Genomic DNA, 72,089 nt, shown 5'->3' with positions numbered 1-72,089 from the left:
GGTGAGGGCGTTCGGCGTTTCGTTGGTGGATGCGGGTGACTCTCGGGCGAAGGCATCGGTTCATTTGGTCAACGCGGGTGGAACTTGGGTGAGGTCGTTCGCCCGCCATGTGAAGGTGTATGCAGTGGAGACTTGGGTGAGGTCGCCACCGATTGAAACAATACGAAGGTATCTCGGGTGACTCGGGTGGGTCGCCCGCCCGTCGTGCAAGGTGAATGATGTTCGGTTGAGGAGTGTGGTTGGCGGTCTGTGTGAGGGTGCGCCCACGCAGCTCGGGCCAGGAACTTGTTTTGACACACGAAGGTGTTACCTTGATGTAAAATTGGCTAAGTATGAAACTTGGTGTTTCCAAGTATACTTGTAAAGCTTTTTAAAAATTATATAATATATTGTCTTCGGGCAGACTCATTGTTCAGGGAGTTGCCCCTCCCTTTATACTGTGCAATTATGTTCTCTTGTATAATTGCTAATGATAATGAATGTGTATGGTGTTCAGTAGTATAAAGGAAACATAATAATTACTTAGTTGAGAAACACAAACTAAGTAGGACAAGTGGTTAAGTGTAGTCCATGAACATAAGTATTGGTGAAAAGAAAATGTTCAGTGGTGCCACACCTCGCCAAGAGTGGTTGAAAGACTACCTCCAGCCTAGGCGAATGACACCATGGATCCAATAAAAATACTTGGTCAAAGTTCAACAAATAGCCCAGGCATGGAACTAGCATTGATATACACTATACATAGAGTCAAATAACGAAATCATAGGACGAATAATCTTGACATGGCTGTAGTGGCCATAACCCAATAAATTAGAGTCAAAGCATCATGCTGCCCAATCAAATCACATGAAAAAGCATGACCCAGAGCGATATATATATATATATATCTATAGATATATATATATATATATATATATATATATATATATATATATATATATATATATATATACATATATATATATATATATATATATACATATATATATATCTATATATATATATATATATATATATATATATATATATATATATATGAAGAACGACTTACATAAAACAAAAGTGTAGAAATAGTTTATTAGAGAGAAATTTGGCAGAAAGAAGTTCAGATGAATTCAAGAAAAAATAGTGTAGAAATAGTTTATTAGAGAAAGAAATTTGGCAGAAAGAAGTACAGATCAATACAAGAAAACACTTTGGTGCAAGTTGAAGGAAATAGCGAACTTGTTACGCTGTAAGGCGTTTCCCTTAATCAACTTTCCTTTTGGGTTACGTGTACATTTCTGAGCCTTTGATTTAAGTGTTAGATGATGAAAATAATCTTTACCCAGCCAATTGATTAGATCGGTATACGATGCGACCCAGCAGATTGACGCTTGCCCTCACTCGACGCTACGCTACTTCTAGGTGCTTCTCCATGTGGAGACCTTGCACTTGCCCTCGCTCGGCGATACTATATTCCAGGACCCTGGATTTGTGGAAATCGACTTCACGAAACCCTTTTGGAAATAAATACCTGGTCACAATGTGTGTGTCTGATTTAAACTGGTAATTTTTTGTTTCAATAGCTATGGAATGTTGGAGGAAGGCTTATCATTGCAACTGATGGTGTTTGGGATGCATTAAGCTCTGAGAAGGCTGCAAATTGCTACCGAGGCTTGCCAACAGAACTTGCTACAAAACAAATTGTTAAGGTACAAATACTGTTGACAAGGATAAGCGATCAATGTCACCATCTTTAAGTTTATTTTCTGTCATAGCCTAACTGATTTAGTTGTAGGGAATATTGTAGAATTCATCTTGTTGCAAGTCTGTCATGCAAATAATTGAGTATTTGACATTGAAGGCTACGCTCGGAATATACGGTGCAGACGGAATCAAGATTGTTCGCTTGTATTGTCTGTCAAACTGACATCACACCTAGTGAGGGCATTTTTGTGTATGCTGGCCTTCAGATAAGGATTTTGCAGAAAGTATCTTGTTGTAAGAAATGCAGAGGAACTCTAGGGCAGGCCTACAATATGTAGGTGAGATTGACAACTCTATCAAGAAGAAGTTCAGTGTGTACTAAGGCCACAGAGCAGCAGAAATCTATCAGACCAAGTTAATTATGGACCCATCGATGTTTTTGACTTTTAACAGGGGGGCAGTGGGGATATAAGCCCAAACCGCTCAACATAAATTGAGGGATTAGCCATTATCCTTCATTCTTCTATCACTCTTTAATGGCTGATTAAGTCTGCATCTTTTGATAAATTGGCCTATTTGATGGAAAGAAAGGAGATTTTAGGGTTTTGAAGACTTATTACAGTCTCACTAATTTATCAAATACCTATTCACATTTCACAGGTTGATAAATCATTTTGATGCCTGGGCACTGATTCCCTAGCCAGGAATTGTCTCCATGAAACAACATCAAATTTGGCGTCTTTGCCGAGGAGCGAAAGTCTGAAAAGTTTCCATGGGATTCTTAAATTTTCAGATCTAATTTTTGAAGGTGAAAAAGAATCAGGTATAGGCTGTTTGTATTTTCACCTGGCGACTTCACTAATTTTCAAGATTTCTCTCGTCAGTAAATTCTTCTGATAAAAAAAGGAGTATTCTTTCAAGAGAAAACAGGTATAGATAACATCCATTTTCCAAGAAATTTTGATTCTGTTACTTGGATCTTTGGTGGTTCTTCCTATCCAGTTGATGAGAGTTTTCTTCTATCTTGTACAAATAAAGAGTAGCATACTCAGAAAGTTATTTCCATTCTCAGAAAAGGAAATTTTCATTTCTTCTCATATCCTTTGGTCAGAAAATTCCTCTTCATATTTTAAAAATAATGATGATCTTTCTATAAGTCATCTTGAACAAAATAATGTTATTTCTGCCCCAGCAATTAGTAATTCATCCTATAATCATTCTGCAAGTTTTCATCCATGGGTTTTAAAAAGATATGGGCCTCTTAAACTACCATATGTTCTTCATGATTTGCCCTTGAAGTATCTCAAGTATCGTCCCAAGTTTAATGGAGAGGATAATATTTCAGTAGAACAGCATAGGAAAATGGACTGTAAAAAATAAGATGCATAGCCTGCACCACATCATGCTTCTACCTGAGATGCCTCACCTGCGTGTAAATTTTCAAACACTACCTCGTAATAGGAATGGCAGTGATACTATTACAAAATCAACCAATGGTGATCATTATCATGATGCAAAAAGGAAGAAAGACAGAGGAACTCTGGGGCAGGCCTACAATATGCAGGTGAGATTGACAACTCTATCAAGAAGAAGTTCAGTGTGTACTGTGGCCATAGAGCAGCAGAGATCTATCAGACCAAGTTAATTATGGACCCCTCGGTGTTTTTGACTTTTAACAGGGGGGCAGTGGGGATATAAGCCCAAACCACTCAACATAAATCGACGGTGGACATAAATTGAGGGATTAGCCATTATCCTTCATTCTTCTATCACTCTTTAGTGGCTGATTAAGTCTACATATTTTGATAAATTAGCCTATTTGATGGAAAGAAAGGAGCCTTTAGGGTTTTGAAGACTCATTATAGTCTCACTAATTTATCAAATACCTATTCACATTTCACAGGTTGATAAAACATTTTGATGCCTGGGCACTGATTCCCTAGCCAGGAATTGTCTCCATGAAACAACATCAAATTTGGCGTCGATGCCGATGAGCGAAAGTTTGATCATTTTCCATGGGATTCTTAAATTTTCAGATCTAATTTTTTAAGGTGAACAAGAATCAGGTATAGTCTGTTTGTATTTTCACTTGGCGACTTCACTGGTTTTCAAGATTTCTATCGTCGGTAAATTCTGCTGATTAAAAAAGGAGTATACTTTCAAGAGAAAATAAGTATAGATAACATCCATTTTCCAAGAAATTTTGATTCTGCTACTTGTCTCATTAGACTTACACTAGCAATTTCTTTCGTAAAAGTACTAATAATTTAAAAATTCCTGTGCTTAAATTTTATCTACAAGGCCTCCATTAGGCTTGACATAAAAGCTCTTATATTTTATCTATCTCATGTTTAATGGTCATCCTGCTTTCAAAGCCATTTTCTGAACTGAATTGTTCTCTTACCAGAATTTTCAACAAATTTTTCAACGACTGTAATTTGGAACATTTTCTTTATACTTGTAGATTGGACCATTGAGATGTTGGCCAGGAGGTCTCTGTCTGTCTAGTTCTATTCAGGATATGGATGTGGGCAAGTTCATTGTACCTATACCTCATGTAAAACAAGTGAAGGTGCACAAACATCTTCTTCCCTTCTAATCCTTTAGCAATTTTATCCATTTACTAGAGGAAAAAATACATGGTCACAATGTGTGTGTTTGATTTAGACTGGTAATTTTTTGTTTCAATAGCTATTGAATGCTGGAGGAAGGCTTATCATCGCAACTGATGGTGTTTGGGATGCATTGAGCTCCGAGAAGGCTGCAAATTGCTACCGAGGCTTGCCAGCAAAACTTGCTACAAAACAAATTGTTAAGCTACAAATACTGTTGACAAGGATAAGCGATCAATGTCACCATCTTTAAGTTTATTTTCTATCATAGCCTAACTGATTTAGCTGTAGGAGGCTTTGAGGATAAGAGTACTTAGGGACGACACTACATGCATTGTAGTGGATTTGATCCCACCTGAGAAATCTGCACCACCAGCTCCAGTTAAGAAGGAAGGAAAATTTAAGAATTTTTTCAAAAGGAAATCCATGGATTCATCGTCTAAGTCAATTGAAAAGCAGCAAAATATAGACATTGTCCAGGAAATCTTTGAGGAGGGGTCAACAATGCTTGCTGAAAGGCAGATAGCCATTTCCAGCTTAGCATCCTTGCAGTAGATTATGTTTTGTAAACACAGACTTATCATTGGATTCAGAACAAAGCATGATAAACTGTATCTAAGTTGCTGCTCCTTGAATGTGGACAATCTATGTTTACAAATTTTTATTAAAATTGGATAATTGTGTTGCAAATTTGAATTGTGGCTATGCATGGGTAATGCTTGCTTATATTTTGGCATTTTTGAATTTTCAATTTTTCAATCTAGTTTTTTTTTTAAATAATATTTTTTGTGTTAACAGATTTAGTTTATACTCGGTTCAGCCTTAGTAAAAGCATTAATCTATTTCCTATGTGTTTTTTGGGTTCTAGGCATTTAATATAGAATTGTGTTTCCTTCCTTTTCCGATTTGGTATGTTATTTATACTGAGGTAAGAGAAGTCCAAAGGAGGCCTTTTTCTGTTATGGCCTTGTATATCTTTGTCTCGGCTACGAAGGATTAAATCCTTGCTTTTCCATGTGATGTACTGAAATAAAAACTAGTTGTAGGGAATATTGTAGAATGCATCTTGTTGCAAGTCTGTCATGCTAATAATTGAGTATTTGACATTGCAGGCTGGGCACGGAATATACGATACAGACAGTATCAGGATTGTTCACTTGTGCTATCTGTCAAACTGACATCACACCTAGTGAGGGCATTTCTATGCATGCTGGCCTTCAGATAAGGATTTTGCAAACAGTAAGCGCAGAGGAACTCTGGTGCAGGACTACAATATGCAGGTGAGATTGACAGCTCTATCAAGAAGAAGTTCAGTGTGTACTAAGGCCACAGAGCAGCAGAGATCTATCAGACCAAGTTAATTATGGACCCCTCGATGTTTTTGACTTTTAACAGGGGGGCAATGGGGATATAAGCCCAAAACGCTCAACATAAATCGACGGTGGACATAAATGGAGGGATTAGCCATTATTCTTCATCCTTCTATCACTCTTTAATGGATGATTAAGTCTGCATCTTTTGATAAATTGGCCTATTTGATGGAAAGAAAGGAGCTTTTAGGGTTTTGAAGACTTATTACACTCTCACTAATTTATCAAATACCTATTCACATTTCACAGGTTGATAAAACATTTTGATGCCTGGGCACTGATTCCCTAGCTAGGAATTGTCTCCATGAAACAACATCAAATTTGGCGTCTTTGCCGAGGAGCGAAAGTTTGAAAATTTTCCATGGGATTCTTAAATTTTCAGATCTAATTTTTGAAGGTGAACAAGAATCAGGTATAGGCTGTTTGTATTTTCACCTGGCGACTTCACTGATTTTCAAGATTTCTCTCGTCAATAAATTCTTCTGATAAAAAAAGGAGTATTCTTTCAAGAGAAAACAAGTATAGATAACATCCATTTTCCAAGAAATTTTGATTCTGTTACTTGGCTCATTGGTGGTTCTTCCTATCCAGTTGATGAGAGTTTTCTTCTATCTTGTACAAATAAAGAGTAGCATACTCAGAATGTTATTCCCATTCTCAGAAAAGGAAATTTTCATTTCTTCTCATATCCTTTGGTCAGAAAATTCCTCTTCATATTTTAAAAATAATGATGATCTTTCTAAGTCATCTTGAACAAAATAATGTTATTTCTGCCCCAGCAATTAGTAATTCATCCTATAATCATTCTACAAGTTTTCATCCATGGGTTTTAAAAAGATGTGGGCCTCTTAAACTACCATATGTTCTTCATGATTTGCCCTTGGAGTATCTCAAGTATTGTCCCAAGTTTAATGGAGAGGATAATATTTCAGCAGAACAGCATAGGAAAATGGACTGTAAAAAATAAGATGCATAGCGTGCACCACATCATGCTTCTACCAGAGATGCCTCACCTGCGTGTAAATTTTCAAACACTACCTCGTAATAGGAATGGCAGTGATACTATTACAAAATCAACCGATGGTGATCATTATCATGATGCAAAAAAGAAGAAAGACGGAGGAACTTTGGGAAAGGCCTACAATATGCAGGTGAGATTGACAACTCTATCAAGAAGAAGTTCAGTGTGTACTATGGCCACAGAGCAGCAGAGATCTATCAGACCAAGTTAATCATAGACCCCTCAAAGTTTTTAACTTTTAACAGGGGGGCATTGGGGATATAAGCCCAAACCACTCAACATAAATCGACGGTGGACATAAATTGAGGGATTAGCCATTATCCTTCATTCTTCTATCACTCTTTAGTGGCTGATTAAGTCTGCATCTTTTGATAAATTAGCCTATTTGATGGAAAGAAAGGAGCTTTTAGGGTTTTGAAGACTTATTACAGTCTCACTAATTTATCAAATACCTATTCACATTTCACAGGTTGATAAAACATTTTGATGCATGGGCACTAATTCCCTAGCTAGGAATTATCTCCATGAAACAACATCAAATTTGGCGTCTTTGCCGAGGAGCGAAATTTTGAAAATTTTCCATGGGATTCTTAAATTTTCAGATCTAATTTTTTAAGGTGAACAAGAATCAAGTATAGGCTGTTTGTATTTTCACCTAGCGACTTCACTGCTTTTCAAGATTTCTCTCGTCAGTAAATTTTGTTGATAAAAAAAGGAGTATACTTTCAAGAGAAAACAGGTATAGATAACATCCTTTTTCAAAGAAATTTTGATGTTGTTACTTGGCTCATTAGACTTACACTTGCAGTTTATTTCGTAAAAGTACTAATAATTTAAAAATTACTGTGCTTAAATTTTATCTACAAGGCCTCCATTAGGCTTGACATAAAAGCTCTTATATTTTATCTATCTCATGTTTAATGGTCATGCTTGCTTTCAAAGCCATTTTCTAAACTGAATTGTTCTCTTACCAGAATTTTCAACAAATTTTTCAACGACTGTAATTTGGAACATTTTCTTTATACTTGTAGATTGGACCATTGAGATGTTGGCCGGGAGGTCTCTGTCTGTCTAGGTCTATTGGGGATATGGATGTGGGTGAGTTCATTGTACCTATACCTCATGTAAAACAAGTGAAGGTGCACCAACATCTTCTTCCCTTCTAATCCTTTACCGATTTTATGCATTTATTGGAGGAAAAAAATACCTGGTCACAATGTGTATGTTTGATTTAGACTGGTAATTTTTTGTTTCAATAGCTACTGAATTCTAGAGGAAGGCTTATCATTGCAACTGACGGTTTTTGGGATGCATTGAGCTCTGAGAAGGCTGCAAATTGCTACCGAGGCTTGCCAGCAGAACTTGCTGCAAAACATATTGTTATGGTGCAAATACTGTTGACAAGGATAAGCAATCAATGTCACCATATTTAAGTTTATTTTCTATCATAGCCTAACCGATTTAGCTGTAGGAGGCTTTGAGGATAAGAGGACTTAGGGACAACACTACATGCATTGTAGTGGATTTGATCCCACCTGAGAAATCCGCACCACCAGCTCCAGTTAAGAAGGAAGGCAACTTTAAGAATTTTTTTAGAAGGAAATCCACTGATTCATCGTCTAAGTAAGTTGAAAAGCAGCAAAATATAGACATTGTCCAAGAAATCTTTGAGGAGGGGTCAAAAATGCTCGCTGAAAGGTAGATAGCCATTTCCAACTTAGCATCCTTGCAGTAGATTATGTTTTGTAAACACAGACTTATCATTGGATTCAGAACAAAGCATGATAAAATGTATCTGAGTTGCTGCTCCTTGAATGTGGACAATCTATGTTTAATTTTTTTTATTAAAATTGGATAATTGTGTTGCAAATTTGAAGTGTGGCTATGCATGGGTAATGCCTGCTTATATTTTGGCATTTTTGAATTTTCAATTTTTCAATCTGGTTTTTTTAAAATAATCTTTTTCCTATTAACAGATTTAGTTTATACTCGGTTCAACCTTAGTAAAAGCATTAATCTATTTCTTATGTGTTTTTTGGGTTCTAGGCATTTAAAATAGAATGGTGTTTCCTTCCTTTTAGGATTTGGTATGTTATTTATACTGAGGTAAGAGAAGTCCAAAGGAGGCCTTTTTTCTGTTATGGCCTTGTATATCTTTGTCTCCGCTACGAAGGATAAAATCCTTGCTTTTCCATGTGATGTACTGAAATAAAAACTAGCTATAGGGAATATTGTAGAATGCATCTTGTTGCAAGTCTGTCATGCTAATAATTGAGTATTTGACATTGCAAGCTGGGCTCGGAGTATACAGTACAGACAGTATCAAGATTGCTCAGACAGTATCAGGATTGTTCGCTTGTGCTGTCTATCAAACTGACATCACACCTAGTGAGGCCATTTTTGTGCATTCCGACCTTCATATAAGGATTTTGTAGCATGGGGTCAAAACTTTGTTGATGACAAGCATCCCCTTTTGTGCATCATAGATCCTACTCTTCGACCAGAGGTTGAAGGAAGGGAAGAAATATCTGTGTCTGTGGGGATTGCATTGAATTGTGCCTCTGCTTCCCCTCAAAAGAGACCATCAATGAAGGAGGTATTGCATTTTCTAGAAAAAAATGCCATCATCCACAACCAATTAACCAATTCTTTCTTCCTATGTAGCATCCTCGCTTTGACATAAGTTAGACAAAGATGAGGACTTACACCCACATTCCATATTCAACAGCACTACTTAGACATTGAAATAACTCATATAGACATCTCTATGATGGGACTTAGCAACAGAAAAACTCTGTTGTCAACTCGGCTGCTTATGAAATGGCCATAGTCTTCTTAAAAATTTCAATATTTCTACAGTTGAGGATTGTAGCAAAGCTCATGGATCAAACTTAACTCCATTCTTATGAGGCATCCACGTTCTCACAGTTTACTTGTAGCTCATTCTCAGTTTTAATGGGAAGGTGATATATGGTGTATTATTGTTGCAGTGGGAGGGGATGGATTTTATCCATATACTAGAGGAAAAAAATACTTGGCCACAGTGTGTGTGTTTGATTTAGACTGGTAATTTTTTGTTTCAATAGCTATCAAATGCTGGAGGAAGGCTTATCATTGCAACTGATGGTGTTTGGGATGCATTGAGCTCTGAGAAGGCTGCAAATTGCTGTCGAGGCTTGCCAGCAGAACTTGCTGCAAAACAAATTGTTAAGGTACAAATACTGTTGACAAGGATAAGCGATCAATGTCACCATCTTTAAGTTTATTTTCTATCATAGCCTAACCGATTTAGCTGTAGGAAGCTTTGAGGATAAGAGGACTTATGGAAAACACTACATGCATTGTAGTGGATTTGATCCCACCTGAGAAATCCGCACCACCAGCTCCAGTTAAGAAGGAAGGCAAATTTAAGATTTTTTTCAGAAGGAAATCCACTAATTCATCATCTAAGTCAGTTGAAAAGCAGCAAAATATAGACATTTTCAAGGAAATCTTTGAGGAGGGGTTAGCAATGCTCGCTGAAAGGTAGATAGCCATTTCCAGCTTAGCATCCTTGCAGTAGATTATGTTTTGTAAACACAAACTTATCATTGGATTCAAAACAAAGCATGATAAACTGTATCTGAGTTGCTGCTCCTTGAATGTGGACAATCTATGTTTACAATTTTTTATTAAAATTGGATAATTGTGTTGCAAATTTGAATTGTGGCTATGCATGGGTAATGCCTACTTATATTTTGGCATTTTTGAATTTTCATTTTTTCAATCTGGTTTTTTTTTAAATAAATTTTTTCTTGTTAACAGATTTAGTTTATACTTGGTTCAGCCTTAGTAAAAGCATTAATCTATTTCTTATGTGTTTTTTGGGTTCTAGGCATTTAATATATACTGGTGTTTCCTTCCTTTTAGGATTTGGTATGTTATTTATATTGAGGTAAGAGAACTCCAAAGGAGGCCTTTTTCTGTTATGGCCTTGTATATCTTTGTCTCAGCTACGGAGGATTAAATCCTTGCTTTTCCATGTGATGTACTGAAATAAAAACTAGTTGTAGAGAATATTGTAGAATACATCTTGTTGCAAGTCTGTCATGCTAATAATTGAGTATTTGACATTGCAGGCTCGACTCAGAATATACGGTGCAGACAATATCATGATTGTTCGCTTGTGCTGTCGTCAAACTGACATCACACCTAGTGAGGGCATTTATGTGCATGCTGGCCTTCAGATAAGGATTTTGTAGCATGGGGTCAAAACTTTGTTGATGACAAGCATTGCCTTTTGTGCATCATAGATCCTACTCTTTGACGAGGTTGAAGGAACGGAAGAAATCTCAGTGTCTGTGCGGATTGCATTGAGCAAGTCTATCATGCTAATAATTGAGTATTTGACATTGCAGGCTGGGCTCGGAATATACGGTGCAGACAGTATCAGGATTGTTCGCATGTGCTGTCTGTCAAACTGACATCACACCTAGTGAGGCCATTTCTGTGCATGTTGGCCTTCAGATAAGGATTGTGTTGTCTGTCAAACTGACATCACACCTAGTGAGGCCATTTCTGTGCATGCTAGCCTTCAGATAAGGATTTTGCAGCATGGGGTCAAAACTTTGTTGATGACAAGCATCCCATTTTGTGCATCATAGATCCTACTCTTTGACCAGAGGTTGAAGGAAGGGAAAAAATCTCAGTGTCTGTGGGGATTCCATTGAATTGTGCTTCTGCTTCCCCTCAAAAGAGACCATCGATGATAAGAAATTTAATATTCCAGGAAGAGGAGTTAGTAGTAGATTCTAAATAAATTAGCGATGCAACAACATAAATGTTTGCAACAAATTTAGAGAAATCCACCTTGTTGAATAATGCACACACTACATGGATAATGGATTTCCGCACTTTATGCCTTACGGCGTTTTCTTTGCAACATCTGGTGCAAATACTAGTATTCATCCCGAGAAGATCACTACTCACTACTTATTCGCTTTCGTTTTCACCGAATATTTTGTCGCACAATGAATCTTATCCAACCAACCAAGGGAATGGCTGTTTTTCGATGCTTTAATCATGTATGTAAAAGGCATCTACCACATGGCGAATCTAGATTAACCAACGTCGTGCAGTAGCCGTTACCATGAAAACTTGTCGGAAGAAACGTGGGAATGGCAGTTTTGATGCTTTCATCTATTAGAAAGTCTTCTATCACATGGGGAAACTAGATTAACTAATGTCGTGAAGAAGTCGTTCCCATGAAAACTTGGCCTCAGAAACAGATTAAACTTTCAATCTCATCTATATTTTTGAAATCCGAAACAATAAACATGTGCAGCGTATAAAGTTTCGGAACCAAAGACGAGAAACCTAAAGACCATTAGATGGCATTTACTTTGGGGTGCGCGCTGTTATTAGCGCACACCACAGGATCCATAGCTTTTATATTTAATACTCTGTAGTGGGTATCTATTATTGTGCAACTCTACCCCACTTTGCACATTGATATTCTATGCATTTACGTATTTAATGTATTTGACGGTGAATAAAAGTTATGAAACACTGACTGTGATAGGGAAGGGAAAAAATAAAAAATGTAGATTTGACATAATAGTATTTAACTTCTTAAGTCTTAGTACATTCTGTTATTTTAGTTTGTTGTAACACCCATTCATGGAAGCATTTCCTAGTAGATTAGGAATAAAAGATCGTTTAAGAGGTGGACATTCTTAAAAAACCATTTTCAGTCTTGAATCTATCATTATAGGGTAAGAAATGTGTGTAGATTTCAGCATTGTATGTTATGTAAATTACTTGGCTGAACCTCGTGGTATAAGAAAGACTATATTTCTTCAAGTTAATATATATATATATATTGAAATTTGGAAGAAAGACTGCATTTTTTTAATTTTAAATTTAAAAGACATTGTTTAACGTTTAGGAAAAACTGTTTGGAAAAATACTAATGGTTTTTTGAAGTTTAGGAAAATGTGATATTTATTTTTCAATTTGGATGTGTGACTTTGCGAAATAGAGAATTATAAGTAATCAAGCACCAATTTATAAAAATTCCAACCGTGGCTCTCTGGAATTACTTGAGTATGCTTGCTTGTTCTTAGGATGGCTACTTCCAGTAGCCTTCAATAGTTATAAATGAATGTTTCTCATAATACAATATTTTAACAAATTTGTATAAAACTTTAAATGACGAATATGTTAAAAGAAATTTCATCTCATTTCTAAATTAATTATAAAACACAAATCATTATCATTTTTTAAATTAATTATAAAACACAAATAATTATTATTAAATTTTCATTTGTAAAATAAATTTGAAATATTAATATGCATATTTATATTTGATGAGATAATAAAAGTGCGATGTAATAAATAGGAAAGATGGTATTTTTTTAATGGATATTTGATTTTCTTAATCTTAATTAATATATGGGAGAGATTTTTAGAAAGATAAAATTTAAGTTATTTAATTTATAAAATTTAGTGTTTGAAAGTTTTTTTAATCGGTTGAATTTGTTTATTTATTTATGTTTTTTCAAAATATATTTAAATAATAAAAAAGGAATGGTTAAGGTTGCTTGCCCCTCCCAGCCCCCCCCCCCCGGCTCGCTATATGTATCTTGCCCTATCCCTAGGCCTACTGGCCTTCCCTCCTCCTCCTCCTCCTCGTTCCCCTTCCCCCCCCCCTCCTTCCCCTCGCCTTCCCCCTCTGTAAACTCTTCCCCGAGATATCCTACCCGTTCGACCACTAAGCTGAAAATCTCGGACTCCATTGGGATGTCGGTAGAACCCCATCTCCTCTCTCCCAAGCAGGGGCGCGGTCGACCTTCCTCAAAATCGATCGCTCAGAAACAAACGGAGGAAGAGGTCCTCCTTGGCAGACAACAAACTCTTCACGGGGCCCTTAGAGCGCAGGACACCCTCCCCCACCCCCCTCCATAAAAATCTTGTCATTCAACTGTAGAGGGTTGGCCAGCCCGGATGAAAAATCGGCCCTGAAGCATCTCTTACTCTCAAACCCTGTGGACATCATCTTTTTACAAGAAACCTTATGCAAAGCGGACTCTGCATCCTCCATCCTTGGCTTATGGCTGCCTGGGTGGACCTTTACAGCCATTGATGTATCAGGCCGCTCTGGAGGCATCGCTATGGGCTTCAAGAACAACTCCATCTTGCTAAAGAACACCTGGGGCGGAGGGGGTTTCCTGGGGGCAGATATATTCTCAAAAGTCATGGAAGAAAACCTTAAAATCATAAATGTTTATGGCCCCTGCCTAAACAGAGAGCTTTTCTGGCAAAAGCTCCTTGGATCCCCACTTCTCCAAGCTGAGAACATTATACTGGGGGGAGATTTAAATTTCTCAATAGGTTTTTCTGAATCTTGGGGACATCTGGCACAAATTGACCCCCTCTCTGATTTCTTTGGGCAACTGCTAGAAGATCATCATTGGATTGATCTCCCTTCTGCAAAGCTCCAATACACTTGGAAGAACAATAGAACAGGGGACCAAAACCTAGCGAGAAGGCTGGATCGGTTCATCATGAAGGAAGGGCTCTGCACCCATTATCCTAGATCTCGACAATGGGTGGGAAGTGGAGGGATCTCGGACCACAGACCCATATTTCTAGAACTAGAAGCAAGACAACATGCCCAAAATGCCCCCTTCAAATTCAATGCAACTTGGCTCCGGGATCCTTCTTACATCAAATTGATAACGGACTTCTGGAAAGCACATCCGATTCCTGAGAATGTGGACCCAGCCACGGGTTTTGTTAGGAACCTCTCAGAAATCAAAGTGTTATCAAGAGAATGGGCGAAATCAAAGAGAAAACAGGATGATCAGACTATATCTCTGGTGGAACAAGCAATTGAGGTTCTCGAAGCAAACTCAGATGGAACTTTTTTATCCCCCGATCAGAAATCCTTGTATGAAGACCTAATCAAAAGGAGGACCCTAATCCTCAGAGACAGGAAGGACTCCTGGAGACTAAGAAGCAGAGCCATATGGCTCAAGGAAGGGGATGAGAACACAAAATTTTTCCACCGTTTTGCAAATGGGCGAAAGGCGATAAACACTATCTGGGAGCTGCAAGATGAACAAGGACATCAGGTTAGCAGTCAAGGGGAACTTGCTTATCTAGCCTCTTCGCACTTCAGGAACATATACAAAGCTCCAGGGCAAGCAAATCTGTTAGAAATAATGAGGGTTGCAGAACTATTCCCAAGATTTGTGGATGAGGAAGATGCGGGGGATCTCACCAAAGATATTTCACTGGAGGAACTGGAAGCCGCCATCAAAGGATTCCAAAAGGATAAGAGCCCGGGGCCAGATGGCTGGACCATTGAGTTCTATATAACTTTTTATGAGTTGTTAGGACAAGACCTTCTCAAAGCCATCAACCACTGCTGCCTTAATGGATCAATCCCCTCAAGCATCAAAGCCACCTTCATTGCCCTCATCCCCAAATCTGATAAGCCTCTGTCTTTTAATGATTTTAGGCCCATCTCGCTCTGCAATTGTCTCTATAAGATATTGGCCAAAATCCTAGCAAACAGAATCAAGCCCATCCTCTTAGCCAATATTTCCTCTGAATAATTTGCTTTCCTCCACAAGCGCCAGATCCATGAAGCTATTGGTACAGCACAAGAGCTTCTTCACTCTATGCACAGTAAAAATATGAAAGGAATGATCCTCAAGGTGGATCTATCAAAAGCCTTCGATAGGGTAAACCTTCTATACATCAGAATGCTCCTCACCCACTTGGGCTTCCCTTTCCTCTTCATTAAAAGAATCATGAGCTGTATCACAGATGTACCTTTCAGTGTCTTCCTTAATGGCTCCCCCACCCCTTTCTTCACCACTGAGAGAGGCCTCAGGCAAGGTTGCCCCCTATCCCCCCTCCTTTTCTTACTCATTATGGAAGGGCTAAGCAGGTTGATTTCATCTGAACACAGAAGGGGACGCATAAAAGGGATCAAAATCACAGACAATTGCTTCCTCACACATCTTCTGTTTGTAGATGATGTTCTGATCTTCTTAAATGGAAGTATGGCTGACTCATCAGCATTACAACATGTTTTTGATCTCTTCCAGAAAGCAACAGGGATGGTAATAAATGTACAAAAATCTACTCTAACGACGTTTGGTTGCTCCCCACAAGAAGTCATCTACACAAAAAATCGCTTTCCTTTTCAGATTCACCCTATGGAGGAAGGACTGAAGTATCTGGGCTTCAGGGTAAAACATGGAGGTTACAGAATTGCAGATTGGATATGGTTAATCACAAAAGTGGAGAAAAGGATCAATGTCTAGTACAATAGATACCTCACAAGGGCAGGCAGACTCACTCTTATAAAAGCAGTGCTAGAAGCAACGCCGGTGTACTGGATGTCCCTGGCTTGGATACCTTGAGGGATCTTAACTAGACTTCAAAGAATTTGCTGCAGATTCTTATGGAAGGGATCAAAACAAGGAAATCTCTATGCCTGGGTTAAATGGGACACCATAGCTAGACCAAAAAAATGGGGAGGATGGGGAATAAAGAGACTAGATCTATTTGCAAATTCTCTGGCTGCAAAATTGGGATGCCAACTTCTTACATCAAATAGCCTCTGGCAGAAAGTAGTGATGGAAAAATATATTGCCCTGGAAAGCATATTCAGCTGGATTCGGAGGGAACACAGGGGAAGTGGAAGACACTCCATCATATGGAAAGCAGTCCTAAATTCTCTTCCCCTTATTCGGGAGGGACTGACATGGAGAATTAAACAGGGGAACTCTTTCCGCATAGGCATCGACCCCTGGATTGGGTGTGGAAACATGAAAAGTCTATCTGGGCAGCTCCTAACACATCTAAGGGATCAAGGTGTCACGCATATTGTTCACATCGCAGACCAAGAAAACTCCAGTTTTCTCCATCAGGCCTGGAGGACCTCACAAGATCTCCTCATACCGGAACAATGGAGACATGAATGGGAATCATACACAGAGGCTCTCACTCAAGCTCACATCAAGATATCGGAGGGAGATGACGAGATAGTTTGGGCTCTAGCTAAAAACGGTTCATACTCCCCAAAGGAGGGATACCTGCAGCTTATGCAAACACATCAACCAGAAAACTCTCAGCAATGGTGGAAGACAATTTGGCATCTAAAAGCGGCCCCCGGGACGCGGCTTCTTATGTGGGCTATTCTATTCAACAAGATCCCTACCGAGGCAAACTTGAAAAAAAGATCATTCTATGGACCTTTCTAGTGCCATCTATGCAGGAATAATGATGAAGATACTGAACACCTTTTCCTTACCTGTCCGGTTGTACAAGAACAATGGTCTCTCCTCTCCTCACGCTCCCCCTCCCTTCACCAATGGCATGGCCAATCCATTTTGGAGGCTTGGAAAAACTGGCAAGAACAACACTCTGGAAAAGACAAGAATGTCCCCCTTCTCATGAGCTGGTCTATATGGATAGCAAGAAACCGTGCAATTTTTGACCAAAAACCTCCACACTGGCCTGTCATTATTGCCCACTTATTTGCAGACCTTGCTCTCATCCCTGACGATCCTCCTCCAGCCCCCCCTCGGACCATAACCCCGGAACTCATAGATAAATCTATCCCCTGGGCATACTTTGATGGTTCAGCCCAAGAGGAAGGCTGTGGGCAGGGAGGCCTCCTTTATCTGCGAGAAAATCACTATTTCACGCTCCAAATTCCCCTGGGAAGAGGCACAAATAACTTTGCTGAGCTCTCCACTACAAAACATCTTATTTCATTTGCACTTGAGAAAGGATGTTCAAAACTTCAACTGTTTGGAGATTCAAAGATTGTATGCAATTGGCTCACCAAAAAATCATCTTGCACTGCTTTCTCTTTGAGACACATTCTGGATGAGGCACTCAGACTAACAGATGCTTTTGAAAAATTTGACTGTCGCCATATATACAGGGAGCGCAACACTCGGGCGGACCACCTGTCCAAGCAAGCAGCGCAGAGGCAAGAAGAGGACTAGTTAATACAAGAAGATCTGGATGGAACCTTCTTTCAACACTATCACAGACCCTTTGATGACTATCAAGCTCAAAGGGATGCTCATATTTGAAAGGGGTCCCAACATGCACAATTTACAGTTTTTTTCTTTTTAAATGTTTTTATATATAAATGGTTTTATAAGACAGTATGGACTATGGTGGACAATCACAGCTATTTTGATGTATTTTTTGGGGAAGCAAGCTACAGCTGCACAACAATGATTGAAACAATGGGAAACATATCTTGTATATGTAAATTTTCTCTGCTTTCTTTTTGGACATATACCTCTCCAAACTCCCTGCGTGGATAAACAGTTTGGGGAGAGGAATGACTACTGTTTATTTTATCTGGTTCCGTTGTTCTGGAACAATTAACAGTCTCTTTTAGAGGTTTTTTTTGAGAGGCAACCAGCCTCAGTATGCATATGCTCAGCATCTACAGAATGTAATTTCTTTTGACTTAATAGAAATTACGACTTTTTCTACGGGAAAAAATAAAAATAAAAAAAGAAATTCTATTAGAAATTGTATGGTGATATTAGGAAAAAGTTATTTTGTTTATTGATAAGCTAATAGATTTCACTAATAAAAAATATTTTTCTTATTTAATAAAGAATGTTGGAGAATATGAGTGTCAAAACAGTTCATCCAAATGTCTTAGTAAGCCTAAATTAATTTAGTTTTATTGGAGTAATTTATTTTTAATGTTTTCTATATAATATTATTTAATTAACAAGATCAAGATCAACAATATTGACACCTTGGCTCGTAGAGGTTTCCACAATAATAGTTGTCAAGTAATGAACCATCCTATGGACCAACCACCATTTGTAGGATATTTCACTTTAGGCTATCTGTCGGTTGATAGGATGGAGGTCTTCATACTGAATGTGCTCAAGAGCTGATCAAACAACTTGACTTTACACCAGAATTGATGTTTCAGACATGGGGCTTTCAGTTTAAGAACCACCAACTCTTTTTATAACTAAAATTACTAAAATACAAGAATTGACCTGTCGGACACTAGGGGCTTCCAGTTTAAGAACCACCAACCCTTTTTAAACCCAAAAAAAACACACACACCAACATAATTTCTCACATTTTAAAAATAATATAACAACTCTTCCATCTTCAAAGAAAATATTCCCACTAGCCAAGGAATATGGAGCTGATCAAAAAAATCTCTACCCTTTTTAAAACCAACAAAACACACACCAACATAATTTCTCACTTTTTTTTGGAAATAATATAACAACTCTTCCATCTTCCAAAAAAATCTTCCCATTAGCCTAGGAATATGGAGCTGACCAACGAAACCTCTACGACATTAGATCCTTTCTTTAGCTCAATTGTTTGAAATCCACCCACTTTGGCTTTTCTTAAATCAACCTTGCATCAATTTATTAATACCCAAATCCTTCCGCAAGCAAAAAAACATTATATATATATATATATATATATATATATATATATATATATATATATATATATATATATGACTTGCTTGACTTAAAAAAAAAGGAAGAAGAAAGAAAGACGAAGACTTTCTTCAAATAAAAACCCTTTTTCACGTGAAGACATCAAAAGAAATGAAATGGACGTCTCGGCTTTTATTGAGGCATAAGTTAATTGTGAAGACTTCAAAAGAAATGAAATGGACGTCTCGGCTCTTGTTGAGGCATAAGTTAATTGCTATTGTGTGGCTTGCAGGGTGTTGCACCTAGCCTAGGTTTATAGTGGCAGCCAGTTGGATTTGATCCTGGGTCTGTTCACGATAACTCTCACCAGTTACTAATTATCCTAGAATAAGAAAAAGAAAAACACAACAACTGTTGGCTCAGGGTTAAAATATAAAATTCCATATTCAACGAGTGGCCTCTTTTGACAGGAATGCATGTTGTCCAATGAGATCGAACCTTCATACGCTCGACATAACCATTGACGTCAAATCTGCAGATCGTTGCAGACATGATGAATCGGTTGTGCAACATCCCACTGGGAGGATCTGATTGGGAAACTCCATTATTAAGAAAATCACCCTGCACTAAAGTCTCCACCGCACCACAATAGATTGACACGTATATTTCGGCTAGAATCTTGGTCTCTTCCACGATCTCTGCCTCTCTTACACAGATCCACGATCCACATTCGTGATAATGCGGCAAGGGCTCACGAGACCGATGATCAATCTTGGATGCACGGCTCTCATGACATCAGAAATTCCATGATGCTTTGAGATCCAATCGGTGGCTCACGGAGAAATCTACTATTGAAGGCCACTAGCTGACAACAATCACTGCATAGAACAAATCATACACAAACTATACTCGCACATCACACAGATATATACTAATATATACTCAGAAGTTCGTCACATATTCTTGCCCTCCCTAGAGGGCATGAAGCCAGAATTGGCTTTGATACCATGTTAGAAATTTAAAGGCAACAGTGAGAGAGACAATGATTGTATATAGCACAAATCATCCACCCATTGTTTTATTATGGTTCACAATAGTTACAATATATAAGACATAATACACTTATTTCGATTCCAACTCCAACTCATACATTGGAATCAACACCTTCTAGACTGACACCTAGGAACTCACAATGGCAACTACACATGACATGGAAGTATTACTTCCAACAGTGTATTGGTATCCTAGCTTGAGGGGAGAATGTGAGATCTCAGGTGAGATGGTTGTTGAACCATCTACGTGAAAATATATCCTAGATAACTAGCCAATATAGGAGCGAGTTAATCCAATTTGGTAGAGGGAAACTTTTTTATATTGGCTACAATAAAAAAGAATGGGACCAAGTCAATCTCTTGGAATCAAGTTTAAGGGGGGATTGTTAGATTTTTTCTAGTAAACTTGACTCGGTCAAGTCACTAGTTGTTTTTGGCTCTATAAGTATCCATAGATTTTTTCTATGGTATTCATCTTTGATGAAGTCTATTTAAAAGATGAATAAATCAAAGGTAAACTGTCTCAATGGCCAGTGTCTTTAAACACCACCAACTCTCTCGATACTCTATGATCCTAACAAAAAAATTAATAAAATAAAATTTAATTCAATTTGTAATAATTTTATTTCCATTAATAAATTATAAAAAAAAAAAACCAATAACCAAATCTATATATATTATCAATTAAGATATACTTTTCTATATAAATAAAATACAAATTTATTTTTCATAACTCTTAAATATCAAATTTTATATTTACATTTAATATATTTATAACTTTTTATGTATTTATATTATATATTTTCAAATAATTTTTTGCCATATTTAAGTTATATTATCAATATAGCTTTTATATATATATATATATGGGATGAAGATCATGGAGTAAATGTGGAAAAGGTAGCTGGATATATATATGGGATGAGGATCATAGAGTAAGTGTGGAAAAGGTAGCTTGGTCACCTCACTCAATCGAGAGTAGTGTGGCTAATTAATTCCCACAAATGGCCATTGTTGACCATGAACTACATCAAAATACAAATGGCCATTTTGAACTACATCAAAATAATGATTAGCTCATTAATGGTGTCATAAGGTGGCACAAAGAACATTTTTGAAGCGAGGTAGTTCATTTGGGTTTTGTGGAAGAATTTAAAAGAACATTTTCGAAGGGAGGTAGTTCATTTGGGTTCTGTTGAAGAAGTTAATGGACGTACTCTCCATCCTCAGTAGGTTGGGTTTATGCTTAGTGCTTTGGTTTTTGTTTGATAGAGCTTGTAGGGTCCTTCTAATGTTGCGATTTGTGTTGATATTGAGGGGAACGAATAGGTCTTTCTGACTTAGCCTCCCCCACTGCCCTGGGAATTGTCCAGACTAGTGAATTGATCGACGATGGTAGGGACAGTGAAGGATTTATTGGTGCGAGACACACCTTCTCTAAAAGGTTCAACACCCTTAGTGTTGGGTCATATATATTGAATAATATTGCTTGTGCTTGCATCCACTCATTAAGTCAGTTGAATTGGAAAGCTCTTGTGAGACGCACTGGTTTTAATTGCTCTGTATTATTAGGGTGTTCATAAGAGTTTTAGTTTTGTTTATTCTTGTTTGGAGGTGCTATTATTTTTGGAACAGTATCCTTTATTCCCACCCCCTTCTCCATACTATGTTTTATCCTTTGGTCTTGTTCCCCTATGTGAGACCTAGTTGCTATCTCACTAGTTTCTCCACTGTAGCCACTTACGTAAATGTGCCACCCTTGTGCTTGAGTTTTTGGAACGCCACCCACTACGATGAACCAACAATGACCACACAACCATAGGGGCTCTTCGAGCTGGGTTGAAGCTAATGTAAGTGCCGCTTATGGATTTCATCTTCATATGTCACTTGAAGTGTATGAAGAAATTCAAGAAGCCTCTAAAGAAGTGATGGTAGATAGAGATAAGTTCCCTAATGTAGGGCTATTAGACACGAGGCAAACCCAAGGACACCAAAATCAATATCTTTATACTATAGATATTTACGGGCACATTAAAGCTCTCCTTGGAAAAGTTTTGTAGAAATAAAATGAAGCCAAAACGAGTATTGTGATACAGTTGGATGACCTTCAAGATAACGACCTTGATATGGCCATTGGCACCCATTGTGGTGTAGATCAAGATGATTCTGACTTGGGGAAAAGGTACATCCTCAACGTGATCTCTAGTTGACTCAATAGATATCCTAACCTCTTCTTAGATATCCTAACCTCTTCTTAGTTGGTTTTATATGCACTTAGGTTTCTGGATGTGTGGCCAAGAGGCTTCTATGGAGAACTCTCTTATTTTTTAGTCACATTTACAACATTCCAACAATTTTGTTAAGCACACTAATAAGTTAGTAATAAGTTAGAGATGCTTTCCGTTAGTAATACCCAAATCCCCGTGCTTAATTTTCATATATTGAATTCTATCCAACAAACCCAAAAATTCCTCGAAATCGCCTCCACCATTCTCCATTGCCGTCCTATGGCGTTTGGCCTCTACTCGTTCTGCGTCAGTATTTGAGGCCTCTTTTTGACCAGATGCACACGATGCCAAGTCGAAAAATCGTTTGGATCTCTTCCAGGAGGCCATGGATCGAATACAAATACTTAATCAAAGTTCAGTCAATCACCCACGCATGAAACTAGCAGTGGTATACGCTCATATACATCGAGTCAAATAACGAAATTAGAGGATAAAATAACCGTGTCATTGCTGCAGTGGCCATAACCCAATAAATTAGAGTCAGCATCATGCCACCCAATCAAATCACATGAAAAAACATGACAGGGAGCGATAAATACGAAGAACAAGTTACATAAAACAAACGTGTGGAAATAGTCTTTTAGAGAGAAATTTGGCACGAAGAAGTCCAGATGGATTCAAGAAAAATTAGTGTAAAAAATAGTTTATTAAAGAAAGAAATCTGGCAGAAAGAAGTACAGATATATACAAGAAAAAACTTCGGTGCAAGTTGAGGGAAATAGCGAACTTGTACTTAACCTGAGAACATCACTACCGGCGACTTACTCGCTTTCGTTTTCGCCGAATATTTTTTCGTGCAATGAATCTTTTCCAGCTAACCAAGGGAATGGCTGTTTTTGGATGCTTTCTAATCATGTAGGTAAAAAGCATCTATCACATGGCGAATCTAGATTAACCAACGTCGTGTAGTAGCCGTTGGCCCGTCACCATGAAAACTTATCGGAAGAAACTTAGGCGACTGGACTGCAGCTGGGCATCGATACAAAATGATCCCAGCTGGCATGACTTGGATATCATCATACATCAAGATTATGCTGATGCGGTTGCTTGGCAGAGGAGCTTCGCGCAATGATTTCATTATACCTTCGACATGATGTTACAACGGTTCACACATTCGGGCAGGATACTTTGCAGGTGGAAGGACAGCGTATTCAGGAGGCGATCATACTACATAGCATTTCGATTTTTTGTGGTTAATGCCCGTAAGGAGGATAGCATGCCACCCCGGGAGAGATTGAGAATCCCAAGATGCAATTGGGTTAAGGTACCAAGGCGACGTGCATATTATGACGGCGGAGGACTCCTACTACCCTCGCATAATGGTGGTGTTTCAGGCAGTGATATTAATGATCTCGGCAGTTCGTGCTGGGTTTCGATAGCAAGGTGGCAGGATTTTGGGGCCTTAAGTTTTGCATGCAACTCCTTTAACATCCATCTGCAATGCATTAGAGTCAGGATTTTTGCAGCTCAATTCCATAAGCCGAGTATCTGGAGGTTGATGGAGTATCAGGAGAGGAGGGCAGTCAGGCTTACGCGTAGTCAAACAGCGAACCTAATGGAGAAGGGTAAGAGCCCTGTGGGGGAAACTATGAAGAAGGCTTTTATCGACATTCAGTGGGAGTCGGACGAGGAATTGGATGTGCCGAAGAATTTTGCAGAGGGTGCACCTCGTGGAGGAGGGAAAGGTAAAGTGGGTATTGGGAAGCCACCGCTGTGGACAGTGGAGAATAGTGAGGATGATAGTCAAGAATGGAGTGATGCTGAACGAGGTCGAAGTGGAGCAATGCGGGGGAGAGGGCCACAGCGAGGGAGAGGGCGCCCAGCAGGCCGAGGTGGTCGCGGCCGTCGAAACGTAAATCAGTATGAGGATACAGGGGAGGGGGTAGCTACTGTGGGACGAGGACACAAGCGGGGGAAGAAGGACCTACGGAAGCGTCTGCAAGAGGCAGAAGCTGCGTATGTGGTGGATACTCATCCGAATATCCGAAAGATGATCGAACAAATGGAAGATGAAGCTTTGCAGGGATCTTCCGAGCCAGAGATGGACGATTGGGAACAATACTTACCTGATCCTGGACACACCCGTGGCAGAAGGTCACTCTACAAACAGTCGCTGCATGTGTATTGGGGGATGAAGAGGTTGTTAGCTAAAGCCATGGAACAGGTGGCTCTTGAGATGGCAGAGTTGATTCAGGGCATTCCCACTATGAAGAAAGAGTTGAAAAACATTCAAATTATTCTAATGATGCAAGAAAAGAAGATGGACGACATTGTGACGCTGTTACAGGCGGGAGGTTTGGGGGTCAAGCTGGAGAAGGAGGGGCTGGAGCCGGCGGGGCAAGAGGATCCAAAGCAGTAGCTTCCAGTAGCAGCAGGCCTATGGTACAGCAGCAGTGCAGTGACTTTTTCAATATGGTTGGTTTTTTATGTTTTGTTTATATAAATGCTGAAAGGCAAAGACTCTAAATTGTTAGTAAAACTAGCTGTTTATATCGCATGGATAGAAAGACTGGTTACTTTTTGTTTTTGGATGGCTTTCAAACATTTCAGATGGTAAGGCTGGTTTCCCTTAAGGGCGGGCGATGACCTGTCCATGTTCTGTAATTTTCCAATGGTTTTATAGTAATGGCAAATAGAGTACCGCACTAGCTTACAAAAAAAAGAAAACTTATCGGAAAAAACGTGGGAATGGCAATTTTGATACTTTCATCTATTAGAAAATCTTCTATCACATGGGGAAACTAGATTAACTAACGTCGTGAAGAAGCCGTTCCCATGAAAGCTTGGGTGGAGAAACGGATTAAACTTTCAAACTCTTCTATATATTTGAAGTCCGAAACATTAAACACGTGCAGGGTATAATGTTTCCTATCCCAAGACGAGAAAACTAAGGACCATTAGATGCCATTTATTTTGGAGTGAGCGCTGTTATTCGCGCAGACGTAGTCTTTAACGCGACTTTTTGAAAGCCTTTCCGGCGATTTTTTCCGGTGAAAATCCGGCAGTGATTTATTGGAATCCAAGTTTGATAGCTAATTTCTGCACAATGAAACCGTCCCAGGGGTTTTTCAGGGTGCTGAATCCGAATATGCAGTTAAAAAACCATTTTAACTGCAACAAATCATGATTTCATCTCAATTTCTTCCGCCGGATTCCGTCACCGGAATCTCAAAAAGTCGCATTATAGACAACTCCATTAGCGCACACCACAGGATCCATATCATTTTATATTTAATACTCTGCAGTGGGAATTTTCAATTTATTATTGTGCAACTGTACCCCACTTTGGAATTTGATACTCTATGCATTTACCTTTTTAAGTTATGAAACCACTGTCATAGGGAAGGGAGAGAAAATGTAGAATTGACATTATAGTATTTAGTACATTATTTTTTATTACTTCATTGTAATAACCATTTCTGTAAGCATTTCTTAGTAGATTAGAGATAAACATTAGTTTAAGGGATGGACATTCTTAAAAAAAACCATTTTCATAAGAAATGTATGAAGTTTTCAACATTGTATATTATATAAATTTCTTGGCTGATCCTCGTAGTATAAGAAAGAATACATTCTTTAAAGTTGAGAAAAAATATTTTTATTTTTGAATTTTTTTATTTTTAAAGTAAAAAATAAAATAAAATAAATTAAAAAAATATATATTTTTTAATATTTAAGAAAAATTGTTTGTTTATTTTTATCTTTTGGAAAAATACTAATTTTTTAAAGTTTAGGAAAATGTGATATTTATTTTTCAATTTGGATGTGCGATTTTGAGGAATTATAAATAATTAAGCACCTATTTATAAAATTCCAAGTTATGGTGACTTTTTATAATTACTTCACTATGCTTACTTTTTGTAAGGATGGCTAATTTTTGTAAAGATTTATAAATATGTATTATAACATAATATTTTTTAACACATATCTATAAAACTTAAAATCACGGATATGGAAAAGAAATTTCATCTGGTTTTTAATATAATTATAGAAATAAATAATTATTATTAAATTTTCATTATTAAAATAAATTTCAAAAATTAATATGTAAATTTATATTTGATGATAAAATGTAATTAATAGAAGAAATGGTTTTTTTTTATGGATATTTGTATTTGTCCATTTTAATTAATATATGGGAGAAATTTTTAAAAATATAAAATTTAAGTTGTTCAATTTATAGAATTTCATTTGAGGGATTTTTTAGATGGTTGAATTCATTTATGTTTTTACATATTTTAAATAACAAAAAATCACAATTTACTGGAAATTGTATGGCCATATCTGTGAAAAAGACATTTTGTTTATTAATAGACTTCACTAATAATACAAATATTTTGGTTACTTAATAAAGAAGAGATGAGATAATATGTAAGTTCTAATAACATCAATTAGTTTTTTTTAATTGAAATTTGGTTAAATTTTAAATGTGAACCATTATTAGAGGAGGGGCTGTGCATTGACCTTTTTGCACACAATTTAAAATAATAAATAAAGAGTCACTCAGTGATGTAAAGGTCACTCGTTAAAAACTCTCTAGGAAAAAATCCAATCATGTTAAAGGCTTGTATGACTGCTTGTGTGACCCAAATCACAATCAACAAAATGTGAACAATTAATTTTTTCTTAATAATATTTTATGGGATTTTGAGTAAAATTAATTTATTTCACATATAATTAATATTATTTCTAAAATAGTGTTATTCAAGTGCATTAGTATTTCAATAAGTGTTTTTAGAAGATAAAATATCTTTTCCTAATGTATATGTAACTTGTACTTACTTAAATGACCAGTCTTATTATCACCATATTGTAATTTATTGTTATAGTTATTTGTTATACCTATTCCATGATTATAAGATTCTATTATGTCTTTGACCATGGATTAGATCTAATAAAATATTTTTATCTATGTTTTCCTATTTTAATAGGGGCACTTAAGGGCTGAGATATGATGATGTAAGACTTGAAGGAGTTATATAGTGAAAGAGAGTATAAAATCTGCAGTCTATGAGATATGAAGATGTAAGACTTGAAGGAGTTATACCGTGAAAGAAAGCATAAAATCTGCAGTCTATCCGATAATGAAGATGTAAGACTTGAAGGAGTTATACAGTGAAAGAGAGTATAAAATCTACCGTCTATCAAAATTTCTGCTTGAAGGCCCAGATATATAAGGAAAAGTTTGGATCTGATCGGTTAGATGTCAGTAATTTTTTTTGGGTTTCGGATGAGGATATGTTGAAGGTGTAAGAACGGATCATGGAAAGTTTCTTAAAAAGTTTTAGGGTCTTTTTCTTCTCGCTACAAATGATGGCTTCACTTTTCAACATGTTTCTTGATTTCCTTCATGGCTTTATTTTTAGAAACTTCGCATAAAAGTTGGATATATAACCATTCAAATTATTATTTGGCAGATGCACTGTTCTTCCAGGAAAACACAAGATTTTGTGGTGTTTTGTGGTTTTTTCTATTTCTATTTCTATAGGTTTATAAATGCCTTCTGACATGTGAGGAAAATATCGCTCTTCCTCTGAGTGACAACACAAGATTTTGTGGTGATTTGTGGTTTTTTCTATTTCCATTTCTATAGGTTTATAAATGCCTTCTGACATGTGAGGAAAATATCGCTCTTCCTCTGAGTGATAGCACGTGAACCAATAAATGGATGGAGCGTGGACCCTCGCATGTCAAAAGACATTTATAAACCTATAGAAGTGGAAATAGGAACTTCCATATTTTGTTAGGGTTTGAAGTTCTGTCATAAAACCAACAATCAATGGAAAATGGAGAAAACCAAAGTATTTAAACAATTATGAGTGGCTGAGAACCAAATCCATGAGCTTCTTCACAATCTTCATGAATCGATTTGACTTCACCAGATCTGTACATCGTTTAGATATGGAGCGATCTGTATAAAGAACGACTTACATAAAACAAACGTGTAGAAATAGTTTATTAGAGAGAAATTTGGCAGAAAGAAGTCCAGATGAATTCATGAAAAATAGTGTAGAAATAGTTTATTGGAGAAGTAAATTTGGCAGAAAAAAGTACATATAGATAGAAGATAAAAAATTGGTGAAAGTTGAGGGAAACAGCGAACTTGTACCCATCTTGAGAAGATCACTACCCGTCACTTATTCGCTTTTGTTTTTCTCGAATATTTTTGTGTGCAATGAATGTTTTCCATCCAGCCAAAGGAATAGGGGTTTTTGGATGCTTTCATCTATGTAAAAAGCATCTATGACATGGTAAATCTAGATTAACTTATGGTTTAGAATGTATTGTTTTAATACATTAATAAAACTATAACTTCAAAAATATTAATGGCCTTCTATCACATAACTTATGTGAACTAACAAACAACATACAGAAACCGAACCTCTAAAAAACTTGGCCTGGCGAACGGATTAAACTTTCACGGTCATATATATATATATGAAATCCGAAACATTAAACATGTGCAGTGTATAATGTTTCCTATCCATTCGATGCTATTTATTTTTGGAGTGGGCGCTGTTGTTATCGCCGACCACAGGATTCATAGCACCTAATATTTAATACTCCCTCGTGGAAATTTATTACTGTGCAACTGTACCCCCGTGTGGAATTTGATATTCTATAGATTTTTCCTTGAATGTATTCGATGGTGAATAAAAGTTATGGAACCTTAACCGTGATTGGTAAGGAAAAAAATTAAAATTGTAGATTTGACACCATAGTATTTAAGTTACACGTTAAGTTTTAGTACATTCTGTTTTTAACTGTGTTGTAATACCCATTATTTTTTAGAAGATTCGAGTGGATTTTTTCTTGAATGTATTCGATGGTGAATAAAAGTTATGGAACCTTAACCGTGATTGGTAAAGAAAAAAATTAAAATTGTAGATTTGACACCATAGTATTTAAGTTACACATTAAGCTTTAGTACATTCTGTTTTTTACTGTGTTGTAATACCCACCAGTTTTTAGAAGATTAGAGTTAAACATTAGAGAATACGTTTAAGGGATGAACACTCTAAAAGACCATATCCAGAGCCTTGAATCTATCATTATAGGGTAATAAATGTGTTGTTTTCCACATTGTACATCAGCGACTTTTAAATGAATGCTATTAATTTTATTTGGCTGATTCTAACAGTATAAGGAAGACGATATTGTTTAACCTTAAGAAAAGGTTATTTTTATTTTAAAATTGGAAAGAGAAAATAGATTTTTTAAAATTTAAGAAAAAGTTATATATATATATATATATATCCCTGATTACATTTTTTTTAAGAATTACCTATTTATAAAATGTCCAAGCTGTCATGGCTTTGTAAGAATTACCAATTTATAAAATGTCCAAGATGTCATGGCTTTGTAGAATTACTCTAGTATGATTACCTTTTGTAAAGATGAATAGTTCCAAGCCCCTGACTATATTTTTTTTAAGAATTACCAACATGACTTTGTAGAATTACTCGAGTATGATTACCTTTTGTAAAGATAAATAGTTCCAAGCCCCTGAATACATTTTTTTTTTTAAGAATTACTAACATGGCTATGTAGAATTACTCGAGTATGATTACCTTTTGTAAAGATGAATAGTTCCAAGCCCTTTTAATGGTTATAAAAAAATGTTTTATCACAATACACTTCTTTTTACGAAATTTTATAAGACTTCAAATGAAGGATATTGAAAAGAAATGTATAATTTTCACATAAAATGATATTTATAAATGAGATATAACTATTATTATGTCTCTATTTATAAAATAAATTTGAAATATTAATATGTCGATTCATATTCAATGAGATAATAAATATAAATATATTTTGTTTGTATAGTTTTTAAAAGTTTTAATAAATTATTTAGTTTTTTTTTCTCAATTGAAATTCTGTTAAATTTAAAATGTGAATTATTGTTGAGATTTATAATTTTCTTTAGCATATTGTATTTAATTTAATAAAAAATAATAATATGTGAATGATTAAAATCTTCATAAGATTATATTTAGGTTGTGTTTTAATTAAAATTTGGTTAAATTTTAAATGTAAATTATTGTTGGGATTTAATTTTTTACAAATTATTTTAAAAAATAAATAATATGTTAAATATTAAAATATTTATTATAATATTTGATGAGTTTTAAGTAAAATTAGTTTATATCAAATATATTAATTATAATTGTTGGAAATATATTGTTTTTATGTATTAGTATATAAATACATTTTTTGTTGGCATAGTTTTTAAAAGTTCTAATCAAATTATTTAGTTTTCCTTTTCTCCATTGAAATTCTATTAAATTTGAAATGTGAATTATTGTTGAGCTAAATTTGAAATGTGAAATATTGTTGAGGTTTAACATATTGTACATAATTTGCTTTAGCATATTGTATTTAATTTAATAAAAAAATAATAATATGTGAACAATTAAAATTTTTATAAGGTTATATTTAGGTTGTGTTTTAATTGAAATTTGGTTAAATTTTAAATGTAAATTAAATAATGTTGTTTTCTATTATAAATTAATGTTTCAATAGAATTGTATCTAGTTAAATATTATTATTATTAAATTGTAATTAAATTAAATGTCATCATCAAGTTGTAATTAATTATTATAGTTATTTATTACGTCTGTTTCATTATTATAAATATGAGATTCTATAGTGTTTTGAACAATACACTATATCTAATAAAATATATTTTCAAAAAAAAAATAAATATTTTCTTTTATCTCTGTTTTTTATTATAATACGAAAGCTTAAAGCCTCATCTGCAAAGATGTAAAACTTGAAAGAGTGGGAAAGTGAAGAAAATATAAAATCTGCACCGTATATCAATTATGTGTAATCAGATTTGATAAGTGACTGAGAACCAACCTATGAGATTCTTCAGTCTTCTTGAATCGATTTTTTTTCACCATATTTATGCATCCAACACTTATGTTTGTTAGACTTCAATTCGTGTTTAGAAGTAAAAGTAGCAATCCCAGGGAATTTTAGAGTTTTAAATACAAAAGCATGGGGGACAATTTCCAACACTTATGTTTGTTAGACTTCAATTCGTGTTTAGAAGTAAAAGTAGCAATCCCAGGGAATTTTAGAGTTTTAAATACAAAAGCATGGGGGACAATTGATCGAGAAACTCAAGGTAAGGTAGAGATGAAGTTGTTCGTGACCTTGGTAGGAATGGATCGAGATATTCAATGGTGCAGTTTTGTAAATTTCCATGCTCCAATTTATCCTCGGAAGACTTCGTATTTAACTGGAAGCATGACACTTGTTCGAGTCGGTGAAAAATTACTTGGCAAAATAATTTTGGTGAATATATTCTTCAACAATATTATTTGGAAAATGGTTTTTTTTAAATATTAAAAAAATATATTTAAAATTGAATTATATTTTTCATCTATTTAGATTAGGAAAGGGTTAGTTGTTGTGTAGATAAGTTTAAAGTAAGTTTATAGGGTTGGGTGTTTGTTGTTTATGAAAATATCTTTTTTTGGTGTTGATAGTTTCAATTAGTCCATCAATGAGATAAATAATTCTGGAGATATGAACTAAATGGAAATAGCACTCTACAAGATCTTGATTTCAAATATGGGAAAAGGAATAAAAATAATTCAAAATTATATTTATGAAATGGAACTATTGCAAAAAAAGTGTTGATGATACTTTGCAAGAAATAGGTAGGTTATAGAAGCAAAATGATTTCATAATGAGAAAATGTGCATAACATAGATTAGGACATAATAAAATCTATCATGAATTTGTTGATCTCAATACACAACACATCAACACATTTGAGAAAAGGTTGGTCTTGTAGTGCCCCACTCTAATTGACTGGATTTTACAATATCTTAACCTTTATTGATCCATATTTATGCAGGAACCAAATGAAACACATATTTGAACATAAAATAGTTAAAATTGAACTTCAACTCATTGATAACAAAATGTTGAAAACTATTTACATGCAGAATGAAAATACCTTATTTTGAGTGCCGATTTTAAAGACCACCTATAGATTTCAAGGCACGCAAGGAGGCACGCAAGGACCACCAGTGCGATGCCCCAATAGTGAAGGCAATGCAAGGACCACCTACAAATTTCATCTTCATACCACATTTGGAGTGTGGGAAGAAATTCAACAAACCCATGAGCAAGTGATCGAAAATAGAGATGAGTTCACTTATGCTACGCCAAAATCAATATCTTTATACTATAACGCTTTACTAACACATTAAGTTTGTCCTTGGAAAAAATTGGGAGGTACAAAATGAAGCCAAAATGAATATTTTTCCAGAGTTAGATGACTTTCAAGATGAGCACCTTGATATGGCACTTTGTGTGGTGGAAATTGAAACAACTCTTACTTAGGGAAAATGTTCATCCTCAATGTGATCTTTAGGTGATTCATAGATGTATAAACTTCTTCTTACTTGGTTTTATATGCACTTAGGTTTCTTGATGCATGGCCAAGAGGCTTCTATGAAAAACTCTTTTAGCATTTTTTTGCTAGGGTTTACAACATTCTAGCACTTTTGTTGAGTAAAATCATAGATTAGAGATGATTTTTATTTGTAGTTATTATGTCACTTACTATCCAAGTATTGTTTACTTTTGGACTAAAACTCTTCTATTTAGTCAATAATCTGATTTCCTAATGACAAATCTAAGTAAATATAAATTGTTAATTATATTAATATAAAGCAAGTGAATTCTTCAAAAAAAAATATTTCATGAATACCAAAATATTTTAACTAATATATATTATAATTTTTTTATATGAATAGAAATCATATATTTCAAAATACAAAACTTTTTTTAAATTCCATTCCGGTAAATTCAAATTTTAAATAGATATTTAAAATGTATCTTTACTCGTTCTTAAAACTTAAAACGGTTTTATAATACACATTGATTATGCGAACATTTCTCGCCTTTGCCACACATCCATCTCCATGCAAAATGATTGGAATTACATTTTTTAATCCTTTTGACACACATGAGCATACATGCGAAAGAATCGTATCAGGAGGCATTATCGAACCATTTTACATGTGAGGCTTACATCATCACGAATAAGTCACGTATATTATGTTTTCCACAAAAGATATGGTCACAGAAATCACAATAACCAATTAAAACACTCACATGATGATCATAATATAAATCATGGGAAATAAAAATAGAGGCACTCCTGTATTTTTCTGGTGCTCACATAGTTACTATGATTATATAAATTATGATCCGCATGATAGAGCAGGAGAAGAAAGTCAATCATCAAACTAAATATGCATCACTTCTCATCTGTAACGGTTATAAAATATGAACATAATTAAATTCGAAAGATATGTAAAAGATTGGCCAAACAGTTTTAGACCTCCTACTTCTATCAAACATAATAACTGAATCCATCGTATGTTTTTGAAACCTGCATTGTAATGTCGTGCAAAGGTAAAGATCCTTGGTTGCGTACATCTCAGTGGTTCAGCTAAACAAACTCCGATTACAAAACCGCAAGAAAATTTTTAAAACACTGCGGAGATCGCACAATATCATGACGAAGCCTCTACGTTGAGATCAAATCTTTCAGCAGGGAGCTGCTTATTATACGCAGCCCTCGAGAAGGAAGGCGTTTTAAGATGGTTATCAGGTTGAATGCTTTGTTTTCCCCTTTCCACAAAACTGCTTGGATTGTTCTTCTCAGAAAGACTGCGTATATCAGTATGTGCAGGCATGGTATCCTTAGCTCCAGATACACAGAAATCTTCCCACTTGAAGGAGGGTATCCACGGCCATTTAGTTTTCATTACTTTAACAGGCAAGTCTTCAGCTGGCATCGACACAGCCTCCCAAATACCCATATCCATGTGCTTAGTTTTCATATATTGAATTCTATCCAACAAACCCAAAAATGCCTCGAAATCGTCTCCATCATTCTCCATTTCCGTCCTCTGGCGTTTGGCCTCTACTCGTTCTGCCTCAGTATTTGAGGCCTCTTGTTGACCAGATGCACCCGATTCCAAGTCGAAAAGTCGTTCGGATCTCTTGCAGGAGGCCATGGATCGAATACAAATACTTAATCAAAGTGCAATCAATCACCCACGCATGAAACTAGCAAAGAGTCGAATAACGAAATTACAGGATGAATAACCTTGCCATCGCTGCAATGGCCATAACCTAATAATTTATAGTCAAAGCATCATGTCGCCCAATCAAATCACATGAAAAAACATGATATGAAGCGATATATATATGAAGAACGAATTAAAAAAAAAAAAACAAAAGACAAAAAACTAGGTGTGGAAATATTTTATTAGAGAGAAGTTTGGTAGAAAGAAGTTCCGCTGAATTCAAGAAAAATTAGTGTAAACTGTATTTTATTAGAGAGAAGTTTGGTAGAAAGAAGTTCCGCTGAATTCAAGAAAAATTTAAGAAATAGTTTATTAGAGAAATAAATTTGACACAAAGAAATACAGATAAATAGAAGAAAAAGCTGTGGTGCAAGTTGAAGGAAGATCACTACCTGCGACTTATTCGCTTTCGTTTTCAGCGAATATTTATTTGTGCACTGAATTTTTGCCAACCAACGAATCTAGAATAACCAACGTCGTGTAGTAGCCGTTACCATGAAAACTTGTCGGAGGAAACGTGGGAATGGCGGTTTTGATGCTTTCATCCATCAGAAAGACTTCTATCACATGGCGAAACTAGATGAACTAACGTCCTTCCCATGAAAACTTGGCCGGAGAAACTTTCAATGTCATCCATATATTTGAAATCCGAAACATTAAACATGTGCAGTGTATAATGTTTCCTGCCCAAAGACGAGAAACCTAAAGACCATTAGATGCCATTTATTTTGGAGTGAGCGCTTATTAGCGCACACCACAGGATCCATAGCATTTTATATTTAATACTCTGTAGTGGGGATTTATTATTGTGAAACTGTACCCCACTTTGGTATTTCATATTCTATGCATTTACCTATTTGATGTCTTTGATGGTGAATAAAAGTTATGAAACCTTGACTGTGATAGGGAATGGAAAAAATAAAAAATATAGATTTAACAAAATAGTATTTGCCTTCTTTCTTAAGTTTTAGTACTTCCTGTTCTTTTACTTTGTTGTAACACCCATTTCTGTAAGCATTTCTTAGTAGATCAGAGATAACTACAAATTTAAGGGATGAACATTCTTAAACAAAACCATTTTCAGAGTCTTGAATCTATCATTATAGGGTAAGAAATGTGTGTAATTTTCACATTTTCAGAGTCTTGAATCTATCATTATAGGGTAAGAAATGTGTGTAATTTTCAACATTGTACATTAGATAAAGTAGCTGATCCTCTTAGTATAAGAAAGACTACATTCTTTAAAGTTATAGAAAAAAATATTTCTATTTTAAAATTGGGAAGATAGGCTGCATTCTTTAAAGTTAAAAAAAAGAAAGTGACTTTTAATTTTAAATTTAAAAGAAATACTACTAATTTTTTAATGTTTAGGAAAAACTATATTTTTATTATAAAATTTGGAAAAAATACTACATTCCCTAAAATTTAGGGAAATATGATTTTTATTTTTCAATTTGGATATGTGACTTAAGAATTATGGGTAATCAAGCACCAATTTATAAAAAGTCGAAGTTTGACTTTCTAGAAGTATTTGAGTATGCTTACTTTGAGGATGGCTATTTTCAAGATCTTTCAATAGTTATAAACATATGTTTATCATAATATTATTTTTATAACAAATTTGTATAAAACTTAATTAAATTGACGGATATGGAAAAGAAATGTTATCCCATTTATAAAATAATTATAAAAAATAAAAATAAAAAATAATTATTATTATTTTTTAAAAATAAATTTTAAATATTAATATGTAAATTTAATTAATATAAGAAATAATTTTTTTAGATATTTGTTTTTGTTAATTTTAATTAACATATGAGAGATGTTGGTAGGTCACTTTGGAGGAAAACCTAAGAGCTCTGATGCTGAAGCGACTGTGCGGAAAAAAAAACCTAGACGCCGCCGTTGCCGAACGCACCTGTGCTGGCTGCAGCAGGCTCTGCTACTGACAGTCCTATGGAGGCAGTTGTAGGAGGGGAGAGCTCTGCCTCCCCTCCAATGGGTACAACCCATACCGATAAGCAACAAAAGGCGGAAATACGGCACTCTGAAATTGAAGATCTAGAGAAGGAACAAGACAAGCAAAAGACGCCAGAAGGACAGACGTCCTCAGATCGAAAAGCAGAGGATGAAGTAAGCAATGGTCGGCACAACACAACTGGCTCCTTTCAGACAAAAGTGACTTCAGCGACTTGTATCCCAAAGGCAGCAGATCCGATCAAGATCGAACTACCAAGCCACCACATCAATGGGGAAATCCAATTTATGCAAGATTACGCACTCATTGGAAAGTTCTTGGGCTTTTGGCCCACAGAAAAAGCCTTACAAGGTTGGATAGCCTCCAAATGGAAGCCCAAAGGACAAGTTACATTACAGCTCGGCCCAAAGGGCTTCTTTACAACAATTTTTAACTGCTTAGAAGACAAAACAAGGATATTCGAAGGAGGCCCGTACTTCTTCAACTCTTCAGGTCTATATCTAACGGACTGGAAGCCTCGATTCAATCCAGACAAGGAAGACTTTAGTTGGGCCCCTGTATGGATCAAAATGTATTCCCTTCCGGTGGAGTACTGGAGAGAAGAAACGCTGGCAGACATAGGCAACAAGCTGGGAACCTTCATCAAAGTGGCTACTGAAACCAAGACGCGCAAATACACCTCTTACGCCAGGATCTGCGTTAAGATGCACCTCACCAAGACCTTAGCAGACACGGTAAGTCTTTTTCACGATGATTATGAATGGAAACAGACTCTAGATTATGAGCACATCCCTTTTCGTTGTAGAAAATTTCATGAGCATGGTCACCTCTTCCGTGATTGTCCCTTAAATGTGCAGCCCAAATTCCCCTCCAGTGACAGTAACTTAGACCCTGATGGTTTCACGAGAATCCCCATCCGTCGCCGACACGCAAAAAAAAAACCAAGCTAATTCAGCTCCAGCTTTCAAAACGCCCCCCCAGAATCGCTTCTCCGTTCTAGCCTCACAAGACATTCCAGTCAGCCCCAAAGCGGATATCCCAGAACTGCTGCACCCCACCCAGTCGTCCCTCAACCGCTCTGAACCGACCTCATCCAAATCTGCTAATCCTCCCTTTGCTGAAAAACCCATCTCTGTCTCAGAGTCAGGGTCTCTAATCATTTCCAAAGGGAAAACCGTGCCAAGCGAGATTCCTCAAGCTTCAGATATGGATCTAGATGCAGCCTTGGCCCTCAGTCTTCATGATCAATCCGTGGAGGAAGCCCTCATTGCCTCAAATGACATGGAGGAAGATCGAGAAGATGTTGATCTAGAGGAATTCGACATATCCAAGCTTGACATATCCAAATTGGAGGCAGCATGCAAGCAAAAAGAGTATAACTCAATCCCTCCCTGGCAATTAGACAAAATTGAAGGAGTCCTCACAAGGGTACAACACCATAAAAGTTTGGGCATCCAAGGAGGCAGTCATTGGGATGGAAGAAAAATCATCAAAGAACCAAAGAAAAGGGGCAGAAAAACAGATCTACAGCGCACAATAGCAGTAGGTGAAATACTCATGGATTCGGGGCAATTCCCCAAGTTGACCAAGTTCTACAAGCCCAAATCCCCGTCTACATGAAGCTTATCTCTTGGAATGTAAGAGGACTTAACAGTCCCGCAAAACACAGAGTGATTAAAAACCTGATAATGCAAGAAAAACCAGCAATAGTCTTTATTCAGGAAACAAAATGTAGCAGCTCAACAATAGACAGTCTCAGTAACAAAGTCTGGGCAGGTAGCAGTTCGATTGCAGTAGACGCCTCTGGGGCCTCCGGCGGTCTAGCCATTCTATGGAATCCACAGATTGTGTCACTTGATAATTTTCATGCCACTCTGCATCTCATTCAAGCAACATTCCACCTCATCGGTACCAACATCCATGGGCATCTTACCAATGTTTACTTCCCGCAGACAATACAGCAAAAATTAGATCTCTTGGACACGATTTCCCTCCTCAATGCAAACAGAAACTTTCCTTTATGGATCGGAGGAGGCGATTTCAACATCATAAAATCCATGGAAGAGAAACAAGGGGGAAGGACCAGGCTAGACAGTGATAGCAGCGGCTTCAAGCAATTCATTCAAGACAATTGACTCATGGACATCTCCACCTCAAACGGCATCTTCACTTGGTCGAACAAGAGAAAAGGGGCTCACCAAATCGCATCACGATTAGACCGATTTTTAGTTTCAGACAATGCCATCCACCTCGGAGGAGATTTCAGTGCCGAGATCATTCCACAAGGGGGCTCAGATCACTGGCCCATTCTTCTCCAATGGTCCAAACCTGGCAATTGCAGCAATCGACCATTCAAATTTGAAGCCTTCTAGCTCACTGATAATAATTTTAAGGCAGTGGTCAATCAAGCCTGGACATCCTTCATCCCACTGGCAGGAGCTAAAATGTATCAGTTCCAACAAAAGCTGAAACATTTGAAGCAAACTCTCAAAATTTGGAACCGAGATCATTTTGGCAACATACAGAAGAACAGACACAAATTAGAACAGCAGATGAAAGAATTACAACAAAGATTCATTCTGGAAGGACGCACCGAAGAACAAACTGAACAAGAACAAACCCTTTGGAGTCAAATAGAAGAGCGTCAAAAACAAGAATAAATTTTATGGAGGCAAAAGTCGAGAATAAGCTGGCTCAAAGAGGGTGAGAGAAATACTAAATTTTTCCACAAAACTACCATCCAACGGCGTATGCACAACAAAATCACCTTTGTTAACAATCAGCAGGGTGAAAGAGTGGAAGCTCATGAAGACATGGAGAAAGAATTCACTGGATATTTCAAGGACATACTAAAGGAGCCTAATGGAAACAGAGACGAAGCAATCCAAGCTATCACACAGCACATTCCTAAAATCATCAATGAGGATCACAATACTCAACTGCTCCAGCCACTCACGCTAAGGGAAGTAGAAGAGGCCATAGCTCAGCTTAAAGACGGAAAGGCACCGGGGCCTGACGGATTCACAACCAACTTCTTCCATGAATTTTGGGATCTCATAAAAATTGAAGTCTGGGATCTGGTGGAAGAATCCCGCAGCATGCATTGGGTACTACCGGCCCTCAACTCAACCTTCATTGCCCTGGTACCCAAAGAAGCAGCCTCAAACAAACCGGAGAAGTATCGGCCAATAGCGCTCTGTAATGTAATTTACAAACTAATCTCAAAGGTTATTGCAAACCGTCTCAAACCGCTCCTACCCTTGCTTATCTCCCCAGAACAGACAGGGTACGTTGAAGGGCGGCAGATCATGGATGGAATTATTCTATCAAACGAAGTCATACACTCTTTAAAGCTTCTCAAAAAACTAGGTATGCTTCTCAAATTGGATCTTTCTAAAGCCTTCGACAAGCTTAGCTGGAAATACATACATAAAATGCTCTTAGCTTTTGGCTTTAGTGCAACCTGGACCAGATGGATCATGAACCTCATCACTTCTCCTAGTTTCTCTGTCATTTTGAATGGATCCCCCTCACCTCCTTTTCGCCCCTCTCGTGGCATCCGGCAGGGGGACCCTCTATCTCCTTTTCTCTTTGTATTAATGGCTGAAGGCCTAAGCAGGCTCCTCAAATCTGCTGTATCCTCTAATGCCCTTAAAGGAATTTCCCTTCATGGTCGCTCTCCTAAAACGCACCAGCAATTTGTTGATGATACAATGCTCTTTGGGCATCCTTCTGCAAAAGAAGCCTCTGCTTACAAATCCCTTCTATCCCTCTTCTCAGAAGCTTCGGGCACATCCATTAACGCCTCAAAATCACAACTTTTCTTCTTTAACACTCCCCCCTTCTTGCAAAGGATTATAGCCCGGATTTTGGGATTTAAAATTTCCCACCTGCCTTCAAAATACCTTGGTGCCCCCCTTACCGACTCAGCAATCAAGCGGGTATCTTGGAGATCGTTACTGGACAAATTAGAATGAAAGCTTTCATCTTGGACTTTCAGGGCATTAAATCTGGCAGGCAGACTCGTTCTTATTAAATCAGTTTTACAAGCTATGCCGCTTTATTTATTTTCTATTTTAGCAGCTCCGAAAGGGATTCTAAAAGAAATTTGCAATCTTCAGAGGAACTTTCTCTGGGGATCCACAAGCTTGAATAGGAAATGGGCTCTTGTCAGATGGACAGAGGTATGCAAAACCAAATCAGAAGGAGGGCTAGGTCTTCGAGATCCGCTCCAAAGCAATAACACCATGGGAGCAAAAATTTGGTGGAATTGGGTCGCCAAGCCAAACACCCCCTGGGCCCAACTATGGCAAGCTAAATATGCCAGCGACAGTCAATGGAATGACCTCATCAGAATCAATCCAACTGTGCAGGGATCACTCATTTGGAACAACGCAAAAACCCAAAGCAGCTTCATCCAGGATCATAGCTTCTGGGAAATTAATTCGGGCAAGGCAGCTAGATTCTGGGAAGATTCATGGCAACAACTTCCCAAATTGGCTAATCTGTTCCACAAACCTCACTGGCAAGCTCAAATGAACCAAGCAAGCATCCCTTTGGTACACCAGTTCTGGCAGCCATCTCCAAATCACGACTTCCAATCATGGAAACCGGCTCATCTCTGGCAAATAGATTGGCAGGGAGAAGTGTATACAGACATAGATCAGGAACTTAGCAATAGGAAGATTCGCCTCTCGAATCAGCAAGACAAACTCAGATGGGGCTACACAACCAAAGGTACATTTACCACCAAGGAAGCTCATCACCTGCGCTATTCCAACCTCAGGGCGGTTAAAGATCAACTTTGGGAGCAAGTATGGCAAGCCGGGCATTGGCCCAAAATTTCAACCTTTTTATGGCTTCTTAGCAAAAAACGTATTCTTACCTGGGACAATCTGACCAAGAGGGGCATTGTAGGGCCATCCAGATGCCCAAATTGCAACATAAATTGTGAAACCATCAATCACTTAATGGAAGAATGCCCATTAGCAAAGCAAATCTGGGAGAAAGTCGAGAAATGCAATATGAGAGCTCACCCCAGGCTGGAGGACATCACAGAAACCATAAGGACCTGGGAAAAATATCCATATAAGTGCAAGATCCTCAACTCCTTATGGCGCATTATACCAGGATTTCTATACTGGACCCTGTGGAAAGAACGCAACCACAGAATCTTCAATAGCACATCTAGATCCATAGATGATCTCTGGCTCACGCTTAAAAAGAACTTACAGGAAACTCTGGCTATCAGAGTTTGGAGTGATAATGATATGCCGAAAAATCAACAGGAACGCTGCATTATGAAGGAATGGAATCTTGATCTTAAATCCTTAGTCAAAACGATCACTAAACCTTCCACCAGATCTGCTTCACCATCCTTTTGGTCCCCGCCTGCACACAATTCATACAAGCTGAACATCGACGGTGCGGCCAAAGGCAATCCTGGCCCAGCAGGCTTCGGAGGAGTCATCCGTAGACATAACGGCGAAGAAATGCTAGTATACTATGGCTCAATAGGGAAAGATACTAATAATGCCGCGGAGCTAGAGGGTCTCTGGAAAGGAATCTGTTTAGCTGAACAGCACCACCTCTCCCCTCTAGAAGTAGAAGGCGACTCTCTCATTCTTATAGAGGCAGCTAAAAGAATGCAGGCAAGAGCTAAGGCAGTCAAAATAGCGAAGAGCTGGAGATTGTTAAATCGTTTGGAATCCCTGGAAGAAAAGCTCCACGCTCCCCACAATCTATCCTTCCATCATGTAAGAAGAACAGCTAACCAGGTAGCTGATCGGCTAGCAAATCAGGGAGTGTCACAGTCGACTCATTTCTTCTCCGGCTCTTTGGACATGGTTGAAGATGACAAACTCAAGTAGGAATGCATCTCCTTGGTGCACAAAAACATCCTTCCCCCGGATGCGGGTGTCCAACATGCATGAATGGCAGGTGGCCATTAAGGCTCTCCCGCGCCTCGATACCTGTCTCAAAGCCAAGGCAGTGAGTAGGTACAAGACTGCGAAGGCGATTAAAATTCATTCAATGTTTCAGGCAAACGAAGTTAAGGGAGGACAGAGCACGGTTGAGGTCGCATTGATGTCAAGCAAGCCTGCTCCGGTCTCGAGGAAATCTGAGGTGATGAAGGCAGATACGCAGCATCTGGTGAGGGCGGAATTTTGGTTATATACCAACATCGCACAGAATGTCGGTAAAGGAATGTTGTTTGCAGTGGGCATCGGGCAAACTACTGCCCTGCAACATTATTTTCTCCAGAATATTGAGCAGTGTTCCAAGGCGCTCAGGCTCGAACCAGTGATGCGTCGTAGGGGCGTGCCTTGCCGTGGTGGGCGTTCAGGGGTTCGCTATGAGATAGAGAGGGAGGAACCACACCCGATAGCTCCTATGGCTGCCATTTCCCCCTCCTCTTCCAGCTCTGAGGAGAAATTTCTGCTAATGCGGGATTCATATCAGTCCTTCCGCCTCCGCATACCCAGAGGGACCCTTCAGTCGGATGTTATGGTCAATTTCACTGTGTATCTTTCAGAGGCGCCTCCTATCAACCCCTCAGGGCCCTCCCCTGCTTTTGACAATCTCCAAAGCAACGAAATTCTACTGGGGGATATGCAAGGAAGAGTGCATAGGATGCCCCGTCCGCAGGCGCCCATGGAATATATCGTCCAGCCTTAGCAGGCTCAGAACCAGGCAAACTCAATTTATGGTGATTCAATTCAAGAGATTCAGCCACCAATTGGGAATGCGGAACCGGTTTTTGCTCTTCAGGGTTTGGAGGGGCATCTTCAGGTGGATGAGGAGTCCGTCACATGGCCAGTTCCGCCCAGCTCGATGCCAAGGCAACCGCCAACTTCGCCCAGTCACCCTCCCTGAATTTGTTCAAAGGCGTTTCTCCAGGTTTCTGCATTTTTGTTTTTTTGCTCTTGTCTATGTCGGTCAACTCCCCAATCTCGCTCAGTTTCTGTTCTTGGCCCTGTAGTGGCAGCTTGTTAAAGGTTCGAGTTAGCAAGGTAATAGAGTCGGTTTTTGTGAACTATACTGTTGTCCATGGTGCACATCTGGACAATTTTTGTAATGCTGTCTCAAAGGCCTGTTATTCTGTCCCAGCTGTCTCAGTTTGAGGGTGGCCTTGTCCCCCTCCGTTGATGTAATTTATGTAAATACTTTTCCTACTTAATATAGAAGTTAATTTTACAGAGAAAAAAAAAAAAACATATGAGAGATGTTTTTAAAAATATAGAATGTGTGCTATTTAACGTATAAAGTTTAAATGTTGATGGATTTTTTAGATGGTTGAATTCGTTTATATTTTCTAAAATATATTTTAAATAATAAAAAATCAAATTTTATTAAAAATTGTATGGCCATACTTATGAAAAAAAACATTTATTAATAAACTAAAGACTTCTCCAATAATAAAAAATATTCTGATTACTTAATGAAAAAAGAAGTGAGATAACATGTAAGCTTAAATCACATCCATTAGTTTTTTTAATTTGAAATTTGGTTAAATATTAAATATGAACCATTATTAGAGGAAAGGCTATGCATTGGCCTTTTTGCACATTATTTAAAAAAATAAACAAAATGTGACTCATCAAAATTTTCAATGGTGATATTTGGTGGGGTTTTGAGTAAAATTAGTTCATTTCACATATAATTAATTATGACTTCTAAAATTGTGTTGTTCTATTGCATTAGTGTTTCAATACATTTTTTTCTAGAAAATATTATTCAATGTAAGCAAGTGTCCCAATGCAAATGGTGATATTTAATGGGGTCTTGATTAAAATTAGTTCATTTCACATATAATTAATTATGATTTCTAAAGTTGTGTTGCTCCATTGCATTAGTGTTTCAATACATTTTTCTAGAGAATATTATTTTTCAATATAAGAGAGTGTCCCAATGCATTTATTTAGAGAGCGTTTTTTAATGTATATGTGAGTTGTATCCACTTTGGTGTAATTTGTTGTTATTTGTTATACCTATTCTATCACTATATGTATGCTATTATAAGTATGAGATTTTATTATGTCTTTGACAATGGGATTAGATCTAATAAAACCGTATTTCAAAAGAGTTTGGATATTTTGTTTTGTGATTAGATCTAATAAAATATTCTTTCAAAAGAGTTTGGATTTTTCGTTTTATCTATGTTTATGTATTAGGGTTTAAGGCCTCTATTTAAGTATTGGGCTTTAGGCCTGAGATATGAGGATGTAAGACTTGAAGGAGTTATATAGTGAAAGAGAGCATAAAATCTGCACAAGCTATCAACATTGCTGCTAGAAAGCCTAGATATATAATGACAAGCTTGGATCTAATTGCTTAGATGTCAATAAATCGTTTTTCCACTGAAATACCACTTGCTTGATAAGGTTCAAAATTCTTTGGTTTCAGATGAGGATATGTTGAAGGTGTGTTGCCCGGTAAGGATCAAAATTCTTTGGTATTCGATGAGGATATGTTGAATGTGTAAGATCGGATCATAGAAAGTTTCTTCAAAATATTTAGGGCCTTTTTATTTGCTTCATTTCCTTCTTGGCTTTTTCTTTAAAAGCTTCTCATAGCAATTGGATATATAACCATTCAAATTATTGTGTAGCAAATGCACCCTTCTTTCATGAGAACACAAGATTTTGTGGTTCTTTGTTAGGGTTTGAAGTTCTGCCATAAGGCCAACAATCAATGGAAAGTAGAGAACTAAAGTATTTAAACAATTATGTTTAATCAGATCTAATAAGTCACTGAGAACCAAACTTATCAGCTTCTTCACAATCTTCTTACCAGATCTATACATCAAACTCGTGTTTAGATGTGAAGTGATCTATATGAAGAACGGGTAGAAATAGTTTACTGGAGAGAAATTTGACACAAAGAAGTCTAGATGAATTCAAGAAAAGAAAATACAGTGTAGAAATAGTTTATTAGAGAAAGAAATTTGGCAGAAAGAAGTACAGATAGATACAAGCAAAAAAAATTGTGAAAGTTGAAGGAAACAACGAACTTGTACTCATCCTGAGAAGATCACTGCCCATCGCTTATTCGCTTTCGTTTTCAGCAAATATTTTTTTATGCAATGAATCTTTTCCAACCAACCAAGGGAATGGTTGTTTTTGGATGCTTTCATCTATGTGAAATATTGATTACCTTTTATCACATCGCTAATTTAAACTAACAAACAACTTAACCGTTCCCATTAAATACTTGTGTCGGAAACGGATTAGACTCTCACTCTCATATATATATATTTGAAATCCGAAACATTAAACCTGTGGAGTGTATAATGTTTCCTATCCAAAGACAAGACCTAGAGAACCATTAGGTGCTATTTATTTTTGGAGTGATATTCTATGGATTTCTACTTTGTTGTAAAACCCATCATTTCTTAGTAGATTATAGATAAACATTAGAGAATACGTTTAAGGGGTGAAGATTCTTTAAAAAAAACCATATTCAGAGTCTTGAATATATCATTATAGGGTAGGAAATGTATTATTTTCAACATTGTACATTATATCATTATATAAATCAGTGATTTTTAAATTAACGTTATTAATTTTATTTTAAATGGGGAAGAAAGAATATATTCTTTAAAGTTTAAAAAAAAGTGATGTATATTTTTAAATTCAGAAGAACAAATACATTCTTTAAGAGTTCAGGAAAAAGTGATTTTTGTTTTTAAATTTGGAAAAAATACTGCAATATTTGAAGTTTAACAAAATAGAGTGATTTTTTTTTAAGAACGACTACATTTTTTAAACGATTTTTATTTTTAAATTTAGATGTGTTTGTTTCACAGAATTATAAACAATGTAGCACCAGTTTATAAAAAGTGCAAGATGTCATGGCTTTCTAGAATTACTCGACTATGGTTACCTTTTCTAATGATGGCTACTTCCAAGACTTAAAATGACGAATATAGAAAAGAAATGTCAGGTAACTTTTACATAAAATGATAATTATAAACACAGATAACAATTATTAAGTTTTTAATTACAAAATAAATTTGAAATTTGAAATATTAATATATCGATTCATATTTGATCAGATAATAAATATATTTTGGTCGCTTAGTTTTTAAAAGCTCTAATCAAATTATTCGGTTTTTATTTCTTCAATTGAAATTTGGTTGGGCCTTCACATATTGCACATAATTTAGAAAGAAATAATAATATCTGAACCATTAAAAATTCTATGGGGGTGATATTTAGTTTTTTTTTAAATTGAAATTTGATTAAAATTTAAATGTGAATCATTGTTGGCCTTAATTTTTGGCAAATTATTTTAAAAAATAAATAATATGTGAAATATTAAAATATTTATGGTGATATTTGATGGGTTGCAAGTAAAATTAATTTATTAATGAATTTAGACTTTTGTGATCCATAAAATTGTTTAGGAACTTTTCGGCAAAATCACATAACCAATCTTTTGTCGACGCGTTTCGAACCAACCAGTGTGGTTCATCGTCAGGACAAGTTGAAGAACCAATCCGGCTTAGCTTGATTAAATATAGCGTGCAGAGACTCCAACGGCTATATTGCTAACGGATAATTTTGACCTAATGATCAAAGTCAAACCACTAATATTCTTGATATACTTAATTCTCATTATTCTTAGAAAACAGCTAAATTAGGTAAATAATATATTAAAAGAATTCATTTGTTAATAAATGTATATGAATATCTAAAAACAAATAATATATAATTTATTATTATTAAAAAATTTAGCTAAGATTAAAAGAATTCATTCTAACTAAAGGAATTCGTTTAATAAAAGGTATAACATATAATATTTATATAATCCATATTTAAATATAATGGTCAATAAATTAATAAATAATTCATCTTTGTTAAATAATCTATATTTATTAGTATTCCAATATTATTTAAATATAAACAAATAGTGTTAAATTACTATTATTCTTAGAATTTAGTTTCGTTAGGTAATTGTATATATACTCAATAATTATTTCAATCTAATGGTCCATTGGTAAAATATATTATTCTATTTTTACTTATTATTTAAATATAATGACCCATTCGAAATTAAAATAAGTTATATATAATAATTTATATTTATTAAATAATCTATATTTACTAAATAATTTATAATTCCAATATTATTAAAAGCAAACAAATAGTATTCTTGTTAAATCTTTATTATTCTTAGAATCTAGTTACATTAGGTAAATATCATAATTTGAAGTATATGTTTATTAATAAATGTATATCTATAAAAATAACTAACTCAAACTAACTCAATACTATTGGTATATCCTATATTTATTAATAATAATTTCTTATTTTTCATTTAAACCTAATGGTCCATTGGTAAATTAGATCTCCTCTTATAATTAATTTAATAATTTATATTCTTTAAATGATCAATATTTATTGAATAATCTGTTATAAAATTATTAAAATTAACTATGTCATTAGGTAAATATATTAATACTTATAAGGTTTAAAAAGGAATTTTCACTAATTAAATATATAAGAAATTAGTTAAAGGGAATTTCAAATCTAAAGGTATAGTAGACTTAAATATAAATGCATAAATGATTGAAATTATGGAAACAAAAATCTAAACTATTTTTAATATACCCAATAGTATCATAAACGGGATAAGGTTAATACAATAATTAGCCTGAAATTAATTTATAACCTATTCATAACTCATACCCCCTATAATAATAGGACTAAACCGAAGAATACTATGGGATGCAAGGATTAACGGGGAGAAAACCCGGGAAGAAAGGAGGGACCAACCGTCAAAAACAAAACTTAAGGAGAGGGAAGACAGCAACCCTAAGACTTAACAAAAGGGGAATGAGGAGGCTAGGAAGACAAGGCTGGGACCCAGCAACTACTAATCTTCCAGCCATCATCCCTATTAAGATTGTTCGGCCTCTTCTCAATCTCCAGGGCCTCTCTAAATTTGCGATGGTGAAACTGCACAACTTTGGCAATGACTTGAGCCTCTTCTATACATACATGATGCATAGTCTTCCCCGCATGCTCAGCCAGGGCTGAGGACTTGGTCCTACCATGTCTTAAGTCAGCCGAATGCTCGCTAATCCGTTGATTGATAGAGCGACCAGTCTCACCAATATAAGGGGTCCCACAGGAACAGAGAATGACATAGACTATGCATCATGTATGCATAGAAGAGGCTCAAGTCATTGCCAAAGTTGCGCAGTTTCACCATCGCAAATTTAGAGAGGCCCTGGAGATTGAGAAGAGGCCGAACAATCTTAATAGGGATGATGGCTGGAAGATTAGCAGTTGCTGGGTCCCAGCCTTGTCTTCCTAGCCTCCTCATTCCCCTTTTGTTATGTCTTAGGGTTGCTGTCTTCCCTCTCCTTAAGTTTTGTTTTTGACGGTTGGTCCCTCCTTTCTTCCCGGGTTTTCTCCCCGTTAATCCTTGCATCCTATAGTATTCTTCGGTTTAGTCCTATTATTATAGGGGGTATGAGTTATGAATAGGTTATAAATTAATTTTGGGCTAATTATTGTATTAACCTTATCCCGTTTATGATACTATTGGGTATATTAAAAATAGTTTAGATTTTTGTTTCCATAATTTCAATCATTTATGCATTTATATTTAATTCTACTATACCTTTAGATTTGAAATTCCCTTTAACTAATTTCTTATATATTTCATTAGTGAAAATTCCTTTTTAAACCTTATAAGTATTAATATATTTACCTAATGACATAGTTAATTTTAATAATTTTATAACAGATTATTCAATAGATATTGATCATTTAAAGAATATAAATTATTAAATTAATTATAAGAGGAGATCTAATTTACCAATGGACCATTAAGTTTAAATGAAAAATAAGAAATTAATATGAATGAATATAGGATATACCAATAGTATTGAGTTAGTTATTTTTATAGATATACATTTATTAATAAACAGATACTTCAAATTTTGGTATTTACCTAATGTAACTAGATTCTAAGAATAATAAAGATTTAACAAGAATACTATTTGTTTGCTTTTAATAATATTGGAATTATAAATTATTAAGTAAATATAGATTATTTAATAAATATAAATTATTATATATAACTTATTTTAATTTCGAATGGGCCATTATATTTAAATACTAAGTAAAAATAGAATAATATATTTTACCAATGGACCATTAGATTGAAATAATTATTGAGTATATATACAATTACCTAACGAAACTAAATTCTAAGAATAATAGTAATTTAAGACTATTTGTTTATATTTAAATAATATTGGAATAATAATAAATATAGATTATTTAACAAAGATGAATTATTTATTAATTTATTGACCATTATATTTAAATATGGATTATATAAATATTATATGTTATACCTTTTATTAAACGAATTCCTTTAGTTAAAATGAATTCTTTTAATCTTAGCTAATTTTTAATAATAATAAATTATATATTATTTGTTTTTAGATATACATATACATTTATTAACAAATGAATTCTTTTAATATATTATTTACCCGATTTAGCTGTTTTCTAAGAATAATAAGAATTAAATATATCAAGAATATTAGTGGTTTGACTTTGATCATTAGGTCAAAATTAGCCGTTAGCAATATAGCCGTTGGAGTCTCTGCACGCTCTATTTAATCAAGCTAAGCTGGATTGGTTCTTCAACTTGTCCTGACGATGAACCACACTGGTTGGTTCGAAACGCGTCGACAAAAGATTGGTTATGTGATTTTGCCGAAGAGTTTCTAAACAAAATTAGTTTATATTAAACATAATTATTATGATTATAGATAATATATTATTTCAATGCATTAGTATTTCAATATGCTTTTTAAAAGAATATTGTTTTCTAATATATGTTTCGGTGCATTTTTTGAAGCGTATTCTTTTTTAATACATGTGTGAATTGTACTCAGTTAGATGTTATTATTATCAAGTTGTAATTGAGTATTATAGTTATTTGTTGCACTTATTCTATTATTATAAGTATGAGATTCTATTATATTTTTGGCAATGGATTGGCTCTAATAAAATATTATTTCAAGAGAGTTTGAATATGTTCTTTCTCCTTTATTTTTTAATTATAGTATCAAAGTTTAGGGTCTGAGATATGAGGATGTAAGATTTGAGAGAGTTGGAAAGTGAAAGAGAGAATAAAATTTGCATAATATATCAAAATCATTGTTTGAAGGCCTAGATATACGACGAAAAACTTGGCTCTAATTTGCTTAGAAGTCAATATATTTTTTTCTACTAAAATACAATTTTCCCATTAAGGGTCAAAATTCTTTGGTTTTCGATGAGGTTATGTTGAAGGTGCGAGAAAAGATCGTGGAAAGCTTCTTTAGAATTTTTATGGCATCATTTCTTTTGCTGCAAGTGATAGCTTCACTTTTCAACATGTTTCTTCATTGCCTTCCTAGCTCTGCCTCTAAAACCTTCCCAAAATTTTTGGATATATAAAAATTCAAATTATGATGCAGCAAAATGCACCCTTGTGCCATGAAAACATGAGAATTTATGGTGTTTAATTAGATTTTGAAGTTTTTTCATAAAACCAACACTCATTGGAAAATGGAAAAAAAAAACTAAAGTATTTAATCATGTAATCATATTTGATAAGTGGTTGAGAACCAACCTATGAAGTTGTAATCGTATTTGATAAGTGGTTGAGAACCAACCTATGATATTCTTCATAATATTCTTGAATCGATTTTCCATCACCATATCTATACATCGAACACTTAGGGATGTTATATTTTAATTCGTGTTTAGAAGCAAAAGTAGCAATATAAGGGAATTTTAGAGTTTTAAATACAAAAGAATTGGGGAAAATTGATCGAGAAACTGAAGGTGAAAATGGTTTTCTTAAAATATTAAAAAAAACTCTTTAAAATTGAGTTATATTCTTCAACTATTTGGTTTAGAAGAGGGCTAGTTGTTGTGTAGATAGGCTTATAACAAGTTTGTAGTGTTGGTTGTTTGTTGTTCATGAAAATATCTCAAAGAAGACATGGTGTGGATGGTTTCAATTAGTCCATCAATGATATAAATAGTTGTGGAGATATGAATTGAATGACAATGACACTCTACAAGATCTTGACTTCAAATATTAGAAATTGAACTATTGCAGAAAAAATCTTGATGATACTTTACAAGAGATAGGTAGGTTATAGAAGCAAAAAGATTCCATAATGGGAAAAGTTACATAACAGAGAGCATGACATAATAAAATCTGTCATGAATTTGTTGATATCACTATACAACACATCAACACATTTGAGGAAAGGGGTGTCCTATAGTGCCCAACTCTAATTTACTAGATTTTATAGTAAATTAACCTTTATTGGTCAAGATATATGTTGGAACGAAATGAAATACATATTTAAACACAAAACATAGAGATGCAATGAAAAATGAACTTCAATTCATTGATAACAAAAGTGTTTACATGCAAAATGCAAATAAAATTGCTCGAGCGATGGTAACTTATCTTTGAGAAGAGATGTTGCAGGTACATGCCTCTAAACTGTGTTACGATGAGGCTTGAATGCTTATTTCTTATTAAAAAATAATGAAAAACCGTAAACATCTGAAAATATAACCCTAGGAGATGAAGCACCAAAAGGTTGTGGACCTTGTCGGGGTAAATTAGTACATCAACTTCCCGAGGTCATAATTTTGGCATATGACTTTTGTTTAATGCGTACGATGCCTCGTTAGAAAGATCTATCCAAGGACTACAACTTTCAACTACAATCTCTTGCCATTTGCTATGGGTTTGCATGTTTTCCAAAAAACATCGTTTACGACCTCAAAGTAGCTCCAGAAGTTTAGGAACTGAAAAATTGTCAAAACTACTAAATTGTGGTACAATTAAGGAAACTGAAAGAAACAATGGTGGGGGTCCAAGCAGAATAGGTGGGTGCCCACCAATATCCAATTGAATCAGTCCTCCCCCCTTAGGAAGCAATGGTCCCCATTGCGTTGAATGGCTCCATGAGATGGGGAAACTTCTATTGAACTTGATCCCTAGTAAGCCACTTGCATTGGTGCAAGATTTGGCCAACTTTGGCAACTCGATACAGTTGGATACTTTGTTTGTGATTGTTCTTGATATGTGTTTCCATTAGAGAAAATTTCAGCCTAAAAGTGGCTTCCTAAGGAAAAAAAAATAAAATAATAGGAAAATAATAAAATAAGAGATATGAATTTTGGAGGGAAAATTAAAAAAAATACATATTTTTAATGTATTTTTAGCTCATCTCCTTATAGGTTTACTAAAATTTTAAGTGTAGACATTCGTTGGATGTAAACTTAAATTCTACATCCAACGAGTACCCATTATGCATACTTTTTAGTAGGCCACATTGATAAAAATTGAAGACATATTAAAAAAATGTGTTCAACATGTCTTTTAATGTATCATCAATATTTATCAATGTGGGTCTAGTAAAAAAAGTATGCATAATGGGTACTCATTGGATGCAGAATTTAATTCTACATCGAACAATTCTCTACAATTAAAATTTGAGTAAACCTATAAGGAGATAACCCACAAATACAAATAATAAAGTAGTTTTTCAAATTTTTCCTCCAAAATATTTACATGTACCTCTTTTTAAATTTAAAGGATTTTGATTGGTTTACATAATATATACTTGAAAATTTCATGGGCACTTTCAGGCTAAAATTTCATCTAATGGCGCATGATCCGATTAGTTGTGGCTTGTTCAATGTTGTATGGGTTAAGCTTTATTGGTGTCAACTACTCAACAATGTCTCATGTGTCCAACAATGGTGGAAAGTATGGAAAAATGTGGTCCGCATTGAATAAGGGGTGCAAGGCAAGGAATGGGGGTATACCAACCTTGAAAGAGTTGTCTCCCATAGACCTGGTGATGGTGTAAGGCCCATATCAGAGTGGTTGAACCTTACAATGGGCTCTAATGAGACACTCTTTCTACATATGTAACCAAATTTTGTTACCCACGTGAAACTTATGGGGCACTGGATGTTTATCATGTCGTTATTTGTATTTGCCATTGGCTTTCTTGAAGATGTCATGAACCTCGTGGTAGATGTGCTAAATGTGCTCAATAAATTTGGTGGCTTTATTAGCTTCAGACTAAACATGAGAAAATTATTCTTGTGTAATTGCAAAAGGAAATGCAACATCAAGGGGACATAATGATTGAAATCTTAGGCCCACTTCAAAGGGAATGTGGTAATTCAAGTTATGGAGAGATCTGTAATAGCTGTGTTTCATATAGGGAAGACTCTCATCCCATGTTTGCCGATGCTTAGATTTGTACATGTGTACTATGTGTGCAATCATCCTTTTGATGGCCTTTGTCTATCTATTGGTCTAGGGGTGGAATGCAGTCGACTTGGTGAGCTTGGTGTCTAACAATGACCAAAGGATGGACACAAATTTTCTTAGGAGAATGCTATCTCGATCTAATACAATGGTTTGTGGGATCCCAAAATGTATCCACACCCATTCAAAGAAGAGTGTGGCAGTGGCCTCTACTGTGATACTCTTCTTGTAGGAAACCAATATGGTTCTGTTAGAAAATCTGTCGATGACCATAAATACACAGTCATTTCCAAGCTTGGTAGAAGGAAGCCCAAAAATATAGTCCATGGAGATGGATTCCAAGGGATGGCTAGGAGTAGGTAGATGAGTATACAAGCCTTGGTTCTTAATAGTTGGCTTGGTGATGACACATGAACTATAGGATCTGATGTATTTTCTGACACCCTTTCGAAGGTTTTTCCAATAAAAATACTTTTGTAGTATGACCACAATTTTTTCCACACCAAAGTCTCCTATGACCCAACTCTAGTGTGCCTCCCAAATCAACTTGGCACGCTCATTTGAAGGAACACAGAGGTGGCCCAGGTAGCATGATAATGCATCCTAGAGGTGGAAGTCTGGAACTTGCTTGCCATCCACTAGCATATGGTATGTGGTGGTGAACTTTAGATCGTTTTTATATAGTCTTTTCCATCTAGAGGTCTCATGGCCACAAGAGTTGAGAACAATGGTCAGTGCTACAATCGGTGGTCGTTTGAGGTAATCTACAACATGATTGCTGACACCCATCTTATATTTGATATTCAAATTGAATTGTTGCTTATATGTGGACCACTTCTGATGGTGGTTATTCTGAAACGTCCCTTGGGTTTGTATAAATTGTAGGGGTTGGTGATTTTTGTGGATGACTATCTCCTTCCCTAGAATGTAATATTTCCATTGCCGACAAGCATTCATAATGGAATACATCTCCTTATTGTAGGTGGGGTATTTTCAAATTGTATCCAAAACCATCTCATTGTGATAGGCCACAGGATGCCCTTGCTGGGTGAGAATTACACCAGTAACATTGTTAGAGGCATTTGTCTTAATTTCAAATGGTTTTTGTAGGTATGAAAAGGTGAGTACTAGTGCAAAGAAGAGGCTGTGCTTTGGCACAAAAAATGACTATAAACTATCAACGGAGGGGAATCACTTCCACTACCAGTTATATAGAGTAGAGACATCTAGCTAGGGATTGATACAACTAATGAGAGGTATAACAGCTACTAATGAACGAATGAGAGTGAGATACACCTACTACCAGTGATAAGACATATACTACTGAGGGAATTATATCACATCTATGCTCTATACACTAACGTGATACATATATCCAATCAACTACACACAGGGGGATACCCTGAATAGATTCTATTGGCTGAGAATGAAGTAGGCTCGAATACTATATGTTGGGAATTCTCATTCACTCGACTACATATCTATTGGCTGGCTGATGAGCCCCAATTTTGGTACAATTTGGGCTCATTTTGGCCTATTCTACTTGCTCAAACCATTCATTTTTTATTTCTTATGCATGCATTTCTTAGTTTATTCATGTTGTTTGTAGGAAGAAGGGTAGGCACTCTATCTATGTGACTAATGCATTATGATTCCAGGTTTTGGCATTAAAAGGGAGCAAAAGACAACGAAAAAGGAGACAAGGAGACAATGAGGTGGCACTGCTGGTTTTTAGGAGAGGATGTCCATGGTCTGAGGGACATTCCTCGTGATTCCCACCAAGAACTCCGAGCTCCAATCCATCTCCCCTCCGAGCTTAGAAGCAGCCAGCTGTTCTACAGGAACAGCAGTTATAAACTGCTCTACAGGAACAGCAGTTATGACCATCCTACAGGATCAACAGTTAAACTCTAGTTGGACAGCCGAGCTCCTAAAATCAAGGACACTTGTTGGATCATCATTTTTGTATAAGTATAGAGGCCTTAGCCTTAGATAGGTTGTTGAAACTCTCGTATTGCTCTTGTAATTTTGGAGCACAGCTCGGTTTTTGTTCCTTTTTGTAAGCCAATTTGGCATGATATTAGATTATGAATAAAGAAGGCAGATTCTGATCTAGTTCTGAGTTTTCTTAAGGAGACTATAGCTCTCAGGTTAGGGCCCAACCTGAGAGCCATAGATCCCCTCTGCTGTAGTGTTGTTTCCATTTCATTTCAGCACTTTGAGCTTTTCATTTGCACAATTCGAATTACAGGTTGTTAAGTTGGTCTTTTTCATGAGTTAGATAGGAGTTGCTTATGGTGAATTTGTTTCGACTTGCTTAGTGTAGCAGAGGATAGATATAATCGATTGGAGCTCCAACAAAAAGGTTGTTAAGGCCCACTGCTGTCTCATCTGGGATTGGAGTGAAGTCCATGACTAACCACCAAAAATACGCATTTCTTTATTTCATGATTGCTGCAAACACAGTCACGTTATGTTAGATGCTTCCACATGATTCACACCTGCACCACACTCCTTTACCACAGCTTCATGCACATTCTCCATCGCGTTTTGGATTGCTGTTCATTGAATTTACAAGCACAGGTAGTTTAGGTTGATGCATTTTCAGTTTTGTGACAGTCATAAGCATTTGTTTCACTTACACTACTTTCTCTCGTTCCATTACTCTCTCCTCCATCTTGATCACGCATGCAAACACATCTTTGATCCCTGCTCCACTCTGTCATCTCCCAAAGTCTTTCATTCCTCACGTACTTCCATTCTCTAGCCTTTCGTTGACATACCCCTTTACTTCCCATCCTATTCTTCCACTTCTACAGCCATCACCAGCCTCATCCCTACCTTACACATCTCCCTCTACCATTTCATCACTCCTCCATCACACCGAACACTCACAGTAGGTCATCCTGTAGCCATTTGTAGACATCCTGTAGAAACCAGAGTATCCTGTAGGATCCCCTGCAGCCATCCTGTAGGAGGCCACTCTCTCGGTTGCTGAGCATCTGAATGCGAGGAACCTCTATGGATGGATGCTAAGGATCCCTAAGGACCTCTCCTAGCCTCCCCAACCTGTCCCACGCTTTCCTTCCTTCTCCATCCCATCTGCACAACCAAACCCTAGTTAGCACAAAATCACAATCATCCCATTCACTTAAAGGAAAAATACAAAAACATGTCTTTTATGATGCAAGCAGCTTAGATCCATGCATTTTCACTTATTAGAGGTAACAGCAGCATTGGTAGAGGTTTCATTCATATTCTTTGCATTGTAGAGGTTAGACTAGTTAAATTAGGGTTTCCTAGGTTTACATGCCTTGATTTGCTTTCAGTCCATTTTGTCAAGTAGAGTAGTTTTCCTTTAAGAATAGCTTTCGTCCATCAATTAGCAAGCTTCTTCTGAGAGCCTATAGAAGTTGTCTTGAGCCCTAGCGGACTTGTGCCAGCTGACTAAGTGACAGCTGCGACAAGAGCTAGTACTTGTGCATATAGCACCGTCGCTTCCAAGTTTGTACGAACTACCGGGTTGATAAAAATGAGAGACATGAAGCCCCAGGAGTTGTAGCATTATTGCTACAATACTGGAGCTCACCATCTTTTTGGCGCCGTTGCCGGGGAAGCGTCAGAGTATTAGCACTTGTTGCTTTTCCTCTACTTTCCTACTCTTACCTTCTGCTAAGTAGTTTACTTCATTTCCATTCTGCAAAAGTAGCTTAGCATTTCCTACTTTCCTAGATTAGCATTTCCTGCTTTCCTAGATTAATATTTCTTGTTTTCCTAGACTAATATTTCTTGCTTTCCTAGAGTAATTTTTCTTGCTTTCCTAGATTATTTTTCCAATTCTGCAATTTCATTTGAGCAATATAGTTAGTTGTAGATCACTTTGTTTCAGTTTTGCAGGTACCAAAGAAAAAGAAAAAGCACTCAAAAAAAAAGAAAAGTCCTTTCCATTTCATGCCTCGTAGGAACCGAGATAGATCAGGCAAATTCCTACCAAACACCCCCACCACATCACTGAGTCACCCTTCTCTCTTCTTTGGTGACAGTGACCCAGAGGAACCTATAGGTGAACATCCTGAGATATACCAAGACACTATAGAAGAAGAAGAGTTAGAAACCACTCCATCTGAAGCCATGGCTGATAATAGGAGAGAAGATGAGAGAATAGAAGGAGCTTTCCCCATCCGAGAGACCAATGGAGATATGAAAATGAAAAACATTAGCCCCTCCGCCTTGCCTCACTTCCATGGACTGACCACTGAGGATCCTGATACCTTCTTGTTTGAGTTTGCTGTCCTTTGTAGAACCCATGACTATACTGAAGATGAGCAAAAGCTGAAGCTTTTCCCTTCCACTCTTAAGGATGCAGCACTACGCTGGTTCATGGGATTACTTGGGAATAGCATCGCTACTTGGGCTTAGATGCAGCAAGCCTTCAACACCAAGTATAGGGATTATTGTAGGTCCAAGGAAACCAAGGGACAGATCTTTTGAATGACCATGGGGAATGATGAGTCTTTAGAGGATTATGAGGAGAGGTTCCAACTTAGCTATAAACGGGCCAGGTGCACACTTGACCCTGAATCCCTCAAGTTGGTTCTACTCCGAGGAGTCCCTGAAGATCTATTAGACACCCTTCACATGTTAGCTGGGGGGGACATTTACCAACTGCCTTATGAGGACATCAAGACTGTGTTTCGAAATCATTCCAGGGCAGCTAGAAAACGAGGTAGAGGAAATCTCCTCTCCACTGGTGTCCCTTTCTCCAAACATGAGCTTACAAACCAATTAGAAGATCTTAAGAGTGAGGTGAGACAGACCATTGCCATGCAGCTAGACACATTCAGGATCCAGCAGAAGAAAGAAGAATCTGAGAGAGCCTTGGCTGTCTTCTGTCCTAGGTGCACCAGAAGACACCCTAAGAACGAATGTCCATTGCATTCGGTTGAAGTGTGTTTCGTTTGTGAGGAGGACCACCCAACAAATCAGTGTCCAACCTTACCTGGGTTTAAAGCCATGTACCAAGGAACCGAAGCCCCCACTGAACCTCTCTACTTCATCAACCAAAGGAGGCCTCAAGGATCTAGACCTTATCAGCAGGGGATGCAAGGGGCATCTCAAGCTTATTACAACCCCAACCACTCGGCTCCCATGCCTTCCTGGGGTCCCCCTGCTCATCCTTCTTGGTCCATGCCTCCTCCATGGTCTTATCCACCTCAGTACCCTACTCAACCTACTTCTCATCCATATCACTCACATACCCAGTCGCAGCCTCAATGGAGTGCTCCTCAGTCGGGGTGGAGGCCCCAATACAACACTCCTCCTGCCATTTTGCCTCCACCACCAGTTCAACCTCAGCCTTTACCTCCTGCTCCTCCAAGGCAACCTCAGATGCCTGCTCAACCGAACCCGAACCCCAACAATAGACAGGCTCAGCAGGTATATACTGGGGAGACCTCATGCCCTACCTATGCTGTGGAGATCCAGGAGATCAATCTTAGATCTGGAAAGACTCTTCCAGATCGCCAACCTCCTCCCCCAGAGGATGAGGAAAACCATCAGGGGAGTGAACCAAAGCCTATTCCACCCTTTCCTGAGAGACTAACAGCCACCACACAACCTAACCCAGAAGAAGATGAGCTTTTGGGTGAGCTCAAGCAGTTGTGTGTAAAAATCCCACTTCTCCAAGCCATCAAGGATGTGCCAATATATAACAAGCTGGTTAAGGAGAAGTGTTTCAAACACCCAGGCAGATGGAAGAAAGATGCCTCAACTATCAATGTCATAGGACAGCTGTCTGACCTTATGCTAGGACAAGTCATCTGCCCAAAGTACCTAGATCCTGGAAGTCCTGTAGTAGATGTTCACATCAATGGCACCATTATCCCCCACACCTTGATTGATCTGGGGGCAGCCATCAATGTGATGACCAGGGATACCATGCTTAAACTCAATCTTCAGGGTTCCTTGAGGAAGACCTCGACAGTACTGCAATTAGCAGATCGCTCCACCGTGACTCCCGAAGGGATTGTGGAGGATGTCTTGGTCTCTATTGATTCTTGGGAATACCCTGCAGACTTCCTGGTTCTGCAACCAAAGGCCAAGCTTACGAGATATCCTCTCATCTTGGGAAGGCCTTGGTTAGCTACTGCAGATGCTTACATAAGTTGTCGGGCAGGAAACATGACCATCAAAAATGGTCCCATGTCCAAGCAGCTAGTCTTATACCCTCCTGCCCAACCTTCTTTAGAGCATGATTTACCACTCTAGTTGGAGGAAGGAGAGGAAGACGAGGTGTACTCTGCACCTCTGTGCACCCTAGATACCACTAGAAGAGACCCTCCTACCGAGGATGATTTGATTGAGACCCTGATCCAGAATCCACCTTCCAGTGCACTATCTTTAGAGAAGTTGGTGGAGGATGCCCAAGCTAGCACCTTAGTGGACCTTTGTACAACCAGCCCTATCACTCCTAGAGTCAAAAGTGTGGAGTTCGGCCCTGAGAGAGCATTAAAGATCAGCTCCTCCCTATCTCCTTCCCAGGAGAAGGAGTTGTGTAGCCTATTGGCCAGCCACTTAGATGCTTTTGCTTGGAGCTATAAGGAGATGAAAGGAGTCCATCCCTCGGTCTGTACCCATCATATATACATCAAAGAGGATTGTAAACCAGTTAGGCAACCCCAGAGGAGAATGAATCCAGCTCTTAAGGACATTGTCAAGGAAGAGTTGCAAAAACTGTTGGATGCCGGATTCATCTACCCCATCTCAGATAGTGAATGGGTGTCCCCTCTAGTGTTGGTTCCCAAGAAGAATGGGAAGTGGAGGATCTGTGTAGATTACCGTGAGCTGAACAAAGCTACCAAGAAAGACCATTTCCCTCTACCTTTCATAGATCAAGTGTTGGATGGACTGGCAGGAAAGAAGTTCTTCTCTTTCCTGGATGGGTTTAGCGGGTACAATAAAATCCAAATCAGCCCGGAAGACCAAGATAAGACCACCTTCACTTGTCCTTGGGGTACCTTTGCCTACCGAGTCCTCCCCTTTGGGCTATGCAATGCTCCTGCTACTTTTCAGAGAGCTGTCTTGAGCATCTTCTCGGAGTTGGTCCATGATGCAGTGGAAATATACATGGATGACTTTACTCCTTATGGGGCCAACTTCCAGGAAGCATTGTCCAACCTGGGGAAAGTCCTAACCAAATGCACCGAGATGAACTTGTCCCTTAGCCCTGAGAAATGTGAATTCCTAATGACTGAAGGGACTGTGCTAGGCCATACCATTTCTTCCCAATGATTGCAGGTGGATCCTAACAAAATTGCTCTCATCAAGAGGGTTCCACCTCCTCAAAAAGTAAGGGATGTCCGGAGTTTCTTGGGATTAGCAGGATACTACCGGAGATTCATTAAAGATTTCAGCAAGTTAGCCTCACCATTGTTTGGTCTGTTGGCAAAAGATGTGGAGTTTAATTGGACTGACGATTGTCAGAAGAGTTTGAATGAATTAAAAGACAAGTTAGTGTCAGCTCCAATCCTGAGAGGTCCAAACTAGGCCCTACCTTTCCACATCCACACTGATGCCTCGAACAAAGCCATAGGTGCAGCCTTAGGACAAGTTGAGCAAAACTTCCATATGCCATTTACTTCGTTAGCAAAAACTTGTCCAAAGCAGAGCTGAATTACACTGTAACCGAGAAGGAATTCTTAGCTGTGGTCCATGCACTGAACAAGTTCCGACATTATATTACTGGTTACCAGACTTTTGTACATACTGACCATGCTGCTATTAGATATTTGATGAATAAACCAGATGTGAATGCCCATATTATTAGATGGTTACTTTTATTACAACAGTTTGATCTAACCATTGTTGATAAACCAGGGAGAGAAAATGTTGTTGCTCACTTCTTGTCTAGATTGGATTTGTCTGCAGATGAAGATGGGACGGTGGATGACCAGATGCCTGATGAGCATCTGTTTGCTATCTCAGTACTCTCTCCATGGTTTGCTGATATAGCAAACTACCTTGTTTCAGCTCAGTTTCCTCCGCACCTCTCTTCAAAAGAGAAGAGCAAAATCATCAGAAAGAGTGCCTCATTTACATGGATTGGGGGCAATCTGTTCAAGCTTGGCCCCGATCAGATCTTAAGGCGTTGTGTAAGGGAAGAGGAAGTCTTTGACATCCTCCTCACCTGTCATGATGGGCCTTGTGGAGGACATTTTGCAGCAAAGAGAACTGCCTTCAAGATCCTGCAGGCAGGCTACTATTGGCCCACACTTCATCAAGATGTCAGAAGATATGTCAGCCAGTGTGACCAATGCCAAAGAATGGGGAAACCGACCCAAAGGGATGAGATGCCTCTCCAACCTCAAGTGACTCTTGAGCCATTTGAGAAGTGGGGCATGGACTTTGTGGGTCCAATCAATCCCTCTTCGAGGCAAAGATCCTACATCATTGTGTGCACTGACTACCTGACGAAGTGGGCAGAGACCAAAGCAATCAAAGCAGCAACAGAAGAAAAAGTGGCCGAGTTCCTAAGAGAGAACATCTTCTATAAGTTTGGCTATCCAAGAGAGCTGGTCACCGATCAAGGGAGCCAGTTCACCTCCCACCTGGTTGAAGATCTCCTAGCTCATCACAAGATCAAGCATAGAACTTCCACTCCCTATCACCCTCAAGAAAATGGGCAGGTGGAAGTCACCAATAGAGCATTAGAAGGGATCCTGACTAAAGTGGTGAGCAGCAGCAGAAAGGACTGGGCAGACCGCGTGGTTGAAGCCACATGGGCTTACAACACCACTTGGAAGACCACCACCGGCTTCACACCTTATGAGCTGGTCTATGGGAAGAAAGCTTTGCTGTCCATTGAGTTTGAGTATAACACTTTGAGGATGGCAACTCAGCTGGACCTAGATCTCAACCATGCACAACAAGAAAGGTTATTGCAGCTGAATGGACTGGATGAGCACCGCATGCAGGCCCTCCTTCACTCAGAAGTGGTTCAACTTTAGAGGAAGGTGTGGCATGACCAACATCTCCATGACAAGCAATTTCAGCCGGGAGATTGGGCTTTGTTGTATGATTCCAGATACAAAGATTTCAAGGGGAAGTTGAGAACCAGATGGCTAGGACCATATTCAGTGGAAAAGTGTCATGACAATGGATCCGTCCTCATTCGAACCATTGATGAGGAAGCCATTCCCATGCTTGTCAATGGGCATCGATTGAAGATCTACAGGAAGCCGCCCTCAAGACAAGAGTTCATCAAAACAATGGAGAAGGTAGTATTGGTCATAGAAAAGGGTCCTGCCCCTGCTTTGGGCACACCCTGAAGCATCTAAAAAAAAAAAAAAAAGATAATAAATAATAAAGATCCTTGGGTGAAAACCTCTCTGAGGCGCCCAAGGCAGGTGGTAGGGGTGAAAACCTCATTGAGGTGCCCCTGCTATCTTTCCAAAAAAAAAAAGAAAAAAGAAAAAAGGAAATAAAGATCCTTGAGTGAAAACCTCTCTGAGGTGCTTAAGGCAAGTGGTAAGGGTGACAACCTCATTGAGGTGCCCTGCTATCTTTCAAAAAAAGAAAAGAAAAAAGAGAAAAAAACCAAATCAATAAGTCATTATGTGAAATTTGCATGCAGATTGCAGGTGTTCTATGGAGGAGAGGAAGCCTCTCAACTCAAAGCCAGAAGTCCTTATCATGCAGCCAGGACACCTCACCAGCACCTCCTCCAAGAATGCCTATGTTCTTCAAGGTATGTGCACTTTTATTATAAGCTGAGTCTCCTACAGGAAGACACAGATTTTCTACAGGAAGGTGCGATTTTCTACAGGAAGGTGCAAATTTCTACAGGAAGCTCTGTACTTCTACAGGAAACTTCCTGTAGAAGCTCAGAACAAGCAAGAATGCATTTCATGAGCAGATCTGATGACTACGGTTGGTGTGGACGCATGCAAGCCTCTTTTGGGCCCATGCACGACGCTGATACCGTGCTCCACCATCCTCGTCACCATGCAACTACGATCTCTGCACAAGCAAACCAGATCAATGAGTTCTCGTGGAAAAATCAGTTGTCAGAGAAAAATGAACACCGAGAGCTCATACCATATCCATGTCAAGCATCAGAAGCTTCGGGAGCGCGATTAGCAGGTCATCTCCATTGTCAAGTAGCATGCACCCAAGGAGGGGAGACTGTTACAAGGCACCCCGCGGGAATCCTGTAGCAGTCAAACCTGCAGGAGTGGATACCATTCATCGGCCAGCCATCTGCAAGCAACACGCGAGCGCATGCAACCAGAGCGTCCACTATAGCGCCAGCATCCTGTAACCACGAGCCTCCAGGACTGTGTAAGCCACATGCAGCAGGTAGATCCGTCGTCCAAAAAACTAAAAATCATGTGCAGACGCGCGCAGGTAAGTGTTCTAATCCTTCCTTCCATCAAATTGCATGAGTATTACTTTGATTTGTTTGCATGGTGTAGAAATGAATGGTTGAGCGGCCGTAAGGCCAGTTGACTGGTCATGTCGGCTAGTGAAGGGATAGTCAGATGATGGGGTGGCAGCCACGACAAAGGGAACACGTAGCACGCACGTGAAGATCAGTCCCGTCAACCGAGAAACGAGTTTAACCGAAAAGGGCGGCGGCAGATCTGTGGGAATGAATGCGGCAGCAAGTGAATGTGCAGGCGGATGATGGGTGACGTCACTCAACGGTCCGGCGGGGACAGCTCACCCTCCGCCCCACGAGCTGCGCCGATTCAAAATCTAATCGGCTAGATTGTGCGCGTATATCCATCCACCTCCACTTCAAAACTTGAGTAACTCTTCTGAATACCTCTGCACGTTGATACGCCAAGCTTTCGGCCGACTGAACACCAGTGAAGCGCACCTCAACCGCAGTCCAATTGCAGTCCTCCCCAAAGTTTGCACACTGCTCCTACAGGAACAGTTTCTACAGGAACGCAGTCCTACAGGACGCAGTCTTCTACAGGAACGCTGGTGTTCACGAAAAAAGGTGGTCGAGTAACGAGGTAACCCGGGACTTCTCATACAATTGCTCATTTAAGGTGGTAGGATTGTCAGTTACTGTCAGGGTAAATGAGAAAGTAGACCAATTGCTATCTGTGTGCCCATACTGCAATTCTACAGGATTGTTGCGTGGTTAGACTGTGTTGTAAAATTTTCGTGGGTTATACGCATTGTTCTGCACTCTGTCACCGAAACTAAACTCTCTTCCACCATCACCACCTCCGGTTAAGAAAATTGTGCATCATGCCGGGTGGATTTATCAGGCGAGAACCCACAGATTCCACCAAATTAAGGAGAAATCCAGCAGTGGTAGATCTCTTTACCAGGGCACAATGGATGCCTTTTTGTGATAAGCTACAGGGCTACGATGATGAAGTAGCCGAGGAATTCTTGCAGGCATTGAAGCCTAAATCTCAGACACTGGCCACAGTAAGCTTCAGAGGTCTCAGCCTCCAACTCACCCCAGAGCATATATGTCGAATCACAGAACTGCCCATGGGTCTGCCGTGGGATAAAGAAGAGCGGAAGCAGAGCCAGCAAGCAAAGAAGGAGTTCTTCCCACCTGAAGAATCATTCACAGAGGACAAAAATGGGGTGAAAAGGACAAGCCTGTTGCCACCATGGAACGAAGTCAGTTTGCAAATTATGAAATATATCACCTGTGAGGGTCGTTACAGCATCATATATGCATATCACTTCAGGCTGCTAAATGAACTAAGACACCAGATTGACCTCCCTGCAGCACAGAGGCTGAGCATTCCTTACTTTTTACTGCAGTCCTTGATGGAGTGCTCTACAAAGCTCAAGGACGGAATCCCTGATCAGATAGCCCATCATGGGTTAATAAAATTGCTTGTGGAGGATGCTCTCCACTCATATAAAGTCCCCCTCGCATGGGAATCATTTAGGAATTTAACAAGAGAAGGGGACATAAAAATGTTGTTTGAAGCAACGGGATCCTCTAGCGGTGAAGAAGAAGAGCCAGTAGCCGAGAGTAAGAAAGGGAAAAGCCAAAAGGTCCCGACTCCAACACAGAAGAAAGAACGAAAGGAGAAGGAGGAGGGAAAGGATGACAGAGCAAAAGAGGACACCCCCATCCTGTCAGCAAGGGAGAAGAGGTTGAAAAGCAGGGCAGTCAAAACTGAGGTGGTCCCTGCCAGCCCAAGCACCTCGTCAGCTCCTGCAGTCAAAGCCAAAGGCAAAATCCATGCAGCCAAGCAAGAAAAGGTGGTGAGAGTTGCATCTGCAAGAAAGCAAAAACTGGCTTCTACAGGAAGCCCGAAAACACAAACACAGGCTTCTACAGGAAGTCTGAAAACGAAGACAAAGGCTTCTACAGGAAACGCGAAGATCAGTAAGGAGCAGGCTTCTACAGGAAGCCCAAGAGCAACGACCAAGGCTTCTACAAGAAGCCCGAAAATCGTTGGAGAACAGGCTTCTACAGGAGGCCCAAAAACGGAGACAAAGGCTTCTACAGGAAGCCCAAAAGTGCAACCACAGGCTTCTACAGGAAGCCCGAAGACAGAGACAGGGGCTTCTACAAGAAGCCCGAGATTGGAAAGAGGGGCTTCTACAAGAGGCCCGAAGGTCATTGAGAAATAGCCTCCTATAGAGAATCTGAAGACAAAGAAAGAATCTTCTACAGGAGGCCCGGAAGCGGGCAAAGCAGGGTCTTCCACAGGAAGCCCGGAATCTAAAAAGGAGGGGCCCTCTACAAGGAGCTCCGAGAGAGCAAAACGCAAGAAAGAGAAGGCTGGCATTCTCGAAAAGGAGGCAGCAGCGGCACTGGCTGCCCTCAGCACACCTCCAAAACCGAAAGAGAAAAGGGAGAGGGAGACCCCTCTACCACTTGAAGCCAGGAGAAGCAAGAGGATGACCACGGGCAAGCCACAGCCTCCACCCAGCAGCCAAACCACTTCAGGGGATGTCCCTACTTCACCCAGTGCAAGGACCCCCTCTAAAACATCAGCCACCCCCGAAAAGGGGAGCCCAAAAATAACTTCCTGGACACGAAAGATAGGCCAGTCGCCTTCCGAAGCCCGACTCAAGGAAATAGAAAAGGGGAAGGAAGCATCACCGTCGTCACCACCAGGGGCAGAGAAGGCAGGGCCATCAAAAGCAGAAAAGAAAGAGCCTGTTCCGATCCTGAGTCCTCGGCCAAGGACAAGGAGCAGGAGCAAGGTTGCTCAAGGATGAGCAAATGGTTCAGCTGGGGGGTGATGATGAGCCCCAATTTTGGTACAATTTGGGCTCATTTTGGCCTATTCTACTTGCTCAAACCATTCATTTTTTATTGCTTATGCATGCATTTCTTAGTTTATTCATGTTGTTTGTAGGAAGAAGGGTAGGAACTCTATCTACGTGACTAATGCATTATGATTCCAGGTTTTGGCATTAAAAGGGAGCAAAAGACAACGAAAAAGGAGACAAGGAGACAATGAGGTGGCACTGCTGGTTTTTAGGAGAGGATGTCCACGGTCTGAGGGACATTCCTCGTGATTCCCACCAAGAACTCTGAGCTCCAATCCATCTCCCCTCCGAGCTTAGAAGTAGCCAGCTGTTCTACAGGAACATCAGTTATAAACTGCTCTACAGGAACAACAGTTATGACCATCCTACAGGATCAGCAGTTAAACTCTAGTTGGACAGCCGAGCTCCTAAAATCAAGGACACTTGTTGGATCATCGTTTTTGTATAAGTATAGAGGCCTTAACCTTAGATAGGTTGTTGAAACTCTCGTATTGCTATTGCAATTTTGGAGCACAACTCGGTTTTTGTTCCTTTTTGTAAGCCAATTTGGCATGATATCAGATTATGAATAAAGAAGGCAGATTCTGATCTAGTTCTGAGTTTTCTTAAGGAGACTATAGCTCTCAGGTTAGGGCTCAACCTGAGAGCCATAGATCCCCTCTACTGTAGTGTTGTTTCCATTTCATTTCAGCACTTTGAGCTTTTCATTTGCACAATTCGAATTACAGGTTGTTAAGTTGGTCTTTTTCATGAGTTAGATAGGAGTTGCTTATGGTGAATTTGTTTCGACTTGCTTAGTGTAGCAGAGGATAGATATAATCGATTGGAGCTCCAACAAAAAGGTTGTTAAGGCCCACTGTCGTCTCATTTGGGATTGGAGTGAAGTCCATGACTAACCACCAAAAATACGCATTTATTTATTTCATGATTGCTGCAGACACAGTCACGTTATGTTAGATGCTTCCACATGATTCACACCTGCACCACACTCCTTTACCACAGCTTCATGCACATTCTCCTTCGCGTTTTGGATAGTTGTTCATTGAATTTACAAGCACAGGTAGTTTAGGTTGATGCATTTTCGGTTTTGTGACAATCATAAGCATTTGTTTCACTTACACTGCTTTCTCTCGTTCCATTACTCTCTCCTCCATCTTGATCACGCATGCAAACACATCTTTGATCCCTGCTCCACTTTGTCATCTCCCAAAGTCTTTCATTCCTCACGTACTTCCATTCTCTAGCCTTTCGTTGACATACCCCTTTACTTCCCATCCTATTCTTCCACTTCTACAGCCATCACCAGCCTCATCCCTACCTTACACATCTCCCTCTACCATTTCATCACTCCTCCATCATACCGAACACTCACGGTAGGTCATCCTGTAGCCATTTGTAGACATCCTGTAGAAACCAGAGTATCCTGTAGGATCCCCTGCAGCCATCCTGTAGGAGGCCACTCTCTCGGTTGCTGAGCATCTGAATGCGAGGAACCTCTGTTGATGGATGCTAAGGATCCCTAAGGACCTCTCCTAGCCTCCCCAACCTGTCCCACGCTTTCCTTCCTTCTCCATCCCATCTGCACAACCAAACCCTAGTTAGCACAAAATCACAATCATCCCATTCACTTAAAGGAAAAATACAAAAACATGTCTTTTATGATGCAAGCAGCTTAGATCCATGCATTTTCACTTATTAGAGGTAACAACAGCATTGGTAGAGGTTTCATTCATATTCTTTGCATTGTAGAGGTTAGACTAGTTAAATTAGGGTTTCCTAGGTTTACATGCCTTGATTTGCTTTCAGTCCATTTTGTCAAGTAGAGTAGTTTTCCTTTGAGAATAGCTTTCGTCCATCAATTAGCAAGCTTCTTCTGAGAGCCTATAGAAGTTGGCTTGTGCCCTAGCAGACTTGTGCCAGCTGACCAAGTGACAGCGGCGACAAGAGCTAGTACTTGTGCATATAGCACCGTCGCTTCCAAGTTTGTACGAACTACCGGGTTGATAAAAATGAGAGACAGGAAGCCCCAGGAGTTGTAGCATTATTGCTACAATACTGGAGCTCACCACTGGCCGCCATCATTTTTATGAGCCATATATCTTAAGACAAGGTTCAAAAATGATAAGAAACTAATTTTCCCTTTCTCTTATCTTTTGGACAAATATGTGCCATTAATGAAGATCATCATGAGATATTTCACATGTGAGGGTAGGTTTTCCAGACTATACTCATATCATATCAGGCTTCTCATGCACTTTACCAGGGTAAGAGTGCTCAGTTTTCCATATTACCTTTTAAGAAGTATTGATAAGATGACATATATTTCTCAAAAAATGGATCTAGGTCATCAGATGCATAGTATTTTCCATCATTCTCTTATCAAAATGATAGTCCTCCATCACTTAGATCAACTAGGCATTTCTTGGGAGACCTTCATAGCTAATGAAATATTCAATGAACCACCTACTTAGCCAGTGCCTTGTATTCCTCCATCATGCTCCACTCATCCATTTACTTCTTCTCATTCACCACAAATTACTTATCACTCATCCTCAAAAGATCATTCTTCACCAGCCACCTCCACACCATCTACATCACCATTTCATGTAGCCATTTATTCACCCAATAGTGATGATGACAGTGATGGGGAACATGATGAGCATGATGGCAGTGAGGGACATGATGTAAACACTTAGCATGGTCAGAGCAGTATACCACAGAGGAATAGTTTGTAGCCATTTTCTTTCACCTATCAAAGGGGAAAGAGGCAAGCGTTTACCCCACGGAAAGTGGGAGGGGCCTTGCCTTCATCATCAACATTACAGGTTAAAGGAAAAGAGAAAATGGTAGAGGAAGCAGAGGTCAAACAGCAACATGAAGAACATGACATTGACAAGGAGTTTCTCCTTGTGGACACTAGTGATGAGGAGGGAAACAAATCTTCTCAAGCTGCCTTGAGAGCAAAGGATGCCAAAATCAGGGAGCTTTATGTTGATTTACAAAGAGTCCAATATGTTATCTCCTTTTATGAGAAAGTCAACAAGCAGCTAGAGGTTAAGCAAGATTTGATTCAATCCAAGTATATGAAAGAAAAAAGGGAGTCTGAGAAAGCCAAGATTTAGATTGATGAGGCTTATGGAGATTATGGAAAGTTGAATGATGAATAGGGACAAAGAAAAAGGCCAAGAACAAGAGGATTGAAAAAATATTTAGAGCGTGAAAGACAAAAAGAGGCAGAATTGGAGGAGTAGCTCACTCTAGATGAGCAATTGGTCAAGGACATAGTTGAGAATAGAGAGTCTTGTCTTGATAAAGTGAGCACACACTTGGAGACCCTATTAGACAAAGCAAGTAGAGAAGTTGAGTTACATCGGAAGATGACCGAGTATTATGCAAGGAGAAACCAAGTGGCAAGGAGTAAGATCAAAAGAGCTCATGAGAAAATTGACAAATTGACCAAGCAAGAGGAGAAGAGGAGACTTAACATACTTGCTGAGGCATCCCTTCATTCATTTAACCTTTGATCAGTCATAAAAACACATTTTTGGGCATGTTGGACCATTTTTGAGCTTGAAGGAAGTTGCTGCATTTTTCAGTCCAGTTTTTGCACAGTCAAGGAAGGCAAACGCGCAACACCTTGGGTGTTGCACTCTTTTTTGGGCATCTAGTGAGGAAATGGTCAACATTTTTGGATTCACAATGATGAGTACATGTAGCATGTTCATTTGCTAAGGTTTTGGAGCAGAACTGGTTGACCAAAAGGGCCAAAAACCCTCAAAAAATGATCTTTATGCCCTCTTTTCACCTAGGCACCGAGAAGTGTTTGGAGAATTGGTGTTTGATAGGGAAAAGTAATTCCAAATGAAGAAATTCAAGATGTTATGGAAATTACACTTGAAGATCTTTCCAACCATCTATTTTGGGCCCAATTTGGACACTGGGAAGGCACTCAAAAGTCCACCTGAAGATGAAGGGTGCGCCTGGCATTAGTGCTGCGTGCCTAGCACTAGCACTGTGCACCTAGCACTGGTACTGCATTTGACAGTTTTTCCAAATATTCATTGTCTCATCCCAGATTTCACTTTCACCTTGGAAAATCATGATTTTATCCATGTAAATGATGAGTTGAATGTAATTATCATGTTTCTAGTACTTACTAGGGTAAATACATTAGGTAAATCAAGTTCATGAGCTGTAATGAATCACTTTTCTTGGATTACGGATGAGACACTTTGACCAGCATATTTTCTTGCTAGTAGTTTAAATTTCTATTAGAAACAACTCCTCCTCTCATGGATTTGACTCCTTGAGCCTAGGATGGGTTGTTTGGGGTGTATATGATGCATTTTCTCAATCGTTGTAATGGTTGGACTCAGTGGGATAATTATGCTTTGATAAAATATCATTTTGTATCAGTTACAACAGGAGATTAATGAAAAATTGCAACTATTTATTTGGGATCCACGTGGTATGATGCTCAATTCAGTTCTTCTTATGTTTTCATATGTTAAAATGTATCGTTGACTCCATTTCATCATTTCATACTCTTATGTTAATGTATACAAGTTTGAAAGGTAGAATCCATAACTTTTATGCTATGTCTTGGGTAGATATTTCACAGTCTGTGTTTTCTTTAGTTTAGGAAGAATCCATGAGGTTTACATGCTCTTCCTAGCTCCTCACCTGTCTTTTCACTGCATCCATCAAACCATAAAGTTTTGATCATTGTTCCTACCTTGCCCCATCTAACACCCTGCGATTTTGACCTAATTGCCTTGCCCTAACTGTTTGGCTCCTCCTGATCCAGCAAAACCCTTCAAAATCAAATCAAACCTTGTGCTACTATACCTAGCCTAATATCAGTTTCTAGATCCAATATATTTGGTTGACACCCTTACTTAAGGAGCC

General features: G+C 37.9%; 2 protein-coding genes across 2 annotated transcripts; one reads left to right on the top strand and one right to left on the bottom strand.

The window, feature by feature from the left end:
* Window positions 1–34,027: 34,027 nt before the first annotated feature.
* Window positions 34,028–34,598, bottom strand: LOC149214935 (uncharacterized). Its single transcript, XM_089389552.1, has one exon. The coding sequence runs from the start codon at window positions 34,532–34,534 to the stop codon at window positions 34,028–34,030; it is 507 nt and encodes a 168-aa protein (XP_089245678.1). The 5' UTR covers window positions 34,535–34,598.
* A 3,602-nt stretch (window positions 34,599–38,200) lies between these two features.
* Window positions 38,201–38,719, top strand: LOC149214934 (uncharacterized). The gene has a single exon (XM_089389550.1). The coding sequence runs from the start codon at window positions 38,201–38,203 to the stop codon at window positions 38,717–38,719; it is 519 nt and encodes a 172-aa protein (XP_089245676.1).
* The last annotated feature ends 33,370 nt before the right edge of the window (window positions 38,720–72,089 follow it).

Source organism: Pinus tabuliformis, chromosome 1_1 (genome assembly GCF_031772625.1).
Source record: "Pinus tabuliformis cultivar Carrire ecotype Pingquan chromosome 1_1, CPIR1, whole genome shotgun sequence".
NCBI classification, from domain to species: Eukaryota; Viridiplantae; Streptophyta; class Pinopsida; order Pinales; family Pinaceae; genus Pinus; species Pinus tabuliformis.
Note: the sequence above shows the minus strand (reverse complement) of the source record. Positions and strands in the feature narration are given on the sequence as shown.

Excerpts from the sequence above, each read along its gene's own strand:
- LOC149214935 (XM_089389552.1), bottom strand. The coding sequence starts at position 34,534 with ATGGCCTCCTGCAAGAGATCCGAACGACTTTTCGACTTGGAATCGGGT.
- LOC149214934 (XM_089389550.1), top strand. The coding sequence starts at position 38,201 with ATGAAGCTTATCTCTTGGAATGTAAGAGGACTTAACAGTCCCGCAAAA.